General features: G+C 44.0%; 2 long non-coding RNA genes across 2 annotated transcripts; both read right to left on the bottom strand.

The window, feature by feature from the left end:
* Positions 1 to 25,939: 25,939 nt before the first annotated feature.
* On the bottom strand, positions 25,940 to 28,180 carry LOC123410261. Its single transcript, XR_006613013.1, has 3 exons — positions 28,070 to 28,180; positions 27,902 to 27,994; positions 25,940 to 26,717 (listed from the first exon to the last, which is right to left on the bottom strand). It is a non-coding gene; the product is annotated as an uncharacterized LOC123410261 (long non-coding RNA).
* A 24,811-nt stretch (positions 28,181 to 52,991) lies between these two features.
* Positions 52,992 to 58,384, bottom strand: LOC123410255. Its single transcript, XR_006613011.1, has 4 exons — positions 58,292 to 58,384; positions 57,191 to 57,207; positions 54,107 to 54,192; positions 52,992 to 53,022 (listed from the first exon to the last, which is right to left on the bottom strand). It is a non-coding gene; the product is annotated as an uncharacterized LOC123410255 (long non-coding RNA).
* Positions 58,385 to 72,089: the final 13,705 nt, after the last annotated feature.

Below are 72,089 nucleotides of genomic sequence, written 5' to 3'. Positions count from 1 at the left end.
TAACTCCCCTAAATAATTTCATGCTGAAGGTGTTGGAGGAGCACTAGTGTTGTTGTTGGGGTTAGTGGTTGAGGAAGGACCGACAACAGTGTTGTCAAGGTGTTCAACTTCAAAAGTTTGGCTGGATGACAAACATGAGCTTGGGATGAGTCAAGGAACTTGAACTTTCTTCAACTTCTTCTTGGGCGGACAAGGACAATCAAAGTTTTTCTCAAAGTCCATATCAGCAACTTCTTCGTTTGTAACGCCCAAGATGCGACCCTATCCTTATTTTGGTGCGAGGGCATCGACACGGATAGAAGCGCATATCGTCGTTTCACAAGAATGGATATCGTTACAAGTACATGTACTGAAGAGAAGAGTATAGGGAATTGGCTTACACTCGCCACAAGCTACATCAGAGTCACATCAATACAATACATAAATATCACGAAGAAGAGCAGGGTCCGAGTACGAACGAAAACAAACGAGAAAAGAACGAAGTCCATCCTTGCTATCCCAGGGTGCCGGCCTGGAACCCATCCTAGATCGAGATGAAGAAGAAGAAGAAACTCCAAATGAACAATCATCGCGCTCACATCTTAATAACCTTTACATGTACCTGCAACTGGTGTTGTAGTAATCTGTGAGCCACAGGGGACTCAGCAATCTCATTTGCAAAGGTATCTGGACTAGCAAAGTTTAATAGGTGAGGTATGGTTAAGTGGTGAGGCTGCAGCAAGCGACTAAGCATATATTTAGTGGCTAACTTACGAGTACAAGAATAAAGAGGAGGATGATCTACGCATAGTGGACGTGAACTACTGGTGATCAAATGAATGATCCTGAACACCTACTTACGTCAAACATAATCCCACCTTGTCCTCGATCGGAGAAGGAACTCGCGAAAGAGACAGTCACGGTTTCGCACTCAGTTGGCAAGTTTTAATTAAATTCACTTAAAGTTATCTAGAACCAGTGTTAAACAAAGTTTCCACATTGCCACGTAACCGCGGGCACAACTTTCTGAAAGATTTAACCCTGCAGGGGTGCTCCAACTAGTCCATCACAAATTACCACAAGCCGCATAGAAATCCTTGATCACTAAGCATGCGATCTCGTCGGACTGCTTAGTGGAAAACCTCAACTCTGAGATTACCCAAAGCATCACCGGAATCCTGATGCACAAGACATTCGTCCAAGGTAAAACTAATCCACCAAGGCCGCCCGACGTGTCGACAATCCCGATAGGAGCCGCGTATCTCGTTCTCAGGACACGACGGATAAGCTACGCGTACGGTGGCCTGATAGAAATCACCCAAGTTGCCCTCGGTTGGACCCGCACAGTGCTCTGTTTTGGACCAACACCATCAGCACTGGCCCTCCCTGTATTATGTAGAATTACTCCTCGGGTTCATGACGCCCTATGCTTTCAGTACTAACAAAATTATTATGTTGGGCAAATGTAGTAAGAATGTTGGGCCTTGCCAGACCAGCTTTAATCTAAAACAAATTATCAAGGGGGTCCCCATAATAACCCCGATCGTGTTAGGAGCGCTCAAATAAGGAACATAACACCGGTAGCCGAAACTATGGGGGCAAAGGTGGAAAAAAACACCAGGCTAGAAAGGCCGAGCCTTCCACCTTTTACCAAGTATATAGGTGCATTAATTTAAACAACATTTAATATGGTGATATAACAAGGAACCCATGTTATCACATGGAAACAACTGCACCTACAACTAGCAACGCTAACACATGGTTAAGCAAGTGTAACATAGCCAATCAGTGGTTTGCTAGGTGTGAACAGGTTGAAGGTTTTCATGGCAATGTTGGGAGGCAGATATTTAACACGTGGTAGGCAACGAGACATAACGATAGAAACGGTAAAACTAGCATGGCAATGATAGTAATGGTATCTGGGCAAATGCTCATGTTGCCTGAGATCCCGCTTGGAAGAAGAACGACTCCGTGAAGCAGACGAACCGATGTAGTCGAACAGGTCCTCACAATCCGACACGCTTGCGGAACTCTATCGAGACGAAGCAAACCGGAAACAAGAATCAACACACGATATTCACCACGACACAAGCACGACAAGCTGCACTCCACATATGATGCATGATCAGTTGAATATATGCAAGACATGGCATGGCAAATCACAACAACCAAACACTACACATTAAGTGAAGTTCACTAGCAACGAGTTGCATATTGACGAAAATCCACATACGGATTATTTAGTTCTATCCCGATTAGGTACACGACAATATTAAATGTGGTTAAACAAGGCAAGAGGTGAAGCGTAATTAAACTATCTACCTAGGCATCTTAAATAAGGTCGGAAACGTCATATAGCATCTCCGAGATGACCTCATACGTCAATTTATAATTCTGTCCAGATCTAAACTAACACATTTAAATATTTGTTAAAAAGAAAAATAAATAGGTTCACGTGAATCTACATGTCGTTTCAATCAATTTACATGTAGAGAACATCTCCAACGGAGCTACGGTTCAACAACTACGAGCTAAACAAGAAATATACATAATCTGCCAAAATCAGCCACATAGCATTTTCTACACCCTCGAACAACTAGCTACACAAATAAAAAATGCGCAAACAAGGCATGAGGCAATATAGGTCAAGATGCACTACAACATACAACTAATAACACCTAGCATGGAAGCATGAATCGCTAGGAAAAGAAGTCACAAAATGGCATCTCACACACAGTTTCACACTTAGTGAAAATATCAGTTTATGATAGTGCATTTTTCGATCTGAAGGCATATTGACAGTAGAAAAACAATATGCTACAAGTCTCCAAATGGCATGAAAATTGACAGCATGCTAGACAATCTTTAGGTCTACAAATAACTCAATTGCACCAACCTCAAAAGAGTTATAGATCACCAGGTAAACTCATGACAAGACAGCAACAAAATATTTCAGCATCTCCAAATAAGCACTATTTTCTAGCATGTTGAGAACAAGCAAACCACACATAAACATGGATTTCTATTGCAACCAAAATTACGAGGGGTTAGTCTTCACATCCAAGGGCATATCTCTAGTTGACAAATCCTTCATATAATGCACGGATTAAATCACACAAAATAGACAAAAGGGCAACATGGAAAAATATCACACGCACTAACTTGCTCAAAAACTAAAACTAAATGCACAGTTAAATTCTATGGATTTTTCTAACCCGAAAACATGTATAACATGTGGGGTTGCAAAATAATAATTTCGCCACACGAATATGCGAGAATATGTCCTTAACACGGTATGATAAACTAGCGACGGAATCCTACATGCAAAAATAAAAACAACTACTCTAAAATACATGGCAAAACGCCCCTAAAAATATGAGCATTTTAACTACGGAATTTGAGCAATCTGGACACGCACGAAAATAAATACGGAATAAGCAACCTATTAGGACAGCACGAAAAACTAGGCATATGGCAATTCAAAACACTTCAAACATGCATGAAAGTTGCAAATTATGAATCTACGTAGAAAACTACACGATTTACATATTTGAAATGTTCCGATCCGATGCACGGTTAATGAAATATATTAAATCGCACATCTCTAATAAAACCTAAACGGGCCGAAACTGACGGCGCAACTTAGCTATTATACGCCTGGGCAAGGGATAGAGGGGTCTCGAGGCTCACCTTGGGCCTTGGAGAGGACGCGGCCTGTGTTGGGGAACGTTGCTTGGGAAACAAAAAAATTTCCTACGCGCACGAAGATCTATCATGGTGATGTCCTTCTACGAGGGGGATTTCAGATCTACGTACCCTTGTAGATTGCACAGCAGGAAGCGTTAATAAACGTGGTTGATGCAGTGGAACGTCCTCACGTCCCTCGATCCGCCGCGAACCGTCCCACGAACCGTCCCGCGATCCGTCCCACGATCCGCTCCGATCTAGTGCCGAACGGACGGCACCTCCTCGTTCAGCACACGTACAGCTCGACGATGATCTCGGCCTTCTTGATCCAGCAAAAGAGATGGAGAGGTAGATGAGTTCTCCGGCAGCGTGACGGCGCTCCAGAGGTTGGTGGTGATCTTATCTCAGCACGGCTCCGCCCGGGCTCCGCAGAAACGCGATCTAGAGGAAAAACCGTGGAGGTATGTGGTCCGGCTGCCGTGGCAAAGTTGTCTCAAATCAGCACTAATACCTCAGTATATATAGGAGGGAGGGGAGGGATCTTGCCTTGAGGCTCAAGGAGCCCCAAGGGGTCGGCCGATGTGGGGGGAGGAGGATTCCTCCTCCAATCCTAGTCCAACTAGGATTGGAAGGTGGAGTCCTTCCCTATTTTCCCACTTCCCCTTTTTTCTCTTTGATTTTCTTTCTCTCCTGCGCACGGGCCTTCTTGGTCTTGCCCACGAGCCCACTAAGGGCTGGTGCGGAACCCCTAAGGCCAATGGGCTTCCCTGGGGTGGGCTGCCACCCCCCGGTGAACATCTGGAACCCATTCGTCACTTCCTGTACATTCTGAAAGATAAACTTCATACCTCTCGATCCGGGCGTACTTCTGAAAGATAAACTTCAACTCCTGGAACATCTCATATGCTCCATGATGCTCAAAGTGACGTTGAAGTCCCGGCTCTAAGCCATACAAGACTGCACATTGAACTACTAAGTAGTCCTCCTTACGTGTTAACCAAGTGTTCTTAACATCTTGGTCAGCCGTAGCGGGTGGTTCATCTCCTAGCGCAGCATTAAGGACATAATCCTTCTTCCCAGCTTGCAGGAGCAACTTAAGATTACGAGCCCAATCTGCAAAGTTGCTTCCATCATCTTTCAACTTAGCTTTCTCTAGGAACGTATTAAAATTCAGGGTGACTGTCGCGTGAGCCATTGATCTACAACACAAATATATTCAAAGTGGACTTAGACTATGTTCAAGATAATTAGTGTTTAACTAGTCAAATTACTTTCTAAACTCCCACTTAAAAATACATCTCTCTAGTCATTTGAGTGGTTCATGATCCAATTCCACTAGCTCAAGTCCGATCATCACGTGAGTTGAGGATAGTTTCAGTGGTAAGCATCCCTATGCTAATCATATCAACTATATGATTCCTGATCGACCTTTCGGTCTCATGTGTTCCGAGGCCATGTCTGCACATGCTAGGCTCGTCAAGCTTAACCCGAGTGTTCCGCGTGTGCAACTGTTTTGCACCCGTTGTATGTGAACGTTGAGTCTATCACACCCGATCATCATTTGGTGTCTCGAAACGACGAACTGTAGCAACGGTGCGTAGTCGGGGAGAACACAATTTAGTCTTGAAATTTTAGTGAGATATCACCTCATAATGCTACCGTCGTTCTAAGAAAAATAAGGTGCATAAAAGGATTAACATCACATGCAATTCATAAGTGACATGATATGGCCATCATCACGTGCTTCTTGATCTCCATCACCAAAGAACCGGCACGATCTTCTGTCACCGGCTCCACACCATGATCTCCATCAACGTGTCGCCATCGGGGTTGTCGTGCTACTCATGCTATTACTACTAAAGCTACATCCTAGCAACATAGTAAACGCATCTGCAAGCACAAACATTAGTTTAAAGACAACCCTATGGCTCATGCCGGTTGCCGTTCCATCGACGTGCAAGTCGATATTAACTATTACAACATGATCATATCATACATCCAATATATCACATCACATCATCGGCCATATCACATCACAAGCATACCCTGCAAAAACAAGTTAGACGTCCTCTAATTGTTGTTGCATGTTTTACGTGGTGACCATGGGTATCTTGTAGGATCGCATCTTACTTACGCAAACACCACAACGGAGATATATGAATTGTTATTTAACCTCATCCAAGGACCTCCTCGGTCATATCCGATTCAACTAAAGTTGGAGAAACCGACACTCACCAGTCATCTTTGAGCAACGGGGTTACTCGTAGCGATGAAACTAGTCTCTCGTAAGCGTACGAGTAATGTCGGTCCGAGCCGCTTCGATCCAACAATACCACGGAATCAAGAAAAGACTAAGGAGGGCAGCAAATCGCACATCACCGCCCACCAAATTTTGTGTTCTACTCGAGATGACATCTACGCATGAACCTAGCTCACGATGCCACTTTGGGGAACGTTGCATGGGAAACAAAAAAAATTCCTACGCGCACGAAGACCTATCATGGTGATGTCCATCTACGAGGGGAATTTCAGATCTACGTACCCTTGTAGATCGCACAGCAGGAAGTGTTAATAAACGCGGTTGATGTAGTGGAACGTCCTCACGTCCCTCGATCCGACCCGCGAACCGTCCCACGATCCATCCCACGATCCGCTCCGATCTAGTGCCGAACGGACGGCACCTCCGCGTTCAGTACACATACAGCTCGATGATGATCTCAGCCTTCTTGATCCAGCAAGAGAGACGGAGAGGTAGATGAGTTCTCCGGCAGCGTGACGGTGCTCCGAAGGTTGGTGGTGATCTTATCTCAGCAGAGCTCCGCCCGAGCTCCGCAGAAACGCGATGTAGAGGAAAAACCGTGGAGCTATATGGTCGGGCTGCCGTGGCAAAGTTATCTCAAATCAGCCCTAATACCTCAGTATATATAGGAGGGAGGGGAGCGACCTTGCCTTGAGGCTCAAGGAGCCCCAAGGGGTCGGCCGAAGTGGGGGGAGGAGGATTCCTCCTCCAATCCTAGTCCAACTAGGATTGGAAGGTGGAGTCCTTCTCTATTTTCCCACTTCCCCTTTTTTTCTATTTGATTTTCTTTCTCTCCTGCGCAGGGGCCTTCTTGGGCTTTCCCACCAGCCCACTAAGGGCTGGTGCGGCACCCCTAAGGTCTATGGGCTTCCCCGGGGTGGGCTGCCCCCCCTCGGTGAACATCCGGAACCCATTCGTCACTCCCGGTACATTCCCGGTAATGACGAAAACTTTTCGGTAATCAAATGAGATCATCTTATATATCAATCTTCGTATCCGGACCATTCCGGAAACCCTCGTGATGTCCGTGATCTCATTTGGGACTCCGAACAACATTCGGTAACCAACCATATAACTCAAATACGCATAAAACAATGCCGAACCTTAAGTGTGCAGACCCAGCGGGTTCGAGAACTATGTAGACATGACCCGAGGGACTCCTCGGTCAATATCCAATAGCGGGACCTGGATGCCCATATTGGATCCTACATATTCTACAAAGATCTTATGGTTTGAACCTCAGTGCCAATGATTCATATAATCCCGTATGTCATTCCCGTTCAATCTCGGTTACCGGCAAGTCTCTTTACTCGTTCTGTAATACAAGATCCCATGACTTACAATAAGTCACATTGCTTGCAAGGCTTGTGTGTGATGTTGTATTACCGAGTGGGCCCCGAGATACCTCTCCGTCACACGGAGTGACAAATCCTAGTCTTGATCCATACTAACTCAACGGACACCTTCAAAGATACCAGTAGAGTATCTTTATAGTCACCCATTTACGTTGTGACGTTTAATACACACAAAGCATTCCTCCGGCGTCAGTGAGTTATATGATCTCATGGTCATAGGAATAAATACTTGACATGCAGAAAGCAGTAGCAACAAAATGACACGATCAACATGCTACGTCTATTAGTTTGGGTCTAGTCCATCACATGATTCACCCAATGATGTGATCCAGTTATCAACCAACAACACCTTGTACATAGTAAGTAGACCCTGACTATCCTTGATCAACTGGCTAGCCAACTAGAGGCTTGCTAGGGACAGTGTTTTGTCTATGTATCCACACATGTATCTAAGTCTTCATTCAATAGAATTATAGCATGGATAATAAACGATTATCTTCATAGAAAAATTATAATAATAACTTATTTATCATTGCCTCTAGCTACTGGCGGAGCAGAGGGTAGGCGGCTTGGGCTGCCGAGCTGGGCCGGCTCGAGGGAGGCACTGCCATGGCCCATAGCAGTGCGGTTAACGGGGCTCGCGGGATCTGGATCCCCAATCCAGATCGCGGGGAGGACGCAGCGGCGGCACGTGACTTGCGGAGGCTCTCGGCGGCGGCGCACTCCGGTGGCAGGGTTGCGGCCGGTGGAGCTGCACGGTTGTGTGCACCGGCTGTTGGAATTATGCCCTAGAGGCAATAATAAATATAGTTATTATTATAATTCCTGTATCAAGATAATCGTTTATTATCCATGCTATAATTGTATTGAATGAAGACTCATTTACATGTGTGGATACATAGACAAAACACCGTCCCTAGCAAGCCTCTAGTTGAGAAGCCAGTTGATCAAAGATAGTCAGTGTCTTCTGATTATGAACAAGGTGTTGTTGCTTGATAACTGGATCACGTCATTAGGAGAATCACGTGATGGACTAGACCCAAACTAATAGACGTAGCATGTTGATCGTGTCATTTTCTTGCTACTGTTTTCTGCGTGTCAAGTATTTATTCCTATGACCATGAGATCATATAACTCACTGACACCGGAGGAATGCTTTTTGTGTATCAAACATCACAACGTAACTGGGTGACTATAAAGATGCTCTACAGGTATCTCCGAAGGTGTTAGTTGAGTTAGTATGGATCAAGACTGGGATTTGTCACTCCGTGTGACCGAGAGGTATCTCGGGGCCCACTCGGTAATACAACATCACACACAAGCCTTGCAAGAAATGTAACTTAGTGTAAGTTGCGGGATCTTGTATTACGAAACGAGTAAAGAGACTTGCCGGTAAACGAGATTGAAATAGGTATACGGATACTGACGATCGAATCTCGGGCAAGTAACATACCGAAGGACAAAGGGAATGACATACGGGATTATATGAATCCTTGGCACTGAGGTTCAAACGATAAGATCTTCGTAGAATATGTAGGATCCAGTATGGGCATCCAGGTCCCGCTATTGGATATTGACCGAGGAGTCTCTCGGGTCATGTCTACATAGTTCTCGAACCCGCAGGGTCTGCACACTTAAGGTTGGACGTCGTTTTATGCGTATTTGAGTTATATGGTTGGTTACCGAATGTTGTTCGGAGTCCCGGATGAGATCACGGACGTCACGAGGGTTTCCATAATAGTCCGGAAAAGAAGATTGATATATAGGATGACCTCATTTGATTCCCGGAAGGTTTTCGGAGTTACCGGGAATGTACCGGGAATGACGAATGGGTTCCGGGAGTTCACCGGGGGGGGGGGGCAACCCACCCCGGCGAAGCCCATAGGCCATAAGGGTGGCGCACCAGCCCTTAGTGGGCTGGTGGGACAGCCCAAAAGGGCCCTATGCGCCATACAAAGAAAAATCAAAGAGAAAGAAAAAAAAATGGAGGTGGGAAGGAAGGGAAGGACACCCACCCACCAAACCAAGTCCAACTCGGTTTGGGGAGGGGAGCCTTCCCCCCTTGGACTCGGCCGACCCCGTTGGGGGCAAGGTCCCCTCCCTCCCACCTATATATACGGAGGTATTGGGGCTCATTTGAGACGACTTTTCCACGGCAGGCCGACCACATACCTCCACGGTTTTTCCTCTAGATCGCGTTTCTGCGGAGCTCGGGCGGAGCCCTGCTGAGACAAGGTCATCACCAACCTCCGGAGCGCCGTCACGCTGCCGGAGAACTCTTCTACCTCTCCGTCTCTCTTGCTGGATCAAGAAGGCCGAGATCATCATCGAGTTGTACGTGTGCTGAACGCGGAGGTGCCGTCCGTTCGGTACTAGATCATGGGACTGATCGCGGGATTGTTCGCGGGGCCGATCAAGGGACGTGAGGACCTTCCACTACATCAACCGCTTTCACTAACGCTTCTGTTGTATGATCTACAAGGGTACGTAGATCACTCATCCCCTCTCGTAGATGGACATCACCATGATAGGTCTTCGTGCGCGTAGGAAATTTTTTGTTTCCCATGCGACGTTCCCCAACACCGGCGGTGGCGCTTCGGCCAGTGGAAGGCGGCGGCGCGAGGAGCTCGGCAGGAAGGAGCTCGGGGCGAGCTGGCCGAGCGGCGGCTGGGGAGGCGAACCGGCTCGGGCGGTGGCTCGCCAGATGGGCTCGGCGGGCGAGTTGCGGGCTCGACGGGCCCGGCGACGCTTAGGAGGGAGGGAGGGAGGAGAGAGAGAGGTGGCGGCTAGGGTTTGATGGGGGGGCACGGATTTCGAGGGAGAGAGGGGGTGTGCTAAAAATGGCATGGGGTCCTATTTATAACAATGGGGGGCTAGGTATAGCAGAATTTCGGTCTGGTTTCAACCGCACGATCTAAATCAGACGGTTTCGCACGCGGGGACGGGTAAGTCGCTGTGTAAAGTAGGTTAGACGGAGATGAGAGGGAAAACGGGCACCCGACAACTATTTTAAAACATCGATAAAACGTCCGACGATAGACCGAATATGGTGCTGCTACGGTCGACCGTTCGGGTACCAGACGGACTCCGATTGCGACGAAATTTGATAGGCGACCTACCTATGTCTAAATAAGACCGCACGTCAAGTTTCAACCCAATCAGAGGAAGTTTTACACACATTTTCAGAAACAGGATTCAAACGATGCCGCGGCGCATGCGTGTGTGGTCGGGCTCAGAACGGGCAACGACGAACAAAGAGAGAACCGGCAACTAATAACGGATGCAAGTTTTGAAAACTGGCGGCAACGGGATGCCGATGCAATGCTGATGATGCGAATGATACGATGGTGATGCGATAAAAAAATAATACACACGACGAAAACGGAATAAAGGGGGAAGCTTCTAGAACGTAGGTCTCACGCTGTCACATCATTTCTCTACAGGAGTGAAACAATGGCCCAGCTATAATCAAATATTTCATTAGCATAATAGTGCTCTTTCCTCACTGTGTTTTAGGTCACTCTCATGTTTGCAGGAATGGATACAAGTTGACACCTAACCAAGTTGTGATTGTGATCAACCTTCTAATGAAGACTAATGAGAAGCTCACAATCAATTATCACACGAGGAACAGAACATTGAGGAGTTGGAGTTGAAGTCTTGGCAGTTATGTCTTGTGAGGCACATTCATCATTGGTAGACTATTAAGTTGCTTGACGAAAATGACCATCAAGCGGGCGAGTGGCTTCTTTAGTAATAGTATTGCCTTTTCTAGGAACAAAAGAAATAGTACTTTGAAGAATTCCAACTCGAGGCATATAACTGAGATGATTCTGAAAGTCAACCTGGTGGTTGATTGAAGACCCTGTTTTGATGAATCTCATGAGCCATGGGGCGTAAGGTTTAAGTCAAAAGGAAAGTGCAAAATTATGGAAAAAGTCCTCAGTAAGAAATCTTATATGTTGATGGTAATCCCGTGTATGTTATAAAACAATAGATTTTTCATGATTCCAGCAATCTCATCATCATTTGAATTGTGGCCTTTCATAGGACTGTGGGTCTTGGCCATGATGTGATATACTGTCCTTGGCACATACATAATTTCGTTCACCAGAAAGGTGGTTCTAGCAGCTTGACCTTCAACCAACTCCTCCATTAGCACCTGTTTCAAATGATCAAGAAGCATAGGCTCATGATAGACAAATTTAGCTTCATCCTGAGGGGGATCATGTTGCAGAAATTTGCACGGGAAAGAAACAAATTTCCTATGCACACACAAAATCTATCCATGGTGATGAGCATCTACGAGAGGAGAGGTTGGATCCACATACCCTTGTAGATAACTAAGCGGAAGCATATATAAACGTGGTTGATGTAGTCGAACATCTTCATGATCCAAACTGCAGTCTGTCCCGCGATCCCATCACGATCCGTCCCGCGTTCCCATCACGATCCATCCCAATCTAGTGCTGAACGGAAGACACCTCCGTGTTCAGCACACGTACAGCTCGATAAAGATCTCCACCTTCTTGATCCACCAAGAGGGGACATACAGGTAGCTGAGTTCTCCAATAGCACAACAGCGTTGTGGTGGTGGTGGAGCTGATCCGGCAGAGCTACGTTGTGCACTGCCAAACCTATCTAGAGGGGAAATGAACTAAAGGGAGGGACAGGGGGCTTTGCCTTGGATTGAGGTGTTTTTGTCCTCACTCCCCTTTACTATATATAGGAAGGAGGGATTAGGGGTGACGCCCTAGGGTTTTCCCTAGGGTTGGACGGCCAGGCCCAAGAGGAGGAGGAGTCCTCCTCCAAGTGGCACTACTGGAATTCCTATATTTGCCGTCCGCCAAATCTTTGCCGTCAGCCAGCAGACGGCGAAGAACCTCTTTACCGTGTGTTGGCAAAAAATAGACGGTAAAGAGGAGGCTGATGGCAAAATAAATATTTGCCATCAGCCACCTCTTTGCCATCTGTTGACAGACGGAAAAGGTAGGGATGGCCGACGGCAAAGCTGTCCCACCCCACCCCTCCTCTCTCCCCATCCCACCCCGGCCCCACCCACCCCTTTGCCGTCTGCCTGAGTAGCTTTGCCGTCCGTGGAAGACGGCAAAGGGGATCAGTGGCAGACGGCAAAGGAGATGGACCCCCGAAAAGTTAACGGCGTCGCGCGCCTACCTCTCTCCTCTCTCCCACGCACTCTCTCTCTCCCACGCGCTCTCTCTCTCTCCCACGCACGCCCTGCGCCCCCCCTGCGGGCCTCCTCCTCCTCCCTGCGCCCCCAGCGCCGCCGCCGCCCCGCCGCCGCCGCCGCCCCATCGCTGCCGCCGCCCCACCACCGCCGCCTCCCCCGCACCTCCCCACCGCCGCCCTGCAACCCCCCCTGCGGGCCTCCTCCTCCTCCCTGCGCCCCCAGCGCCGCCGCCGCCCCACCGCCGCCGCCGCCCCACCGCCGCCGCCTCCCCCCCCACCTCCCCACCTACACACCCCACCGCCGCCCTGCACCCCCCCCTCCTGCGGCCCTCCTCCTCCTCGGTGAGTCCTTTTTCCTTTTTTCGTTTAATTCATTAATTAGGTTAGTTAGGTTAGTTGTTAATTACCTATTGTTAGTTAGGTTAGTTAGGTTAGTTGTTAGTTGTTATTGGTAATTAGGTTAGTTGTTAGTGGTATTACCCCTCGAGCTCGGTTAGTTGTTAGGTTAGTTGTTAATTACCTACTGTGTGTTAGGTTAGTTGTTAGGTTTGTAGTTGACCGTGTAGAGCCCTCCGGTCGCCGCCTATGCTTGCACTAGCTACAACGTTGAGGATATTACAACAGCTCGCAATAGTAGTTGTCGCATCGACACAACATCTCGACGACACCCCTGACACCCGTCACGATGCCCCGAAACCCCGACACGACGCCCCGACACGACATCTCGACGACACCCCTGACACCCGACACGATGCCCCGAAACCCCGACACGATGCCCCGACATGACATCTCGACGAGACCACGGCATGAAATATTTTTTTATGGAACCTGGAAAGTTTTATAAAGTAGTATAGGTAACCTGGAAAGTTTTATAGGTAACCTAGAAAGTTTTATAGGTAACCTAGAAAGTTTTATAGGTAACCTCGACCCCCGACCCCCGACCCCCGACCCCCGACAACACTCACCCTCGACCCCCGACCCCCTACCCCGACCCCCGACGCCTGCGCCGTGGTGGCCGGTAGCGACTGTTGGGGCAGCCCCCCCAGCGGCGCGGTGGTGGCCGGCCACACCGGCCAGGGAGTGCCCGCGGCGTGGTAGTGCTGCAGCAGCAGCTGCGGCGGCAGTGGCGGCGCCCCTCCGTGGAGTGGCTGGAAGGCCGGGGTGGCCCACGGCAGCGACTGCGGCCCGTAGGTAGTGGGGGCGACGCTCGGCGGCGGGGGTTGGGTCCCAGCGGGGCGGTGGTGGTGGTTTGCGGCAGTGGGGCGGTGGTGGTGTTGAGCGGCGGCGGTGGTGGAGGGAGCGACATGATCAGCCTGGAATCTCTGGATACCAAATTGGTAGGACTAGGGTTCCTACCGGGCCTCCGGCGTAGGTTGTAAGGGCAGGGAGGAGGGGAGCGAGGGCTGGAGCGGACGCGCCGGTGAGATGGCGCCGTCGCGGCTAGGGTTAGGTGCGGCGGAGGCTAGGGTTCCGGCTCCTTGGAGAGCCGGGCAACAGAAGATAATATCTATATATTTTAATATTCATGTACATATTATTATTCATGTCAGTCATTCAATTTTTTTATGTTGTACTAATTTCTTTTAATCTTTATCATGGCAGGTGTTGAAAGATGGTGGGCGCGGGTCCAGAGCGCTCGACGGGTTCTTCCCAGGCGCCCTGCACGAGGGGTCGTACTTCCCTTCCACCCCTATCTCTCCGTAGAGCCTTGGCAGACAGTCTTTCGACACCAGCCGAGGGTTCTTCTTCGTCGGCGGCATTGCCCGCTGGTAGAGGTGCTGGTCGGGTAGGGAAGAAGGGGACAGGTACAGGGAGAGGTGGTGGCCGCGGAAGATCCAGGAGGACTGTTGAGCCGTCCTCGCCACCACCACCAGCTCATTCACCCGAGCATAGGATTAGTATGGTCGACCCGTTTGCGGAGGAGGCTACAGGGACTCCGGTCCAGGAGCCTAGTGTTCACGGGCATTCGTCCCATGAGACTCCGGTCCAGGAGCAGCCTCGGGTCGAGGTGCATTCGGCCCAGGAGCAGCCGGAGGAGACTACGGTTCCGGAGGCTTCACCCGACGTGGAGAGGTCGGGATGGGAGCCTTGGCCGGATCGTACCGAGTTGCCGGATTGGACCGAGGGTCCGGGTGGCTCAGGGTGCGGGGATGGCGGGGATGAGCTTACGGGTAGCGAGGGCGATGTGCAGGTGGACGGGGCCCCGGCTACCGTGTACAAGTGTGGTAGTACACGTCTCCCGGTTGCCCCAGCTACCCGCGAGAAGAGGCCGGTGATAAAACCTGAAGGAGATAGGTAAGTACATTTACCCTTTTTTTAGCTTTTGCCTTCAAGTTTGTTCAAATATCTAATGCGCTGACCTTATCATACTGCAGGGGATGGGTACACCCTCTTGGAGTCCGCAGGCCGAACTCCGTCCTTGGTGTGCTTTACCGGACAAATTTCCCGGGGTTTGTCACGTTGCCTGGTGAGGGTGAGGTTCCTACACTAGGATTTACCTGGGAGCACTACCAGGCTGCGCAGGCCCCGCCGGAGGAGATAATAGATGGTGTCTTGTGCCACATGAGGGCCGAGATGGTGATCAGGAGCTTTTGGGTAAATTATCCTTTTACAGAATCTAAAATTAAACATATACCTCATTATTGTACTAATCGGTGTTTTCACGTTTGATTGCAGACCTTCTATAGGTGTGAGGATGGATATGAGGAGGCGGCGGCCAGGGTTCTCGAGGTCGAGTGTAGGCGGTTACTACAGAACTTGCGCCATGAGGCTTGGCCGCAGGCTCTTCCAGATTACTACGTCACACGTGGTATTAAGAAGGAGAAGAAGGATTGCCGCGGAAAGTTTCTGAAGAAGGAGCAATACATGAAGGTAATTACCTATTCTTAAGTCCTTCTACGTAGTTTTCTTGATTTCATTCATAGGCGTAGCGCTGAAAATTCTTTCTAATAACTTACAGGTGCCCCCGAGATGGTGTGCGGATAAGATGGATTGTTGGGAGGCGTTGGTTGATGAGTGGTGCACAGGCAGCTGGCGAGCCGTCCACGATAATGCGAAGGATCGGCGTAGCCAAATGGTTGGTGTGCCACACCATCAAGGCAGCGCCAACTTACTTCAGTTTGGACGAAACTGGGTATGTGATTTGCTTCATGATTCATGCAATTCATTCTTATGCTAATATTTTGTTCCTCTCTTTTAGGCGCATCACAATAAGACTGAGATGCCACACTTGTACGACGTTTATGGCATGGCCCATACTGCCTCGTACAAGAATGCGAAGGCATTCTCTGAGTCTGACCTGCATGATCCCAGTAACTTCACCAACATATCATCCCACCAGAAGCTCGTGGCATACAGGGATGCGGGGAAGGCTACGAAAGGGGATGACTTTAACCCTAGCCAGGAACCTTTGGATCCAGAGCTGGTGATGATATCTGGTGGCGGGAGGCCCCATGGCTCGATAGCCATTGGAGATGGGATAATACGTTGTCCACTCACTCTTCAGAAGATCAAGGCGCGCCAGTCGAGCAACTGTCCTAAGATAACGCGTCGTCCACGGCTAGTCGAACTTGCCATCGAGGTTAGTTGTACGGACTAAGAACACTTTCATCCATTTCATTATGTGTGTCACCATAGATCATTACTGTGGTAACGAGGAATGGTTTTTCATGCTGCTCTTCAGAAAGAGAGAGCGGCAAACCAGGCTGCTCTTGAGAAAGAGAGATTGGCAAGCCAGGCTGCTCTTCAGGCTGCTCTTGATGAGAGGGACCAGAGCACGGCACGATTGCTTGAGGAGGAGAGGGCCCGGAATGAGGCGGGTCAACGGGCCCTGTACGAGCTTTTTGTGGTATGTTTTTTCACATTAGCCAAATCATGTGTGTAATGTCTGTTTCAATACTAACTAATACGACCCATTCTTCAGGGTCTGTGCGAGAAGAGCGGTCAAGTCCCTCCGCCGATGCCCGTCTTCTCTTCGATTGGCACGGTGAGTTTCATTATAAACTAGTATTAATAATTGAGTGTCATCATGCTAACTGAGACACTGCAAAATATCTTTTCTGCAGAATAACTCCCGAGCGGCATCGCACGACCCTTCTCCAGGGCAACCGTCTCCAAACGAAGCCGGCGCGAGCAACCGTGGTGTTTCTCCTCCTTGATGACCACTACGGTAAGTTTCTCCTCCAAACTTAGCTTGTTTTCCTCTAAAATGAGATAATTAGCCAATTTAGCTCCAAGAAGACATAATTAGGTAATTTAGCTGAAAAAAGACATAATTAGGTAATTTAGCTCAAAAAAAGACATAAAGAGGAGGAGGAGGAGGAGGAGGCCAAGGCCAATTTGGCGTCCCAGCCGCTAGAATGTCATCGTGAGGGCGTCGAAGTCCCGGATATGCCTGGCGCGTGGCATGCCAGGGTTTGGAATCGGTCGGCGTAGTCCTGGACCGTTGAGGTAAACGATAAGCGGCCGAGGGCTGCCAGTCGGCTGCCACGGATGGGGGGGCCAAACCGGAGAAGGCAGAGCTCGCGAAAGCGGTCCCACGGTGTCATGGTGAAAAATTGGAAGCGGGTAATATGGTGAAAAATTGCGGTTGCTCCAAACCTTCTAAAAGCGGCTTCTTGCGACCTGCCCAGAATGTTCAGACATACCTTCGGTTCCAAGAGCTTGTTTATCTTTCGGCTTTTTAAATAAGATAGACCATTACAAAAACAAGGTATAACAATCGACGTTCCTATGAGGATTTTACAACCTGAATACCAAGGGACCACTATTAGAAGAGACCATAATAAGTAAATGCCGGCGCCATCTTTGACTTTTTGGATGGTCGGCGGCGCCATAAACTCGATAACCAGCACCGCGGAGTCAAGAAATTCAACTAAATCAAATCCTAAAATAATATTATTCGAGCACACACGGGACCCACAACAATAAAATTCACACAAGCGGCAATCATCCCATCAGAGACTGGAAAAAGGGAAATATATTGATTGGACTACCTATATTGATGCTTTAAATCTGTATTTAGAGCTTTTTTCCAACTACCAGGACTAGTAATTTCAAGTAAAAAATCTCTCCTACGAATATGCTACTGCTCTTACTTTCTACCTGAATCCGAGAATTGGAGCAAGATCTTTACCACACCATAACCGAGTCTCTCCTTGCATCTCTAACCAATACACCAGTCACTACAAATAACTGCTCTCTATCCAAGCTCGGTTTTGTCTGAATCTTTGTGGAAGAAGACGCGGTTCACCAGCCGTACATCCTGGGTCCACAAAATCATTAAACCTGGCGGCTGCTTGCTCTTTGATAAGTGATTCATTGGCCACTAGATCGATAAAGAACCTCTCAGAAATCCGCTTTTTGATGAGTCATTCACCAGCCACTAATTCTTTGATACCACCTTATTCTCAAGCCTGGTGGCTCCCTTGATTGGCACTCATGTAAGCTCATCTTGCATGCAAATTTTTGTAGTACTAGGTCCTGCATCCACCAAGAACATTTCATCCCTTAAGCGTAAGCGTAGAACTGAAGATTGTGAGGTGTTTCAACTACATAATAAGAAACTAGAATTAGATCTTGGAAATGATCGACTCCAATAGATGCTCATCAATAGCTTTTTTTCCTCCTATTCCTATTGAACAGAAGTATCCAGCAGCGCCACGCCAAAGTGACTTCTGAAGTGCTATGGACGGGACGAAATCAGGCCTTACTCACCAAGTGGTGGTATAAGCTTCATTGTGGATGAAAAGAAGTCCTTTTGTGCGGAGCTACAAAAGGAAGTTCAAGCTCAAGAAATCCTCTCAATAGGGATTGGGCAAGCAAGTTGTTTGTTTATTAGATCTTACACGGTTGTGAGACGGGACGTCAAGTCAACCAAGTACGTGTGTGTTCATACTGTCCCCGGTACCTTCCTCATAGCTGAGTATGGATGCTGAAGTTAGCTGGAGTGTGGGTCGAGTGCGTGGTAGATGGAACTCCTATTTACCGCATTTCTTCTTACACTTCCAACTTGAAGAGGAAGAAGCATCTCTCTATGCATTTTCAATAGATAGGAAAAAGGATCTTGACCTGAGGCCTTCGACCAAAGAAAGGGAGACTTGGCGAAGTCACAGGTGGTTTTCCGTCCCTAGATTCATGGAAGGAATTTTTGAAGTTTGAGTGAACAAGGAAAGTAAGGAAATCGGGAAAGGTCTGATACAAAAGAAAGGGTTGCAAGGCTTAACGATTTAGAATATAACTGTTCAGGTGGCACTTGTTCCCCCAGGGCAGGGGTATATGCATGTAGCTTTCTTCTGTCACTTCTTTCAGATCAATGAAGTGTAAAAGTAATAAAGTAAGGGACCCTTGTGTACAAAGAAAGTTGTCACTCCAAGAACTCGAAGTCAAGCATGTTAGGAAATATCCAGATTAGACTTCAACTAGAGAAAGGATAGGAATATCCTTTGCCGAGTTTTCTTCTCCAGGGGATGTAGCGGTAAAAGATTATATTATTTTCACGGTCTAGTTACGTATTTCCTCTCCCTATCTAAAGAGCACTATTAACATAGACCCTCTCCTGACTCTCTATCATTTTCAGAAAGTAGAAGATCCTTCTCTCTATTCTACTATCCGATCTCGTCTGTTGAATTGATCAGAAATATGGTCATATCTTCGTTATCCCAATAGTAAACCTTCTTACTTCTCTTCGCATATCGAAAGACGCAAAAGATCTATTATTAGCTTATATATAAGTTGTCGAAGGTCCGTAAAAGCCTTGATGAGGAGAAGATGATATTGGAGTTGGATGTTGCCGAGGTGCGTGACGATCACCTGATCAAGATGAATGCGATGCACTTGAAGATTAGAAACATTAGAAAATATGCCATAATAAAACATTAGAAACATTAGAAAATATGCCATGAGCTAACCAAGATTAGAAACATTAGAAAAGATTAGAAAGAAGAAGAAGAGATGAAGAAGAAGAGGAGAAGGAGAAGGAGGAGGAGGAGGAGGAGGAGGAGGAGGAGAAGGCCAAGGACCTTCTATCCTTCTCCTCCTCCTCCTTCTCCTCCTCCTCCTCCTTCTTCTTGATTTATTCTTCTTCTCCTCATCCTCCTCCTCTTTCTTCTCCTCTTTCATATTATCCTTGCTTTAATTAACCCAACAATGACATAGTTAGCCCATTTAGCTCCAAAATACCATAATAAGCTCAAAATGGCATAAGAACCTTGGTTAGCTCATGAATATTATATACTTAGCTTCTTTTCCTCTAAAAGGACATAATTGGAATATTTAGCTCAAAAAAGACATAATTAGGTAATTTAGCTCCAACAAGAGGAGAAGAGGAGAAGAAATAGGCAAAATGAAAAGAAAGAAGAAGAAGAGATGAAGAAGAAGAGAAGAAGGAGGAGGAGGAGGAGGAGGAGGAGGAGGAGGAGGAGGAGAAGGGAGGAGGAGGAGGAGAAGGAGGAGGAGGAGAAGGCCTATCCTTCTCCTCCTCCTCCTCCTCCTCCTCCTTCTTCTTCTTCATATCTTCTTCTTCTCCTCTTCCTCCTCTTTCTTCTTCTTCTCCTCCTCCTCTTTCTCCTCTTCCTCCTCTTTCTTCTTCTTCTCTTCCTCCTCTTTCTTCTCCTCCTCTTTCTTCTTCTTCTCTTCCTCCTCTTTCTCCTCCTCCTACTCTTTCTTCTTCTTCTCCTCCTCCTCTTTCTTCTTCTTCTTCTCCTCCTCTTTCTCCTCCTCCTCTTTCTTCTTCTCCTCTTCCTCCTCTTTCTTCTTCTTCTCCTCTTCCTCCTCTTTCTTCTTCTTCTTGATTTCTTCTTCTTCTTCTGCTACCATAATAAGCTCAAAATGAAAAGAAAGAAGAAGAAGAGATGAAGAAGAAGAGAAGAAGAAGGAGGAGGAGGAGGAGGAGGAGGAGGAGGAGGAGCAGGCCCCTGGCCTCCTCCTCCTCCTCCTCCCCCTCCTCCTCCTCCTTCTTCTTGATTTCTTCTTCTTCTCCTCTTCCTCCTCTTTCTTCTTCTTCTCCTCCTCTTTCTTCTTCTTCTTCTACCATAATAAGCTCAAAATGAAAAGAAAGAAGAAGAAGAGATGAAGAAGAAGAGAATAAGGAGAAGGAGGAGGAGGAGGAGGAGGAGGAGGAGGAGGAGAAGGCCAAGGACCTTCTATCCTTCTCCTCCTCCTTCTCCTCCTCCTCCTCCTTCTTCTTGATTTCTTCTTCTTCTCCTCCTCCTCCTCTTTCTTCTCCTCTTTCATATTATCCTTGCTTTAATTAACCCAACAATGACATAGTTAGCCCATTTAGCTCCAAAATACCGTAATAATCTCAGAATGGCATAAGAAACTTGGTTAGCTCATGAATATTATATACTTAGCTTCTTTTCCTCTAAAATGACATAATTGGAATATTTAGCTCACAAAGAAGGAGAAGGAAGAAGAAGAGGAAGAAGAAAAGAAGAATAGAAGGAGAAGGAGAAGAAGAAGGAGGAGGAGGAGAAGAAGAAGAAGGAGGGGGAGAAGAAGAGAAGAAGGAGAAGGAAGGAGGAGAAGAAGAAGGAGAAGGAGAAGGAGCCCTACTTCTTCTCCTTCTTCTTCTCTCCTTCTTCTCCTCCTTCTTCTCCTTCTTCTTCTCTTCTTTTTTCTTCTTCTCCTCCTCCTTCTCCTTCTCCTTCCCCTTCCCCTCCTCCTCCTCCTTCTTGTTTTTCTTCTCCTTGTTCTCTTATTGCTTCTTCTCTTTCTTCTTCAATTTAGCTTATTTGTCATATATGTTGTTGTTCTTCTTGTACTTACTTTCTTATTCCCATTTTGCAGATTGGATGTACTACATGCATGGAAGCTGGCGTTGGAGTGCTTTAGTTTCCTTTTTTATTTGAGTTGATGAACAATGTGTTGGTTCTTTGTATGTGTTGATGAACAATGTGTTGATGAACAATATATGTGGAACTATATGTATATATATATGGATGAAACTTTGTATATGTTGGTTTCTTTCGACATATGGATGTCCATTGATGAACAAATGACATTGGTGAACTTTATATGTATATCATATATGTGTTGTCAACTATATATCATATATGTGCTATGAATTATATATATTATTGCTGTGAAATAACATAAAATAAACAAAACAGTGACAATATGGGCTCTTTGCCGTCTGCTGGCTGATGGCAAAGGCCTTTGCCAGCAGCCAGCAGACGGCAAAGGTGCCACATGGCACCCAGCTGTGCTTCCTGGGCAGTAGCAGCTGGCCATATAGGCTCTTTGCCGTCTGCCTGCTGGGGGGCAGACGGCAAAGAAGAGGGCACAGAGGAGGGGTAGGAGTGGAGAGAGGGGGAGGGGAGGACACGGCAGACGGCACAGATATGCAATAGGGCAGACGGCAAAGATTGACCAGCAGGCAGACGGCAAAGAGCCTCCGTTAACCCCTAACGGAGGCAACGCCTCTCGGCTGCCGTCTCAAGCTCTTTGCCGACTGCTCCTCAGGGAAGCGGACGGCAAAGTTCTTTGCCGTCCGCTTCGGGGGTGGGGGGCAGACGGCAAAGAATGTCCTATGCCGTCGTAGGCTGACGCAGAAAATTTTCCGGCTGTGACAATCTTTGCCGTCTGTGGTACGGTCTTTGCCGTCCGGGTATTTGTCTTTGCCGTCTGTGATGGCAGACGGCAAAGAAGGTGATTCCTGTAGTGTGGGTTTGGTGGACGTGCTTGCAGGACTCCTCCTCCTAATCAAACTCCTCCCCTTTACCACTATTAAGGCGCATATGCCCATGAGGTTGGCTGCCTAGCCCACCAGAGGCTGGTGCATCACCTCTTATGCCTACGTACCCCCCGGGGTCGGTGGCCCCTCCCGGTGCGACCCCGAAACCCATTCGTCACTCCTGCTACATTACATATAATTAGAGAAATCTTTACGGAACCCGAATACCTCTTTCCTATATATCAATCTTCGTCTATAGACCATTCGGGAATTCATCGTGATGGCCGGGATCTTATCCGGGACTCCGAACAACTTTCACGAACTGATGTCAGCTGTGCTTCACTTGCAATGGCGCCAGAAATTGTCGTGTCGACGGCACCAGGAATCATTCAGCTACGGCTACGCCTTAAGGGACTTCCTAGGCAAGTATGCAAAGGATTTCCCCCGTGGCCTTGGAGCCTTGCATTGGTGTTCCCTCAAAGCGGAAAGGGTGATGTAGCACAGCGGTGGTAAGTATTTCCCTCAGTTTGAGAACCAAGGTATCCCTCCAGTGGAGGAGTATCTCAAGATCCTGCACAAACACAAAAGCTTGCTCCCAACGCTATGAAGGGGTTGTCAGTCCCTTATAGATTGTTTGCCAAGTGAGAGCTGAAAGCAACAAAGTAACAAAGCAAAGTAAAAGCGGAGGTGTAAACGATGGATGTGAATAGACCCGGGGGCCGTAGTGTTTACTAGTGGCTTCTCTCATGAAAGCAAGTAGACGGTGGGTGAAAAAATTACTGCCGAGCAATTGATATAACCGCGCAAAGTCGTGACGATATCTATGCAATGATTATATCTATAGGCATCACGTCCAAAACGAGTAGACCGATACTGTCTGCATCTACTACTGTTACTCCAAACGTCGACCACTATCGAGCATGCATCTAGTGTATTAAGTCCATAAGAACCGAGTAACACCTTAAGCAAGATGACATGATGTAGAGGGATATTCTCAAACCAATGATAAAAACCCCATCTTTTTACCCTTGATGGAAACTACTTGATGTGTGCCTTGCTGCCCCTACAGTCACTGGAAAGGTCACCACATGGTAGAACCCAAAACCAAGCACTTCTCCCATTGCAAGAATCATAGATCTAGTCGGCCAAACAAGACCCAGGACTTGGCGAGACTTACAAGGATATCAAATCATGCATATAAGAAATCAGCAAAGACTCAAATATATATCATAGATAATCTGATCACAAATCCACAATTCATCGGATCTCGACAAACACACCGCCAAAGAAGATTACATCGGATAGATCTCCATGAAGATCATGGAGAACTTTGTATTGAATATCCAAGAGAGAGAAGAACCCATCTAGCTACTAACTACGGACCCGTAGGTCTGAAGTGAACTACTCACGAGTCATTGGAGGGCGATGATGATGATGAAGAAGCCCTCCAACTCCAAAGTCCCCTCCGACAGGGTGCCGGGAAGGGTCTCCAAATGAGATCTCGCGGAAACGGAAGTTTGCGGCGGCGGAAAAGTATTTTCGAGGCTTCCCTGATTTTTTGCTGAATATTTGGGAATATATATGCCAAATATTTAGGTCTGGGGGCGGCCAGGGAGGCCACAAGCCCTGCCACCGCCGCCTCCCCCCTGGTGGCGGAGTGGGGGCTTGTGGGATCCCTGGAGCCCACCTAGCTTGGCCCAAAGACCCCTTGATCTTCTTCCGTTCGGAAAAAAATCATTTCGAGGTTTTTCTTCCGTTTGGATTCCATTCCAAAATCAGATCTGAAAAGAGACAAAAACATAGAAAAAACAGGAACTGGCACATGGCACCGAATTAATAAGTTAGTCCCAAAAAAGATATAAAAGGTACATAAAACATCCAAAGAATACAAGATAACAGCGTGAAACCATAAAAAATTATAGATACGTTTGAGACGTATCACTCACCAACATACATAACTCAACTATACCTAAACGTCACCGTACCTTAAGTGTGTAGACCTTGCGGGTTTGAGAACTATGTAGGCATGACAGAGACACGCTCCGGTCAATAACCAATAGCGGGACCTAGATTCCCATATTGGCTCCTACATATTCTACGAAGACCTTTATCGGTCGAACCTCTGTGTCAAGGATTCAGTCAATCCCGTATGTTGTTCCCTTTGTCCATTGGTTTGTTACTTGCCCGAGATTCGATTGTCAATATATCTATACATAGTTCAATCTCGTTACCGACAAGTCTCTTTACTTGTTCGGTAATACAAGATCCCGTAACTAACTCCTTAGTCACATTGCTTGGAAGCTTGTTGTGATGTTGTATTACCGACTGGGCCCTAGGATACCTCTTCGTCACATGGAGTGACAAATCCCAGTCTTGATTCACACTAACCCAACACACACCCTCGGAGAAACCTGTAGAGCACCTTTATAGTCACCCAATTACGTTGTGACGTTCGATACACACAATGCATTCCTCCGGTATCCAGGAGTTGCATGATCTCATGGTCAATGGAACAAATACTTGACATGCAGAAAACACTGACAATAAACTGACACGATCATACGCTACGTTCATAGGTTGGGTCTTGTCCATCACATCGTTCTCCTAATGATGTGATCCTATTATCAAACGATGTCTCCTGTCTATGACCAGTAAACCCTGACCATCTTTGATCACCGAGCTAGTCAATTAGAGGCTCACTAGGGATAGTGTGTTGTCTATGGATCCACACATGTATTTGAGTTTCCGTTCAATACAATTCTAGCAGGCATAATAAATGATTATCATGAACAAGGAAATATAATAATAACCAATTTATTATTACCTCTAGGGCATATTTCCAATAGTCTCCTACTTGCACTACAGTTAATAATCTACCTCACGTAACTATGTAATTTTAATGAATCAAACACACATACATTTATGGGGTTTGATCATGTATTGCTTGTGAGAGAGGTTTTTAGTCAACGGGTCCAAAACATTTAGATCCGTGTGTACTTTACAAATCTCTATGTCATACTTTAGATGGTTCTACCATGCTCGACTTGAAACAATTCCAAAAGGACTGCTCCACTATACGAATCCAGTTTACTACTAAGAGTCATCCGGATTAGTGTCAAAGCTTGCATCAACGTAACCCTTTACGATGAACTCTTTTATCACCTCCATAATCGATAAAAAATTCTTAGTTCACTAGTTACTAAGGATAACTTTGACCCGTTCTCAGTGATTCATTCCTGGATCACTCTTTGTACCCCTTGACAGACTCATGGAAAAGCACACATTAGGTGTGGTACAAAGCGTGGCATAATAAAGAGCCTACGACTAAGGCATAGGGTACGACCTTCGTCCTTTCTCTTTATTTTGACATGATCAGGCTTTGAGTCTTACTCAAATTTACAACTTACAATACAGCCAAGAACTCCTTCTTTGACAGATCCATTTTGAACTCCTTCAAAAAAATGTCAAGGCATGTCTTTGTTGAAAGTTTTATAAGCGTCTTGATCTATCTTTATAGATCTTGATGCCCAATGTTTAAGAAGCTTAATTTAGGTTTCCTTTACAAAAACTCTTTTCATTCAGCCCTTTATGCTTTCCACAAATACTACATCATTTCCGATCAACAATATGTCAACCACATATTCTTATCACAAATTCTATAGTGCTCCTACTCACTCTCTTGTAAAGACAAGTTTCTCATAAACTTTGTATAAATCCAAAAGGTTTTATAATCTCATGAAAGTGCATACACTACAAGAAATATGCCAACATACGACCTTCAATATTTGTCACGGAATGGTCGTTGGTTTCCATTTGCGACCTTTTTATGACCAAAAAGAGAAGGTCAAAAGTGAGGGTCTCTAATGAACTATAACGACCTTTCTATTAAAATCGTCATAGGATTTTATGACGAAACAAAAGCATTGAAATTATTTTGGTCGTTCGTTGTCTGCCCAAGCCACATCGGATCCAACGTGGCAAGCTGATGTGGCAAAATTTTGACCAAATGAATTGGTCATAGATTAGAATCAGCCCGGTCCAGTTCGAGGTTTTAGATGGGCCGAGCCCATTAATTCAACCTTTTTAATATATATTTCTTCTATTGATTTTGGTTAGCTACATGGGCCTGGCCCAACTTTTCAGGCTTTTTTTTGGGGTTGTGGGCTTTTAACATTGTTTGGGCCATTATATCTGGTCCCACCAATAAGATAGGTCCCACTTGTCATAGTCTCACATATTGGGCCCACATGATAGAAATTTCAAAACTGCTCAAACTAGTGTCATAACTGGGTCCCATAAACTAGATTCCAATTCACACGTTTCCAAATCACATAATCAATATTTCAAACAGAACAAGAATGGTAAATAAGCCTACTACAATTTGTACATGTCTAATCCAACCCAGATATGCCTACCATTACAATATTACAATATTTACATTCTATTTAGTACGCCTCGAGCTAGTGTAAAGAAGTGAACACAATGTATATTCTCGGAGTGACAAAGGGCTGGTGACGTTGTTGCCCGGATGATTCTGGATGTTGGTGTCAAGATTGATCAAGTTGACATGTAGGTGATTAAAATATTAGATTGGCAAGAATGTCTAAAAGTTCAAACACACGCATGAAGACATTTCTATAGGAAATGAAACGTTAGTCTTATTTCTAAGAGTTTGATTTGATATTAGTGGCACATCGGTCTACAAGGGAAAATAATGGACTTGTGTTTTGAAGAACATGAATTGAAATAATTATGAATTTGGCAAAAAATATGTTTCTTGTATAATAATTTTCACTCATGTTAGGACAATGAAACAAATATGCTTCTATAGTAATTCATATCAATTACTTGTTGGACAATGAAACAAATCCATTTCTTAATGTAAGTTGAAGCAAATTATATATCACTGCCTCTGAAACCTACAAAGGTACTATCATCTAACTACATAGACACAACTGTAAATCTATATAAGCCTGAGTGTAAATTTATAGAAAAAATAAAGTTGTAAATCTATAGAAGCATGGATGTAAATCAAAAATCACTTAATATATATTTAATCTTGATTCCAGAACAATTGGATTAAAGCATGCTAAAAAACTGAAGCAAACATCAATAAGGACACATAAGAATGTGCTACAAAGAAACAACTTAGAACCAAGACAACTTGTTCAGCTATAAAGAGGACACCTTGATCTAAAATTCCTCTCATTTTGGAAAAAATCACCTAACCAAGTGCTGAAACGATCTAAAATTCCTAGCAAAAGGAAGTGATTCTCCTCTCATTTTGGAAAGGAAGCACATCGAGTCCACAACCATGAATGGAGCAAATAGACAATTGTTCTATATTGAACGGTTTCTTCACTTGAGTATTTACAAGTCAAGGTAATACGTTTTGTCATATAATAAGCATTAAAAAGTACCTCTGTCTATGCACATTATGTGAAAAGAGCTCTATTGTCCCTGCTACATCTAAATCGGATTTCATCCGAACAATAAGTGGCATCACTAAACTACAAATCTAGCAACCAATAGAAGTGGGCTCTGATCCTACATGGAGGGGCTCAACATAAATGGCACCACAGACCATCCATCCATCATGAACACTAGAAATCAACAAGTAGGGCAAGCACATGGTTTAGCAGCCATGCCAGCAAACTGTATCAGACATGCTCAACAAGTATGGCAGAACATAGGCGAGAGAGATCAGCGGTCGCTTACCAGCCATGCCCGAGCAGAAGAAGGCCAGAACGGAGGCATCGGAGTGGAAGAAGAAGACCAAATGGTGGCTCTGTCCAAAATCTGCAGCTGCACCTGCACCTGTGCGAGTTAGGGTGTGCATCTCCATATATCCATAATTTACACTTGAGACAAAGAAAAATAACTTACAAAATACATTTTTCGGTAACAATTTTGTGCTAGAAACATAGTGAACAAGAGATGCAACGCATCAGTTAAAATTTCATGGTCTTACAGGAAATCTATTGGGCATGGAATAGTACACCTAATTTGGTAGCGTCTAATAAAGAACAAAAGTACAAAATTAAACTAAATGAATACAACTAGGCAGGTAGGTTAGGTGTACCAACAACAACCACTAACACGTAGGCCTCAGGGTTGGTACATAAATCCTAACAACAATTCGCGGGAGGAAGCAGCAGTGGTGGTATCCCTTTCACACCAGCAAAGGGTGAGACGGGTGGATCTCGGACAAATACACGAGTAACGATCAACAAAATCTAGCATAGAGTGCACTCCAAGTTTATAACACACACGACATGCATGGACACCAATAGCAGAATTTTTCCAGATCTTTTGAGCTACATGCCACTACCAATGCACTAACAACACACAACTAAATAAATCTCCGGCGAGCTTCATAATAAAGCTTCCGAGGAGATAAACCTCGATGCCAAGGGTCAGATCGAGAACCCCTGTGCAACTAAAAAACAAAGAAGACAACTATGTATATATATGCTATAGTAACATAGACGATACCAAATCAAAATTTAACGACGAGAAGCACCAGATCCCCCGAACCCGAAGCCACCAGAACGGTTAGAGATCGGATCTGAGCACTCGATCGGCTGAGATCAGACCTCCAAAACAAACGACGGCAGGGGAAGAAAATCCGTTTGCGAAAACAGAGCAGCCCATTCCCGCCCCGGCTGTTCCTGCGGCCACAGCGGTTGGAAATTATTCACTAGGAAATTATTCAGTAAAACACTGATACTGTATATATCCATGGATCTGTTATCTATGCATCTTAGTAAATGATTCATGCAGATATCTATGAATCCATTCCCAACTACTGATTTAATGGGAAATTATCACTTGTTTCAGTAAATCCCTGTTCCATCACCATCAATCCACCATGCCACAACCTCGTAGGAAGCTGTCCGACTTATCCAAGTGCCTGAGCCACATCTCCCGCAGCTCCGGGAATGCCACCTCCAGCCACGGCTTCGGTGGCCCGCTGAAATGCAGGACGGCGGAGAGCTGCAGCAGGTCGGCGTCGGGCATGGGCCGACCGAGGTCCGGTAGGTGCCATAGCGGCTCGATTGCCTGCACCTGGCCGTGGAACGCTATCAGTGCCGGCGGTAGCGATCCTACCTTCCATAGTCTGAACCCGACTCGCGGTTCTGCACATGAGAAATCAATGGATGGATCTTTTTCACTTGTCATTTGTCGGTACCACTAAGAGTTGCCCGATCATGGTATGAAAATGTTGAGGGTTCAGGGAAAGAAGTGATTGCCTTTTGCAGCGATGACTGATACGTCTCGGTGACGTTTTCTCCTTGCCAAGCATCGAGGTCGATGATGGTGGCGCCCCAGGACCAGGTGCAATGCGAACCGTCGAGGCCTAGCGCGAACACTTCAGGGTCAGAGAAGTTCAAGTGCTTGCTGAGAGTCCACTCGATGAAGATGCCACCGTCGGCCCGCACCAACCCGTTGTCGACTAGGGAAGAGCATCGAGCGGGAGGCGGCCGTCCTACTGTGTGTCGCCTCACGGCTAGTGTGGGAAGGGGATCTAGGGGAGTTGCGCCATCTGGTCAAAGTCGACCTTGCTTTGTGCGAAATCCCACGCCGCGTAGCCCTGCGCCGAAAAAAAGCCATGATGTGAGATCAGGAGAGACGGTGGATCGAACCCCCAAAAAGGAGTAGCGTCGCAGGTTCTTACCCCTGAGATGCCGCCGCCGAGGACGATGTACTTGGAGTGCTTCCCAGACGCCATGGCTGGCCGGTGGTGAGTGGTGACGACGGCGAACCCTAGCGAGCGTGTGGCGGTAGGATGTGGCGAACAAACTAGTTGAAGACGGAGAGGATGGATGAGGTGGGATTGGGAGCGGAGCGAGATGTGTTTCCCTAGGTCACACACTGTCGGACCTGCCGGCGAGCTGAGAGAGCCGGCATCGCCGATCTGGATTGGGGAGCAGGAGGCGGCGGCACGCGTGTTCTCGAGAGGGAAGGGGATCGAGGGAGGAGAGTGGGTCGCATGCTGGTAGGGTTTGGGTTGGGCTGGTGAGAGGTGAGTGATAAACGTTGGATCTATCGTGTGTGGACGGATGGGTATAGAGAGATGGATGGATGGACGGGGATAGAGAGATGGATGGATGGATGGACGCCATGTCATCGATTCATGTCACAACCAATTCCACCAATCAGAATAAAGCATATGCAATTGTATTTTTCCTATTGTTTTGCTTCTACTTTTTCACATGATAAAATCCAAATATGATCTGTTAGAGTAGACAAGCTTGCATCTGGGAATTCCAAACAATGTTGTCAAAGGGACTTTTATTTTCTTTGCACGAAAAATCCATTTTCCATTTTTCGAGTGCCCAAAGTGAATTTTTTTGTGAACGACCTACCAAATATTTGTTGCAAAATTGGACCAAATCATTTTTCTAAAATTTGAAGTCTTATTAAATGTAAAGTTGACCAAATGGTTTGGTGTTGAAAGCTTTTGATCCACCTCTCATGAAAAAGACAAATTTCCTTTGATTCAGGTGGAAGCAGGTCAAATTTAAACTACAACTGCTTGATAGATTGCTCTTTAATTTTACCAAAAATATTTTTAGGTACACAAGTATCTATTTAATCACAGAAACACGAAAAGTTTTCCAAGATTCAACCACTAGCTAGGAACGGTCATACCCTCCGTTTTGATCGCATTTTGAAATGGCCATGACAAATTCAACTACGGAAAATCTTCGCATTGTGTCATTATATGTGACAAAGTTACCAGGTAAAATAATAAGCTTGTAATATGGCGATTATTTTAAAAAAGTGTTCATAGAAATGACCTATCATGTGTGAAGATTCATGTCTTTCAAGCCATATGATCAATCTTCTAGCCACATTCATGGCATAGTTTGTTCAAATGATCTCATATTATGCACAAAGGTGCGTATTGGAATGGCAAAAAATGTTGCCGAAGGAAGTTTTCATTTTCTTTCGACTGAAAATTCATTTTTTATTTTCTGAGTGCCCAAAATGAGTTTTTTTGTGAAGGACCTACCATATATTTGTTGCAAAACTGGACCAATTCATTTTTCTAACATGCTAGGCCACATTTAATGTACAATTCACCAAATGGTTGGGTGTCAAAAGCTTTTATCCACCTCTCGTGAAATAGACAAATTTTCGTCGAATTAGGTGGAAATGGGTCAAATTTGAACTGTAGCTGCAGTATAGTTTGCTATTTATTTTTCCCAAAAATCATTTATAGGTAAACAAGAATATATTTCATCATAGAAAAAACAAAAAAAAATCCAAGATTCAACCACTAGCTAGGAACGGTCATACCTCTCGTTTTGACCGCATTTTGAAATGGCCATGAAAAATTCAAAACAAATCAAAAAAAATGGAAAACATTTACATTGTGTTATTATATGTGACAAATTTAGCAGCAAAAATGATAACCTTGTAAATATGGAAATTATTTTTAAAAAGTGTTCTCAGAAATGCGCTATCATGTGTGAAGATTCATGGTTTTCAAGCCAAATGATCAATCTTATGGCCACATCCATGGCATAGTTTTTTCAAATGTTCCCATATTGTGCACAAGGGTGAGTATTGTAATGGTAAACAATGTTGCCTAAGGAAGTTTTGATTTTCTTTGGACGGATAAATCATTTTCCATTTGTCAATTGTCCAAAATGAGTTTTTTTGTGAAGGACCTACCATATATTTGTTGCCAAATTGAGCCATATCATTTTTCTAAAATACTATGCCATATTCAATGTACACTTGACGAAATAGTTGGGTATTAAAAGCCTTTATACGCTTCTCGTGAAAAAGACAAATTTCTGCCGATTCGGGTGGAAGCGGGTGAAATTTGAACTACAGCTCCCTCATAGTTTGCTCATGATTTTTTCAAAAATAATTTCTAGGTATATAGGTATCTATTTAATCACAGAAACACCAAAAGTTTTCCATGATTCAAGCACTAGCTAGGAACGGTCATACCCGCCGTTTTGATCGCATTTTGAAATGGCCATGAAAAATTCAAAAGATATCAAAAAATTGAAAACCTTTGCATTGTGTCAATATATGTGACAAAGTTACCAGGAAAAATAATAAACTTGTAATATGACAATTATTTTTAAAAAGTGTTATTAGAAATGGGCTATCATGTGTGAAGATTCATGGCTTTCAAGCCAAATGAACAATCTTATGGCCATATTCATGACATGGTTTGTTGAAATGATATAATATTATGCACAAGGGTGCATATTGGAATGGCAAACAATGTTTATTAAGGAAGTTTTCATTTTCCTCGTATGTAAAAATAATTTTCCATTTTCAAGTGCCCAAAATGAATTTTTTTGTGAAGGACCTACCATATATTTGTTTCAAAATTGGACCAAATCATTTTTCTAAAATACTAGGCCATATTTAATGTAAAATGGACAAAATGGTTGGGTGTTAAAAGCTTTTATGCACTTCTCGTGAAAAAGATAAATTCATGTCGATTCAGGTGGAAGAGGTTTAAATTTGAACTGGAGCTGCATTATAGTTTGCTCTTTATTTTTCACAAAAATTATTGATAGGTACATAAATACCTATTTAATTAGAAATACATGGTGCGGTGGCTTGACATTGAGGTTAGGATGGTGGTCGAGGGCACCAACTCCAGAGCGCGTGAACTTTCATGCGAGCTGCATTGTCACCGCCTAACCGTTGTGTTGCCACGTGTTCTGGGTGGAATAGGCATGTCTGGTGGATTGGACAATCCCTCGGTTGGTGTTAGGAAGAAGAATCCAATAGAATAATCTCACGAGGAGACTGAACTAAGCTCAAACATGAATTAGCAGCCAAGTGTTTGATTAGCGGTGCGGATAATGCACATAGACAATGGGCCTAAATTTTGGCTAAGGATGATCATCTACTAAGGAGACTCTCTTGGCAAATTTTTAGCTCAAATAGATGAACCTAGGTGACACTTGCTTTGCAAAGTAACATAGTGTGCAGAAATATGAATGTTGAAGCTGGGATCAAATGATTGAATGGATTGAGCTGAAATTTGGTGTATGATGTTAATTTGGGCATATGAAGGCACTTCCTTCACAATGTGTCAATCTGGACAGAAAATGGTAATTGAAACTAGGCCCATATAGATGATTGGATTGAGCTGAAATTTGGAGGAGGATGATAATTTGGGCACATTAAGGCACTGTAAAAGTTTCATAAAGTTTGGATAAACAAAAATTGTACTTCCTTCACAATGCTCTCTACTGAACAGAATATTGGGAAAAATATTAAGGGAAATAGGCTGAATTAAATGAGCTAAAATTTGGTGGAGTGAGGTTATATGGTTAGTTTCATTCGATGGTAAATTTTCATCAACTATAAAGCAATATAAAATGTAGTTTCTTCACAAACTGAAAATATTACCAGAATCAAAGATTGGATGATGAGCTCACATGGATTGTTAGATTGGGCTAAAATTTTGTTTAGAGCTATGTTTTTGGCACATAGAAGATGCGGAAAAATTCAACTCATCAGGATATTCCTATCTAGTACTTCCTTCACAAAGCTGTTAGCTGAACACAAACTTTGGAAATTTGCTGAGAAAGATTTACTAGGCAAATGGTTACGAAATTTTTCTTGAGGCAATGATTTGGATAGGAAAGAGTGCCCGAAACAGTTGAGGGTAATCAAAGAAATAGAAATAGCACTTCCTTCACAAAGTTCTATTGTGAACAGAATAGGAAAATGAATATTGCTAAATTATTTTCAAACTATGGAAGGAAGGGTTTTCACATATTTGACGAATATATGATCCAAAGTATTTATGAGAATTGTTCGAGAATTTTTGGAATGACAGAATAGTAGGTTGCTTCACAAACTAGGCAAAAAATAACACATGGACATGACCCGTAGGCAAAACTGATGATGTGGCACCTAGTCATAGCTATGACCATCTATATTGGTCGTAATTAGCTACGAATTAGGCAGCAAACCAGGGCTATCATGTTTACGACCATTTCCAATAAGGAAGTTATGACCTTTCTTATGAAAAAGGTCGTTAGTTTTTGGGGTTAGGACCCCTCCGGACAGCTTACGACGAACTGATCTCAAATGGTCGTAGATTTACGACCAATTCTGCGAGTGTCACTGACAGAATGTCGTTAGTTGATATGTTTCTTGTAGTGATATTCCAACTCCGAGATGCTTGCTCCAGTCCTTAGAAGGATCGCTGGAGCTTGCATACTTGTTAGCATCTTTAGGATCGACAAAAACTTCTAGTTGTATCACATACAACCTTTTCTCATGGGAACCGTTAAGGAAACAATGTTTTGACATCCATATGCGAAATTTCATAATTTTAAAATAAAACAACTGCTAACATATTCTCAACACACTTATAACATCGCTATGAGTGAGTAAGTATCATCATAGTCAACTCCTTGAACTTGTCGGAAACATCTTTGCGACAAGTCGAGATTTGTCAATGGTGACATTTACCATCATCGTATGTATTCCTTTTAAAGATCCATTTGTACCTAGCTGCCTTACGACTATCAAGTCGTTTCTTCCAAGGTCCACACTTTGTTTTCATACATTGATCCTATCTCAGATTTCATGGCCTCCAGCCATTTGTCTAAATCCGGGCTCACCATCGCTTCTCCATAGCTCGTAGGTTCATTCTTGTCAAATTGGAGGACCTCCAAGACAGGATTACCATACCAGTCTGGAGCAGCATGAGTCCTTGTCGACCTACGAGGTTTGTAGTACACTACAGGAATCACCTTCTTTGCCGTCTTCCATCACAGACGGCAAAGACAAATACCCGGACGGCAAAGACAGTACCATAGACGGCAAAGATTGTCACGGCCGGCAAATTTGCTGCGTCAGCCTACGACGGCATAGGACATTCTTTGCCGTCAGCTTCCCTGAGGAGAAGTCGGCAAAGAGCTTGAGACGGCAGCCGAGAGGCGTTGCCTCCGTTAGGGGTTAACGGAGGCTCTTTGCCGTCTGCGTGTTGGTCAATCTTTGCCGTCTGCCCTATTGAATATCTTTGCCGTCTGCCGTGTCCTCCCCTCCCCCTCTCTCCACTCCTGGCCCTCCTCTGTGCCCTCTTCTTTGCCGTCTGCCCCCCCAGCAGGCAGACGGCAAAGATCCTATATGGCCAGCTGCTACTGCCCAGGAAGCACAGCTGGGTACCATGTGGCACCTTTGCCGTCTGCTGGCTGATGGCAAAGGCCTTTGCCATCAGCCAGCAGACGGCAAAGAGCCCATATTGTCACTGTTTTGTTTATTTTATGTTATTTCACAGCAATAATATATATAATTCATAGCACATATATGATATATAGTTCACAACACATATATGATATACATATAAAGTTCACCAATATCATTTGTTCATCAATGGACATCCATATATCGAAAGAAACCAACATATACAAAGTTTCATCCATATATATATACATATAGTTCCACATATATTGTTCATCAACACATTGTTCATCAACACATACAAAGAACCAACACATTGTTCATCAACTCAAATAAAAAAGGAAACTAAAGCACTCCAATGCCAGCTTCCATGCATGTAGTACATCCAATCTGCAAAATGGGAATAAGAAAGTAAGTAGAAGAAGAACAACAACATATATGACAAATAAGCTAAATTGAAGAAGAAAGAGAAGAAGCAATAAGAGAACAAGGAGAAGAAAAACAAGAAGGAGGAGGAGGAGGAGGAGGAGGGGAAGGGGAAGGAGAAGGAGAAGGAGGAGGAGAAGAAGAAAAAAGAAGAGAAGAAGAAGGAGGAGAAGGAGGAGAAGAAAGAGGAGAAGAAACAGGAGGAGGAGGAGGAGAAGAAGAAGAAATCAAGAAGAAGGAGGAGGAGGAGAAGGATAGAAGGTCCTTGGCCTTCTCCTCATCCTCCTCCTCCTCCTCCTCCTCCCTTCTCCTCCTCCTCCTCCTCCTCCTCCTCCTCCTTCTCCTTCTTCTCTTCTTCTTCATCTCTTCTTCTTATTTCTTTTCATTTTGAGCTTATTATGGTAGAAGAAGAAGAAGAAAGAGGAGGAGAAGAAGAAGAACGAGGAGGAAGAGGAGAAGAAGAAGAAATCAAGAAGAAGGAGGAGGAGGAGGAGGAGGAGGAGGAGGAGGAGAAGGCCAGGGGCCTTCTCCTCCTCCTCATCCTCCTCCTCCTCCTCCTCCTCCTCCTCCTTCTTCTCTTCTTCTTCATCTCTTCTTCTTCTTTCTTTTCATTTTGCCTATTTCTTCTCCTCTTCTCCTCTTGTTGGAGCTAAATTACCTAATTATGTCTTTTTTGAGCTAAATATTCCAATTATGTCCTTTTAGAGGAAAAGAAGCTAAGTATATAATATTCATGAGCTAACCAAGGTTCTTATGCCATTTTGGGCTTATTACGGTATTTTGGAGCTAAATAGGCTAACTATGTCATTGTTGGGTTAATTAAATCAAGGATAATATGAAAGAGGAGAAGAAAGAGGAGGAGGAGGAGGAGAATAAGAAGAAATCAAGAAGAAGGAGGAGGAGGAGGAGAAGGAGGAGGAGGAGAAGGATAGAAGGTCCTTGGCCTTCTCCTCCTCCTCCTCCTCCTCCTCCTCCTCCTTCTCCTTCTTCTCTTCTTCTTCATCTCTTCTTCTTCTTTCTTTTCATTTTGAGCTTATTATGGTAGAAGAAGAAGAAGAAAAAGGAGGAGAAGAAGAAGAAAGAGGAGGAAGAGCATAAGAAGAAGAAATCTAGAAGAAGGAGGAGGAGGAGGAGGAGGAGGAGAAGAAGAAGAAAGAGGAGGAGCTTATTATGGCATATTTTCTAATGTTTCTAATCTTCAAGTGCATTGCATTCATCTTGATCTTGTGATCGTCACGCACCTCGGCAACATCCAACTCCAATATCATCTTCTCCTCATCAAGGCTTTTACGGACCTTCGACAACTTATATATAAGCTAATAATAGATCTTTTGCGTCTTTCGATATGCGAAGAGAAGTAAGAAGGTTTACTATTGGGATAACGAAGATATGACCATATTTCTGATCAATTCAACAGACGAGATCGGGTAGTAGAATAGAGAGAAGGATCTTCTACTTTCTGAAAATGATAGAGAGTCACGAGAGGGTCTATGTTAATAGTGCTCTTTAGATAGGGAGAGGAAAGACGTAACTAGACCGTGAAAATAATATAATCTTTTACCGCTACATCCGCTGGAGAAGAAAACTCAGCAAAGGATATTCCTATCCTTTCTCTAGTTGAAGACTAATCTGGATATTCCCTAACATGCTTGACTTCGAGTTCTTGGAGTGACAACTTTCTTTGTACACAAGGGTCCCTTACTTTATTACTTTTCCACTTCATTGATCTGAAAGAAGTGACAGAAGAAAGCTACATGCATATACCCCTGCCCTGGGGGAACAAGTGCCACCTCAACAGTTATATTCTAAATCGTTAAGCCTTGCAACCCTTTCTTTTGTATCAGACCTTTCCCGATTTCCTTACTTTCCTTGTTCACTCAAACTTCAAAATTCCTTCCATGAATCTAGGTACGGAAAACCACCAGTGACTTCGCCAAGTATCCCTTTCTTTGGTCGAAGGCCTCAGGTCAAGATCCTTTTTCCTATCTATTGAAAATGCATAGAGAGATGCTTCTTCCTCTTCAAGTTGGAAGTTTAAGAAGAAATGCGGTAAATAGGAGTTCCATCTACCACGCACTCGACCCACACTCCAGCTAACTTCAGCATCCATACTCAACTATGAGGAAGCTGTCGGGGACACTATGAACACACACGTACTTGGTTGACTTGACGTCCCGTCTCACAACCGTGTAAGATCTAATAAACAAACAACTTGCTTGCCCAATCCCTATTGAGAGGATTTCTTGAGCTTGAACTTCCTTTTGTAGCTCCGCACAAAAGGACTTCTTTTCATCCGCAATGAAGCTTATACCACCACTTGGTGAGTAAGGACTGATTTCGTCCCGTCCATAGCACTTCAGAAGTCACTTTGGCGTGGCGCTGCTGGATACTTCTGTTCAATAGGAATAGGAGGAAAAAAAGCTATTGACGAGCATCTATTGGAGTCGATCATTTCCAAGATCGAATTCTAGTTTCTTATTATGTAGTTGAAACACCTCACAATCTTCAGTTTTACGCTTACGCTTAAGGGTTGAAATGTTCTTGGTGGATGCAGGACCTAGTACTACCACGCCGCGGGCACTCCCTGGCCGGTGTGGCCGGCCACCACCGCGCCGCTGGGGGGGCTGCCCCAACAGTCGCTACCGGCCACCACGACGAAGGCGTCGGGGGTCGGGGTAGGGGGTCGGGGGTCGAGGGTGAGTGTTGTCGGGGGTCGGGGGTCGGGGGTCGAGGTTACCTATAAAACTTTCTAGGTTACCTATAAAACTTTCTAGGTTACCTATAAAACTTTCTAGGTTACCTATAAAACTTTCTAGGTTACCTATAAAACTTTCCAGGTTACCTATACTACTTTATAAAACTTTCCAGGTTCCATAAAAAAATATTTCATGCCGGGGTGTCGTCGAGATGTCGTGTCGGGGCGTCGTGTCGGGGTTTCGGGGCATCGTGTCGGGTGTTAGGGGTGTCGTCGAGATGTCGTGTCAGGGCGTCGTGTGGGGGTTTCGGGGCATCGTGACGGGTGTCAGGGGTGTCGTCGAGATGTCGTGTCGGTGCGACAACTACTATTGCGAGCTGTTGTAATATCCTCGGTGTTGAAGTCGAATATCACCGGTGCCTGAAGGGGGTGGTCCCAACAGTAATGTTTCTGCACCGACCTCCATGGGGGTGGTTGCAGCAGCATCGTTGTTGCAGCACGTGAGCTCGATGGCATAGTAGCCATGGCAGGTGCGTGACAAGCTCACCGACGTTCCCCAACGTTGTGGCTAGTGTAAGCATAGGCGGCGACCGGAGGGCTCTACACGGTCAACTACAAACCTAACAACTAACCTAACACACAGTAGGTAATTAACAACTAACCTAACAACTAACCTAGCTCGAGGGGTAATACCACTAACAACTAACCTAATTACCACTAACAACTAACAAGTAACCTAACTAACCTAATTATCAGTACGTAACCACTAACAACTAACCTAACTAGCCTAACTAACAATAGGTAATTAACAACTAACCTAACTAACCTAATTAATGAATTAAACGAAAAAAGGAAAAAAGGACTCACCGAGCTCCGGCGGTGGAGGAGAGGGCGGTGGAGGGGGGGCGCAGGGCGGCGGTGGGGTGTGTAGGTGGGGAGGTGGGGGGGAGGCGGCGGCGGTGGCGGCGGTGGGGCGGCGGCGGCGCTGGGGGCGCAGGGAGGAGGAGGAGGCCCGCGGGGGGGTCGCAGGGCGGTGGTGGGGAGGTGGGGGGGGGAGGCGGCGGCGGCGGCGCTGGGGGCGCAGGGAGGAGGAGGAGGCCCGCAGGGGGGGGGCACAGGGCGTGCGTGGGAGAGAGAGCGCGTGGGAGAGAGAGAGAGTGCGTGGGAGAGAGGAGAGAGGTAGGCGCGCGGCGACTGTTAACTTTTCGGGGGTCCATCTCCTTTGCCGTCTGCCACTGATCCCCTTTGCCGTCAGCCACGGACGGCAAAGCTACTCAGGCAGACGGCAAAGGGGTGGGTGGGGCCGGGGTGGGATGGGGAGAGAGGAGGGGTGGGGTGGGATAGCTTTGCCGTCGGCCATCCCTACCTTTGCCGTCTGTCAGCAGACGGCAAAGAGGTGGCTGATGGCAAATATTTATTTTGCCATCAGCCTCCTCTTTACCGTCAGTTTTTTGCCAACACACGGTAAAGAGGTTCTTCGCCGTCCGCTGGCTGACGGCAAAGATTTGGCGGACGGCAAATATAGGAATTCCAGTAGTGGTAACTTGATGCGAAGCTTCATGATCACTATCATCAGCTTCCATTTCAACTAGTGTAGGCGCCACATGAACATCTTCTTGTCCCCAGCTACTCACTAATTGAAGTGATGGTTCAATAACCTCATCAAGTTTCACCATCCTCCCACTCAATTATTTCGAGAGAAACTCTTTCTCGAGAAATGACCCGTTCTTAGAAACAAACACTTTGCCTTCAAATCTGAGATAGGAGGAACACCCAACTTTTTCCTTTGCTTATCCTATGAAGAGGCATTTATCCGATTTTGGTTCGAGCTTATCAGGTTGAAACTTTTTCACATAAGCGTCGCTACCCCAAACTTTAAGAAACAATATATTAGGTTTCTTGCGAAACCATAGTTCAAACGGTGTCATCTCAACGGAAATTGATGGTGCCCTATTTAAAGTGAATGTGGTTGTCTCTAATGCATAACCCCAAAATGATAGTGGAAAATCGGTTAGAGACATCATAGTACGCACCATATCCAATAGGGCACGACTACGACATACAGACACACCACCAGACTATGGTGTTGTGGGTAGGATGAGTTGTGAACCAACTTCCACACTGTCTTAAATGTATACCAAACTCATAACTCTGATATTCACCTGTACGACCACATCGTAGAAACTTGATCTTCTTGTTACGATGACAATCAACTTTTCTCTAGAATTTCTTGAACTTTTCAAATGTTCTTAGACTTGTAATTCATTAAGTAAATATCCTCATATCTAGTCAAATCATTTGTGAAAATTAGAAAACCATGATATCCACTGTGTGCTACAACACTTATTGGACTGCATCCATCAAAATGTATTACTTCCAATAAGTCTCTTGCTCATTCCATTTTACTGAAAAAACGAGGCTTTCAGTCATCTTGCCCGTGAGGCATGGTTTGCATGTCTCAAGCGATTCAGAATCGAGTGAGTCCAAAGATCCAGTCGTATGAAATTTTATCATGCATTTTACACCAATAGGCATGGTCCGCTTGTCTCAAGTGATTCATAAGCAAATGAGTCAAAAGATCCATTAGGATGGAACTTCTTCATGCGTTTTACACCAATATGACTTTAGTGGCAGTGCCACAAGTATGTGGTACTTATCATTATTAACTTTACATCTTTTGGCAAAAATATTATGAACATGTGTATCACTACGACCGAGATTCAATAAACCATTCATATTGGGTGCATGACCATTGAAGGTATTATTCATGTAAACAAAATAGCCTTTATCCTCCTACTTAAATGAATAACCATATTGCAATAAACACCAAATAACACTTATTTAGGTTCAACACTAATCCCGATGGTAGAGGGAGCGCGCGGTTGATCCCATCAACGTTCGAATCACTTCCAACACACACCGTCACCTTGCCCTTAGCTAGTATTCGTTTATTTCGAGTTACTAACATTTTGCAACATAACCGATATGTAATACCCAGGTGCTACATGGAGTGCTAGTAAGGTACACATAGATAACACGTATATCCAATATACTCTTGTCGACGCTACCAACCTTCTTATCTACGAAGTATCTAGGGTAGTTCGGCTTCAGTGACCGTTCCCCCCATATTAGAAGCACTTAGTCTCGGGTTTGGGTTCAACCTTGGGTTTCTTCACTAGAGCGGCAACTGGTTTGCCATTCATGAAACTAGTGGCTTTACTAACCATCAACACTTGATGCTCCTACTTGATTTCCACCTTCGCGGTGTCAAACATCGCGAATAGCTCAGGGATCATCTTGTTCATCCTTGATGTGCTATAGTTCATCACGAAGCTCCAGTAGCTTGGCGGCAGTGACTTTGGAGAACTATCACTATCTCATCTGGAAGGTTAACTCCCACTTGATTCATGTGATTGTAGTACCAGACAATCTTAGCACATGCTCACCAATTGAGCCATTGTCGTTCATCTTGTAGGAAAAAAACTTGTCGGAGGTCTCATACCTCTCAATGTAGGCATGATCCTGAAATCCTAATTTCAGCTCTTGGAACATCTCATATTTTCCGTCATGCTCAAAATGTTTTGGAGCCTCAATTCTAAGCCTTAATGACGCACTAAACTATCATGTAGTCATCAAAAACATGTATGTCAGATGTTCGCAACATCCAAAGTCGACGCTTGGGGGTAGCATAGTGAGCGGTGCATTAAGGACATAAGCCTTTAGTGAAGCAATGAGGACAATCCTCAGTTTACTTACCCGATCCGTAAAATCACTAGCTCGCGCATGTTTGAACTTTTTTTGTGTTGTTTGCTCACTAATAGAATCTAACATTCATCCAACGCATTAATCAAGAATATTGCGTCTCTCATAAAAAATGTTAAAACATGACTATCGCAAGTGATGGTTGTGAGAGGTTGTGGATAACCTAGTCACGCGGAACGTGATAGGTTATGGACTGGTCATGACAAGTGTAGGATAGTGATGGAAAGGAAGTAATAACTCTAGTATCGACCTTGATATAACCTTGTCAGTGTCTTACTCTCATTATCGTGCTGCCACAATATCCTGAATGAGGATTCGGTATAGTCGGTCGTAGGCCTATTATCAGTTACACACCAAGTAGACGATCCGGGATGAAGGTATCCATGGCCTTGGACAAAATCCAGTCATCCCGTTAGGGGGCATGGGTGTTTCCGGTCTGGGACCGAGAGGGAGGTCACTCCCTCATAGCGCCCGGTATAAATTTGATCCCATTCAAATCGAGGTTGGAGCCTCCTGATACGTCTCCAACGTATCTATAATTTTTGTTGGTTCCATGCTGTTATCTTGTCAAACTTTGGATGTTTTGTATGCCTTTTATATCTTTTTTGGGACTAACTTATTAACTCAGTGCCAAGTGCGAGTTCCTGCTTTTTCCGTGTTTTTGACCCTTTTTAGAGGATAATATTAAACGGCGTCCAAATGGAATAAAACTTCCAAAAAGATTATTTTCCGGAAGAGAAGATATGCACGGGGCGTCAGAACCAAGGCAAAGGCCACCAGAGGAGGCCACAAGCCCCCTAGGCGCGACCAGGGGGGCCGCGCCTAGCAGGCTTGTGGCCCCCCTGTGGCTTGTCTGCCCTACTTCTTCCGCCTACAAATCCCCGAAAAATCAAAAACCACGAGAGAGATCCACAAAAATACTTTTCCGCCGCCGCAAGCTTCTGTCTCCGCAAGATCCCATCTGGGGCACGTTCTGGTGCCCTGCCGGAGGGGGTATTCGGATACGGAGGGCTTCTTCATCAACACCATTGGCTCTCCGATGATGCATGAGTAGTTTACCATAGACCTTCAGGTCCATAGCTAGTAGCTAGATGGCTTCTTCTCTCTCTTGGATCTTCAATACAAAGTTCTCCGAGATCTTCATGCAGATCTATCCGATGTCATCTTCTTTTGCGGTGTGTTTGTCGAGATCCGATAAATTGTGGATTTATGATCAGATTATCTATGAATCTTATTTGAGTTTCCTATGGTCCCTTATATGCATAATTTCATATCCTTGTAATTCTCTTCGAGTTGTGGGTTTTGTTTGGCCAACTTGTTCTATGATTCTTGCCATAGGAGAAGTGCTTGGTTTTGGGTTCATACTGTGCGGTGACCTCTCCCAGTGACAGAAGGGGCAGCGAGGCACGCATCGTGTTGTTGCCATCAAGGGTAAAAAAATGGGATTTATATTTATTGCATGAATTTATCCCTCTACATCATGTCATCTTGCTTAAGGAGTTACTCTGTTCGTCATGAACTCAATACACTAGATGCATTCTGGATAGCGGTCGATGTGTGGAGTAATAGTAGTAGATGCAGACAGTATCAGTCTACTTGTCTTGGACGTGATGCCTATATGTATGATCATTGCCTTAGATATCGTCATGACTTTGCGTGGGTCTATCAATTGCTCGACAGTAATTTGTTCACCCACCATAATATTTGCTATTTTGAGAGAAGCCTCTAGTGAACACTATGTCCCCCGGGTCTACTTCACATCATATTTTCAGGCTTACACGTTTACTTCGTTGAACTTTCCACTTTTCGATCTCACTTTGCAATCAATCTTGAAGGGATAACCCCTTTATAGCGTTGGGTGCAAGCTCATTTGTGTTTGCGCAGTTACTCTGGACACTTGGCTTCATTCTCCTACTAGATTGATACCTTGGTTCTCAAAACTGAGGGAAATACTTACCGCTACTGTGCTGCATCACCCTATCCTCTTCAAGGGAAAAACCAACGCAAGCTCAAGAGGTAGCAAGAAGAATTTATGGCACCATATACGGGGAGGAGGATCAAGCCAAGAATAGTCTCCCGTCAACGTGCCAATTTCTGGTGCTGTTGCCGGGGAGGATCAAGTCAAGAATAGTCTCCCGTCAACGTGTCAATTTCTGGCACCGGGGATTATTCTAAGTGAAACTTATCCAAGTAAGTGTCGCAAACTCATCTCTTGCATTTACTTTTTTGCCTCTCGTTTTCCTCTCCCCCACTTTTGAAAAACAAAAAATTACGAAAGTATTTGCCTTTTTCGTTTGCCCCTTTCTCTCGCTTGCTTTGTGTTCGCTTGTGTGCTTGTCTACTTGCTGAAGTCACCATGACTGAAAACACCATACTTTGTGACTTCTCGAATACTAACAATAATGATTTTATTAGTACTCCGATTGCTCCCGCCACTAGTGCGGAATCATATGAAATCAATGCTGCTTTGCTGAATCTTGTTATGAAAGAGCAATTCTCCGGCCTTCCTACTGAAGATGTCGCATCCCATCTTAATACCTTCATTGACCTTGCAATATGCAAAAGAAGAAAGATGTGGATAATGATGTGATTAAATTGAAGCTATTTCCGTTCTCGTTGCGAGATCGAGAAAAAACTTGGTTTTCATCTTTGCCCAAAAATAGTATTGATTCTTGGAATAAGTGAAAAGATGCTTATATATCCAAGTATTTTCCGCCAGCTAAGATTATCTCTCTCCATAATGATGTCGTGAATTTTAAGCAACTTGATCATGAACATGTTGCACAATCTTGGGAGAGAATGAAATTAATGATTAGAAATTGTCCCGCTCATGGCTTGAGTCTTTGGATAATTATACAAATCTTCTACGCTAGTTTGAATTTTGCTTCTAGAAATATCTTGGACTCTGCCTCCGGTGGAACATTCATGGAAATCACATTAGGATAAGCCACAATACTCCTAGACAATATCATGACAAACTACTCTCAGTGGCACACTGAAAGGTCACCTACTAGTAAAAAGGTACACGATATAGAAGAAATTAACTCGTTGAGTGCTAAAATGGATGAGTTAATGAAATTGTTTGCTAGTAAAGGTGCTCCTTTAGATCCTAATGATATGCCCTTGACTTCCTTGATTGAGAGTAGCAATGATAGCTTGGACGTTAATTTTGTTGGTAGGAATAATTTTGGCCACAACAATGCTTTTAGAGGAAACTATGTTCCTAGGACTTTTCCTAGTAACCCCTCTAATAACTTTGGCAACTCCTACAACAATACTCATGGAAATTACAATAAATTACCCTCTAATCTAGCGAGTAATATCAAATAGTTTATCAACTCGCAAAAGATTTTCAATGCGTCCATAGAAGAAAAACTACTCAAAATTGATGATTTGGCTAGGAGCGTTGATAGAATGTCCATTCATATTGATGCTTTGAGTTTTAGATGTTCTCCTCGCAATATAAATATGGATGAAACTTTGAAAGCTATGCGTGTTTCCATGAATGAGAGTAAAGAAAGAACCGCCCAAATTCGTGATATACATGAATGGCTTAAAAAGGTGTGTTCTCGTGATGAGAATCACGAAGATCTTAAAGTGCTTGATGTGACTCCCATTGAATCCTTGTTTTCTAGTGTCAAACCTAATGATGATAGGGCTAGATATGAATCCACCTTGGTTGAAAAAGACCCCAATGATTCGGAGTCTATCTATCTTGATGCTAAAAGCACTGAAAGTGGAGTAGAGGATATCAAAACTTTGAGTAGTAATGAAACTACTACTTTGGATTTCAAGGAATTCAATTATGATATTTCCTCTTTGATTGAATGTATTTCCTTGATGCAATCCATGCTAAACTCTCCACACGCTTATAGCCAAAACAAGGCCCTTACCGATCAGATCGTCGATGCTATGATAAAATCTATTGAAGAGAAACTTGAGTTGGAAGTTTCTATTCCTATAAAGCTTCATGATGAGTGGGAACCTACTATAAAAATCAAGATAAAAAACTATGAATGCAATGCTTTGCGTGATTTGGGTGCTAGTTTTTCCGTGATTCCAAAGTCTTTATGTGATATTCTAGGCTTTAATGAGATTGAGGAGTCCTCTCTTAATTTGCATCTTGCGGATTCTACTGTTAGGAAACTCATGGGAAGGATCAATGATGTTCTTATTATTGCAAATAGGAACTATGTACCCGTGGATTTCATTGTGCTTGATATTGATTGCAATCCTACATCTCCTATCATTCTTGGTAGACCTTTCCTAAGGACTATTGGTTCTATCATCGATATGAAGGAAGGGAATATTAGATTTCAATTTCCTTTAAAGAAGGGCATGGAGCATTTTCATAGAAAGAAAATAAGATTGCCTTATGAATCCATGATGAGGGCTACTTATGGTTTGAGCACCAAAGACGACGATACGTGATTCTATCACCTTATGCCTAGCTAAGGGCGTTAAACAATAGCGCTTGTTACCAGGCAACCCAATGAATTTATCTTCGATTTTTTCTTTCTATTTTGTTGCATCCACACCATCATAATTCTGTTATGATTGTGTCTTTTGTGTTTCTTTTTGTGTTTGAGCCAAGTAAAACCTTCATGACTTGTTTGGTGATGGTTGTTTGATCCTGCGGGAAAAAGACAAAAACTTTTCGCTCACGAAATTATTTTTCATTTTTATCTAGAAAGATCTTTTGAGTTGATTCGTTTTGCTTCTGGTTTATATGCCAATTTCCCAAACTTTCGTAAGTTTTCAGAATTTTTGAGATTCCAGAAGTATACAAAGTATACAGATTGCTACAGACTGGTCTGTTTTTGACACATTCTGTTTTTGTTGTGTTGGTTGTTTGTTTTGATAAAACTATGGATAGTATCGGGGGGTACTAGTCATGGAAAAGTGATAATACAGTAATCTAACACCAATCTAAATAGAATTCAAGTTTCCTAGAGTACCTAAAGAGGTGGTAGTTTGTTTTCTTGTGCTAATGATATCACGAGTTTCTGTTTAAGTTTTGTGTTGTGAAGTTTTCAAGTTTTATGTGATGTTCTCATGGACAAATGGATAAAGAGTGGAAAGATCTCAAGCTTGGGGATACCCAAGGCATCCCAAGCCAAATTCAATGACACCAAAAAGCCTAAGCTTGGGGATGCCCCGGGAAGGCATCCCCTCTTGCGTCTTCAATCCATCTGTAACATTACTTGGAGCTATATTTTTATTCACCACATGATATGTGTTTTGCTTGGAGCATCTTGTATCGTAGGAGTCTTTTATTTTTGTTGTGTCACAATCATCCTTTCTGCACACCTTTTGAGAGAGACATGCACTCATCGTGAATTTACTAGAATACTCTTTGAGCTTCTCTTATATCTTTTTGAGAGTGATCTCTCTGAGTAACTTGGTAGTTGGCTTGTGCTATGAAAGTAGTCCCAAAGGTGATAGGAATCCAAAGAGGATACAATGAAACTTCCATATTCTTGTGCATTGATTAGAAAGAGAAGTTTGATTCCTCTCAAATAGTTTTGAGACATGGATTTGGTAATATTAAGAGTTATGTTAGTAGGGTGTTGTGAATCTAGAAATACTTGTGTTGAAGTTAGTGATTCCTGTAACATGCACGTCTGGTGAACCGCTATGTTAGGAATTCAGAGCATAATTGATCTATTGATTTTCATCCTTTGTGTTTCGATCGGGATCGCGCGATGGTTAACACCTACCAACCCTTCCCCTAGGAGTATGCGTTTAGCACTTTGTTTCGATTACTAATAAAAACTTTCGCAATAAGTATGTGAGTTCTTCATGACTAATGTGAGTACATGGTATAGATGCACTTTCACCTTTCACCATTGCTAGCCTCTATAGTGCCGCGCAACTTTCACCGGTGCACAAACCCACCATATGCCTTCCTCAAAACAGCCACCATACCTACCTATTATGGCATTTTCATAGCTATTCCGAGATATATTGCCATGCAACTCCCACCGTTCCGTCTCATGACTGGTGTCGTCACTTACATATTGCCATTGCATGATCGTAAGATAGCTAGCGAGATGTTTCCAACGTCATACGCCAAGCTAGATCGTTGCACATCCCGGTACACTACCGGAGGCATTTCCTATAGAGTCTCCATTCCTCTAAGTATTGAGTTGTGAGTAAATAAAAGTGTGATGATCATCATTATTAGAGCATTGTCCCATGTGAGGAAATAAAAAAAAAAGAGGCCAAAGTTGCCCATAGAAAAAAGGGAGATATGAAAAGAGGCCAAAGAGCCCAAAAAAAGAGAGAAAAAGAGAGAAGGGACAATGCTACTATCTTTTTCCACACTTGTACTTCATAATAGCACCATGTTCTTCATGATTGAGAGTCTCTCGTTTTGTCACCACCATATGCTAGTGGGAATCTTCATTTTATAACTTGGCTTGTATATTCCAATTATGGGCTTCCTCAAAATTGTCCTAGGTCTTCGTGAGCAAGCAAGTTGGATGCACACCCACTAGTTATCCTTTTGAGCTTTCACATACTTATAGCTCTAAGTGCATCCATTGCATGGTAATCCTTACTCTTTGACATTGATATCTATTGATGGCCATATCCATAGCCCTTTGATATGCCGAGTCGATGTGACCATCTCCTCCTTTTTGTCTCACAACCTCCACCACACTCTATTCCACCTCTAGTGTTATATCCATGTCTCACGCTCATGTATTGCGTGAGAGTTGAAAAAGGTTTGAGAAAGTAAGAGTGCAAAAACAATTACTTGGCCAATACCGGGGTTGTGCATGATTTAAATTAGTTGTGTGGGGATGATGGAGCATAGCCAGACTATATGATTTTGTAGGGATAACTTTCTTTGGCCTTGTTATTTCGAAAGTTCATGATTACCTTGCTAGTTTGCTTGAAGTATTATTGTTTCCACGTCAATAGCAAACTATTGTTTTGAATCTTACGGATCTGAATATTCATGTCACATGAAAGAAGTTACAAAGGACAAATTTTCTAGGTAGCATTTCACATCAAAAATTATGTCTTTATCACTTCCCTACTCGAGGACGAGCAGGAGTTAAGCTTGGGGATGCTTGATACGTCTCCAACGTATCTATAATTTTTGATGGTTCCATGCTATTATCTTGTCAAACTTTGGATGGTTTGTCTGCCTTTTATATCTTTTTTGGGACTAACTTATTAACTCGGTGCCAAGTGCCAGTTCCTGTTTTTTCCGTGTTTTTGACCCTTTTCAGAGGAGAATATTAAACAGAGTCCAAACGGAATAAAACTTCCGAAAAGATTTTTTCCGGAACAGAAGATACTCAGGGGGCGTGAGAACCAAGGCAGTGGCCACCAGGGGAGGCCACAAGCCCCCTAGGTGCGGCCAGGGGGCCCGCTCCTAGCAGGCTTGTGGGCCCCCTGTGGCCCGTCAAACCTACTTCTTCCGCCCATAAATCCCCGAAATATCCAAAACCACGAGAGAGATCCACGAAAACACTTTTCCGCCGCCGCAAGCTTCTATCTCCACAAGATCCCATCTGGGGCACGTTCTGGTGCCTTGCCGGAGGTGGGATTCGGATACACAGGGCTTCTTCATCAACACCATTGCCTCTCCGATGATGCGTGAGTAGTTCACCATAGACGTTCGGGTCCATAGCTAGTAGCTAGATGCCTTCTTATCACTCTTGCATCTTCAATTCAAAGTTCTCCATGATCTTCATGGAGATCTATCTGATGTAATCTTCTTTTGTGGTGTGTTTGTCGAGATCCAATGAATTGGGGATTTATGATCAGATTATCTTTGAATCTTATTTGAGTTTATTCTAATCTCTTATATGCATGATTTCATAGCCTTGTAATTCTCTTCGAGTTGTTGGTTTTGTTTGGCCAACTTGATCTATGATTCTTGCAATGGGAGAAGTGCTTGGTTTTGGGTTCATACCGTGCGGTGACCTCTCCAACTGACAAAAGGGGCAGCGAGGCACGCATCGTGTTGTTTCCATCAAGGGTAAAAAGATGGGTTTTATATCTGTTGCATGAATTTATCCCTCTACATCATGTCATCTTTGTTAAGGCGTTACTCTGTTCGTCATGAACTCAATACACTAGATGCATGCTAGATAACGGTCGATGTGTGGAGTAATGGTAGTAGATGCTGACCGTATCGGTCTACTTGTCTCGGACGTGATGCCTATATGTATGATCATTTCCTTATATATCATCATGACTTTGCGCGATTCTATCAATTGCTCGATAGTAATGCATTCACCCACCGTAATATTTGCTATTTTGAGAGAAGCCTCTAGTGAACACTATGGCCCCCGAGTCTACTTCACATCATATTTTCAGCCTTACACTATAGGAATTAGCTTCTTTGCTGTCTTCCATCACAGACGACAAAGAGTAAATCCCGGACGGCAAAAAGAATATCACAGACGGCAAAGAATCTCACGGCCGGCAAAATTTCTGTGTCGGCCTACGACGGCATCATAGCTTCTTTGTCGTCTCTCTCCCCAAAGCGGACGGCAAAGAGCTTTGCCGTCAGCTTTTCATAGGAGCTGTCGACAAAGTGATCAAGACGGCAGCCGATAGGCGTTGCCTCCGTAAGGGGCTAACGGAGACTTTGTCGTCTGCCTCCCCCTCTTCTTTGTCGTCTGCCTCCCCCCTCTTCTTTGCCGTCTGCCTCCCCCCTCTTCTTTGTCGTCTACCTCCTCCTCCTCCCCCCCTCCACTCTTTGTCATCTGCCTACCCCTCCCCCCTCCTTTGTGCCCTCTTCTTTGTCGCCTGCCCCCCGTGGAAGCAGACGACAAAGGTACTATATGGCCAGCTGTTACTGCCGAGGTTGCACAGTTGGGCGCCACGTGGCACCTTTGCCGTCGGCCAGCTGACGGCAAAGCTCTTTGCCATCAGCTGGCAGACGGTAAAGAGCCTCTGTTGTCACATTTTTGCTTATTTTTTCTATTTCACAGCACATATACATATAATTCATAGCACATATATGATAAATAGGTCACAACACAAATATGATATACATGTAAAGCTCATCAATGCCATTTGTTCATCAACGTACATCCCATATATCAAAAGAACCAACACATATATTGTTGCACATATATACATACATATAGTTGCACATATATTGTTCATCCATATATACATATACATATAGTTCCACATTGTTCATCAACTCAAACAAAAATGGAAACTAAAGCACTCCAATGCCAGCTTCCATGCATGTAGTACATCCAATCTGCAAAATGGGAATAAGAAAGTCAGAAGAAGAACAAGAACATATATATGACAAATAAGCTAAATTGAAGAAGAAAGAGAAGAAGGAAGAAGAGAACAAGGAGAAGAAAAACAAGAAGGAGGAGGAGGAGGAGGGGAAGGGGAAGGAGAAGGAGAAGGAGGAGGAGAATAAGAAAAAACAAGAGAAGGAGAAGGAGAAGAAGGAGGAGAAGAAGGAGGAGAGAAGAAGAAGGAGAAGAAGGAGGGCTCCTTCTCCTTCTTCTCCTCCTTCTCCTTCTTCTTCTCTTCTTCTCCTCCTCCTTCTTCTTCTTCTCCTTCTCCTTCTCCTTCTCTTCTTCTCTTCTTCTTTTTCTTCTTCCTTATTTTCATTTCTCCTCTTCTCCTCTTCTTGGAGCTAAATTAGATAACTATGTCTTTTTGGAGCTAAATGGGCTAATTATGTCATTATAGAGGAAAACAAGCTAAGTATATAATATTAATGAGCTAACGAAGGTTCTTCTGCCATTTTGAGCTTATAATGTCTTTTAGGAGCTAAATTGGCTTATTATATCATTGTTGGGGAAATTAAGGCAAGGAGAATATGAAAGAGGAGAAGAAAGAGGAGGAGGAGGAGAAGAAGAATAAATAAAGAAGAAGGAGGAGAAGGAGGAGGAGGAGGAGAAGGACTAGAATGTCCTTGGCCTTCTCCTACTCACTACAAGGAATATGCTAATACACGATGCTATATTTTCGTCGCTACATCGTCACTGTTTTTAGTTTACGACGATCTCACGACGAAAAACCAAGCGTCGAAAACGGAGCGTCACAAATGAACAGCAACGATGTTTTGGTCAAAATCGTCGTAACCTTTACGACGATTCCTGGATTGTTGTAACATTTACGATGATCCTAAATCATTGTTGGCAATCTAACCCAGTCCTACGTGGCAAAATTACGACGAAATCAAAATGTCATGGTTGAAATCAGCCCAACCCATTTCAATTGATCACATGGGTTGGTTTTATTTTCTTGGGCTTTTTCTTATTGGCCTCTTTTTGGGCATTAGCCCATTTATAGCCAATTTCAATTTTTCTTCTTAGAATTTTTTTTGGGCCCTGGCCTTTTAGTGCCCAAATACATTTGGTCCAGTTTCAGTTTTGGCCTTTTTTCATTTTTGAATTCAGCAACTTTTTTTTTGAGAACTTGGTTTCATTTCTCTTTATTGGGCCTTTTCAACCAATTATTTGTTCAATATTAAATGCAGCACTATTTCATATTCAAATCAAGAAAACTCCAAGTCGAATTAAAATCATCCATCATATAACATCACATAATACATCTCCGAGGTTTACATAACACAATAACTCATCTGATGGATACATTTCCTTACACAAGAATATAGCAAAAACGAACAGAATTGCACAATAGAACAATGACACATCTACTAACAATGGAGTTCATTCCACTCTCCTATGAGACATAGGTTCAGAAATTTTTATGTTGTATTGATTTGAATGTCCCAAGTAGGCATCATCAACATCTTCTCACCACTTTCCTAGCAACAGAAAAAGAGACAAAACAAAAAATATTAGACCATAGTATTACACCAGAGCACAGATCAATAACTCAAATCACAAAATATATCCATTATACTAGATATCAGGGTTGTATAAAAGCTGCTAGTTATAAAAAACATGGAGGTACCAAATTAGCAGAAAATTAGATGCTAGTTATAACGTCAAAACTGGGGGACCCGCTGAATATTATGGATTGGAGGGAGTGTTTACAAGATGTAGTGTATATTTCACATTACAACATCCATATTGTTGAGTATAGAATGCATTCCGCATACACGATTTCTAGTGAAATCATAGTACGTTTGTTAATAATGGTAAAGATATATGGGAACTTTATGATTTTATTTTCACTACAAGATCATTCATCATATTTCTATAACTTGTTGTCTTGCTGATGTATCTGTCGAAACTAATTTCTTGGGTAGAAACGAATCTGGACAACCTAATTACTACTAATCTGGATACTATATCACATGTTATTATCTCTAATATTAACTTTGTTATCATACATAAGTAGAACACATAATTTGACAAGTACAAATTGTTGACTAGAGAACAACTCGGAGAAAAAATTGAACCTACTCATAGATATATAAACATCATAGTTCCAGCGAGATAAAAGTATGTGTGGACGGCAACATCCCACATCGGACATGATAATATCAACATCACAACGCTAGAGCAATACACAGATCGCCCCATGTAAATAACACTAGCACAGATCTTCATGCTTGTAAGGATTCTTCTACTACTAAAATGACCAGGGTCTATACACTATGAAACAGCCTCACATCCAGGATGCAGATATGAAATCAATTGTTTTCCTAGAAGATATGTAGGAGGCAATACAAAAGAATGACAATATAATGAGGAATGGCAATCTGATCTCTACGAGTAATGCAAGAAATAACAACGAGGCTAGAAGTAATGATGAACAAAAGAGTTGTACAGCCAAGGATGGTTCACACAACATTTCAGAGAAGTAAATCTAAACTTTTATATTGTTATTGACTGAATACATATTGTAGTGTTGTTGATGAAGGCCCTAAAGAATTGACATACCAAGTTCTTCTGTCTCCAGCATGGTTCTTCAACCATCTTTAATTGTGTAAGTGGACTGATTCAGTCATTCAGTTGTAATCATCAACCTTCATCACTGATCAGTGGACACCCTGGGCCAGGAACAGTGCTTAAGAAATCATAAAAAACATAATAATACTGCATTAATATATACACTTTACATCAGTAGAGAAATGTCAGACAAGGAACACTAATTCCACAATACAAAAAGACAAAAATGCTATTGTAGGACGTAAAGCGACATCCAATAATACATGAAGTGGGTAACCACCTTTTCCTGATATATAAAGAAGCCTTGTGGAAGTGAATGAACCGGCACTAAAATCCCTTTTATTAGTCGATAAGAAGAGGTTCAATTATCCATCTCTTTTCATTCTCGAAAGATACAAAAATGCACAGAAGATATGATTTTGCACTCTCGAGTTTACTTTCACACAAAACAGATAACAAAGTACAATCAACTAAAACTATAGCTACCTGATTACAATTGTCATTTTAATCAACTAGGAAAGCATGAACCAGTTTATGGACTATGAGGTTAATTTGCTACTACCTATAAATTCTATACCACAAGGATTAATCTCAACTTAGCCTTGATCACACTTTCTCGATGATTTCTCCATGAATTGCTTAATCATTTGCTCGAGCGCACTCATCCTGGACGAGCATGGGGTTCTGTCCGGTGAGGCGCTACAAAGCCTCAGGCTGCATACAACTCAGTTTAAAAAAAGTTCAGTAACATTCAGTTGTTACAGAGATTTCAGCGTCTATTTTACATTTTCTGCAGATATATATGTACCTTGGTTGAAACGATGTAGCTAATGAGAGGAGGACGATGGATGAGTGCATTATTTGGGTATTTAGTGGCAACCTGTCTCATTCACAAACAAGTGCACGCTCATAAGTCACACACGGCATAAGAATTCTCAAGTTTAGCAGGGGAAATTGGCAGAGGCGCTTACTGCATACAGAAGATTCCCGACGGACTTGTCGCATCCAGTTATCCCAGCATGTTCATATGCAGATCTATAGTTAGAAGGCCCAAAACAAATATGGTAGGGCATCCCAAAGATTATAAGTGGCACCGATTTGGTCAGGGTAGTAAGCTGACGCAACTCGCAGCATGGCCGAGCAGAAATCAAACCCTTGCGGCAGGTGCAGGGCAGAGTAGCGCTCGCCGAAATCAAGAGAGTGCTGCACGGGTGACAATAGGAGGCCGCTTCGTACCTCGGCTACAACGGCGAGAAGGTTGGCGCTGACCTTGTTGTTGACCAGCGTGTTCTCCGTCGTGCGCTGGTCGTGGCCGAGCGCCACAACACAAATATGATATGCATGTAAAGCTCATCAATGCCATTTGTTCATCAATGTACATCCCATATATCAAAAGAACCAACACATATATTGTTGCACATATATACATACATATAGTTGCACATATATTGTTCATCCATATATACATATACATATAGTACCACATTGTTCATCAACTCAAACAAAAACGGAAACTAAAGCACTCCAATGCCAGCATCCATGCATGTAGTACATCCAATCTGCAAAATGGGAATAAGAAAGTCAGAAGAAGAACAAGAACATATATATGACAAATAAGCTAAATTGAAGAAGAAAGAGAAGAAGGAAGAAGAGAACAAGGAGAAGAAAAACAAGAAGGAGGAGGAGGAGGAGGGGAAGGGGAAGGAGAAGGAGAAGGAGGAGGAGAATAAGAAAAAAGAAGAGAAGGAGAAGGAGAAGAAGGAGGAGAAGAAGGAGGAGAGAAGAAGAAGGAGAAGAAGGAGGGCTCCTTCTCCTTCTTCTCCTCCTTCTCCTTCTTCTTCTCTTCTTCTCCTCCTCCTCCTTCTTCTTCTCCTTCTCCTTCTCCTTCTCTTCTTCTCTTCTTCTTTTTCTTCTTCCTTCTTTTCATTTCTCCTCTTCTCCTCTTCTTGGAGCTAAATTAGATAACTATGTCTTTTTGGAGCTAAATGGGCTAATTGTGTCATTATAGAGGAAAACAAGCTAAGTATATAATATTAATGAGCTAACCAAGGTTCTTCTGCCATTTTGATCTTATAATGTCTTTTAGGAGCTAAATTGGCTTATTATATCATTGTTGGGGAAATTAAGGCAAGGAGAATATGAAAGAGGAGAAGAAAGAGGAGGAGGAGGAGAAGAAGAATAAATAAAGAAGAAGGAGGAGAAGGAGGAGGAGGAGGAGAAGGACTAGAAGGTCCTTGGCCTTCTCCTACTCACTACAAGGAATATGCTAATACACGACGCTATATTTTCGTCGCTACATCGTCACTGTTTTTAGTTTACGACGATCTCACGACGAAAAACCAAGCGTCGAAAACGGAGCGTCACAAATGAACAGCAACGATGTTTTGGTCAAAATCGTCGTAACCTTTACGACGATTCCTGGATTGTTGTAACCTTTACGATGATCCTAAATCGTTGTTGGCAATCTATCCCAGTCCTACGTGGCACAATTACGACGAAATCAAAATGTCATGGTTGAAATCAGCCCATCCCATTTCAATTGATCACATGGGTTGGTTTTATTTTTTTGGGCTTTTTCTTATTGGCCTCTTTTTGGGCATTAGCCCATTTATAGCCACTTTCAATTTTTCTTTTTAGAATTTTTTTTGGGCCCTGGCCTTTTAGTGCCCAAATACATTTGGTCCAGTTTCAGTTTTGGCCTTTTTTCATTTTTGAATTCAGCAACTTTTTTTTTGAGAACTTGGTTTCATTTCTCTTTATTGGGCCTTTTCAACCAATTATTTGTTCAATATTAAATGCAGCACTATTTCATATTCAAATCAAGAAAACTCCAAGTCGAATTAAAATCATCCATCATATAACATCACATAATACATCTCTGAGGTTTACATAACACAATAACTCATCTGATGGATACATTTCCTTACACAAGAATATAGCAAAAACGAACAGAATTGCACAATAGAACAATGACACATCTACTAACAATGGAGTTCATTCCACTCTCCTATGAGACATAGGTTCAGAAATTTTTATGTTGTATTGATTTGAATGTTCCAAGTAGGCATCATCAACATCTTCTCACCACTTTCCTAGCAACAGAAAAAGACACAAAACAAAAAATATTAGACCATAGTATTACACCAGAGCACAGATCAATAACTCAAATCACAAAATATATCCATTATACTAGATATCAGGGTTGTATAAAAGCTGCTAGTTATAAAAAACATGGAGGTACCAAATTAGCAGAAAATTAGATGCTAGTTATAAAGTCAAAACTGGGGGACCCGCTGAATATTATGGATTGGAGGGAGTGTTTACAAGATGTAGTGTATATTTCACATTACAACATCCATATTGTTGAGTATAGAATGCATTCCGCATACACGATTTCTAGTGAAATCATAGTACGTTTGTTAATAATGGTAAAGATATATGGGAACTTTATGATTTTATTTTCACTACAAGATCATTCATCATGTTTCTATAACTTGTTGTCTTGCTGATGTATCTGTCGAAACTAATTTCTTGGGTAGAAACGAATCTGGACAACCTAATTACTACTAATCTGGATACTATATCACATGTTATTATCTCTAATATTAACTTTGTTATCATACATAAGTAGAACACATAATTTGACAAGTACAAATTGTTGACTAGAGAACAACTCGGAGAAAAAACTGAACCTACTCATAGATATATAAACATCATAGTTCCAGCGAGATAAAAGTATGTGTGGACGGCAACATCCCACATCGGACATGATAATATCAACATCACAACGCTAGAGCAATACACAGATCGCCCCATGTAAATAACACTAGCACAGATCTTCATGCTTGTAAGGATTCTTCTACTACTAAAATCACCAGGATCTAAACACTATGAAACAGCCTCACATCCAGGATGCAGATATGAAATCAATTGTTTTCCTAGAAGATATGTAGGAGGCAATACAAAAGAATGACAATATAATGAGGAATGGCAATCTGATCTCTACGAGTAATGCAAGAAATAACAACGAGGCTAGAAGTAATGATGAACAAAAGAGTTGTACAGCCAAGGATGGTTCACACAACATTTCAGAGAAGTAAATCTAAACTTTTATATTGTTATTGACTGAATACATATTGTAGTGTTGTTGATGAAGGCCCTAAAGAATTGACATACCAAGTTCTTCTGTCTCCAGCATGGTTCTTCAACCATCTTTAATTGTGTAAGTGGACTGATTCAGTCATTCAGTTGTAATCATCAACCTTCATCACTCATCAGTGGACACCCTGGGCCAGGAACAGTGCTTAAGAAATCATAAAAACATAATAATACTGCATTAATATATACACTTTACATCAGTAGAGAAATGTCAGACAAGGAACACTAATTCCACAATACAAAAAGACAAAAATGCTATTGTAGGACGTAAAGCGACATCCAATAATACATGAAGTGGGTAACCACCTTTTCCTGATATATAAAGAAGCCTTGTGGAAGTGAATGAACCGGCACTAAAATCCCTTTTATTAGTCGATAAGAAGAGGTTCAATTATCCATCTCTTTTCATTCTCGAAAGATACAAAAATGCACAGAAGATATGATTTTGCACTCTCGAGTTTACTTTCACACAAAACAGATAACAAAGTACAATCAACTAAAACTATAGCTACCTGATTACAATTGTCATTTTAATCAACTAGGAAAGCATGAACCAGTTTATGGACTATGAGGTTAATTTGCTACTACCTATAAATTCTATACCACAAGGATTAATCTCAACTTAGCCTTGATCACACTTTCTCGATGATTTCTCCATGAATTGCTTAATCATTTGCTCGAGCGCACTCATCCTGGACGAGCATGGGGTTCTGTCCGGTGAGGCGCTACAAAGCCTCAGGCTGCATACAACTCAGTTTAAAAAAAGTTCAGTAACATTCAGTTGTTACAGAGATTTCAGCGTCTATTTTACATTTTCTGCAGATATATATGTACCTTGGTTGAAACGATGTAGCTAATGAGAGGAGGACGATGGATGAGTGCATTATTTGGGTATTTAGTGGCAACCTGTCTCATTCACAAACAAGTGCACGCTCATAAGTCACACACGGCATAAGAATTCTCAAGTTTAGTAGGGGAAATTGGCAGAGGCGCTTACTGCATACAGAAGATTCCCGACGGACTTGTCGCATCTAGTTATCCCAGCATGTTCATATGCAGATCTATAGTTAGATGGCCCAAAACAAATATGGTAGGGCATCCCAAAGATTATAAGTGGCACCGATTTGGTCAGGGTAGTAAGCTGACGCAACTCGCAGCGTGGCCGAGCAGAAACCAAACCCTTGCGGCAGGTGCAGGGCAGAGTAGCGCTCCCCGAAATCAAGAGAGTGCTGCACGGGTGACAATAGGAGGCCGCTTCGTACCTCGGCTACAACGGCGAGAAGGTTGGCGCTGACCTTGTTGTTGACCAGCGTGTTCTCCGTCGTGCGCTGGTCGAGGCCGAGCGCCAACGGTGTCTCCAGGCGCAGCAGGGGTGGGGCCGGGGCCTTCTCCCTGTTGACCATCTCCGTCGCCGCTCCGGCTTCGTGGTCGAGTGTGCTTCCGCGCGCGCCGCACCTGGAGTTCAGGGGGGCGTCTCCGGACCGGGAAGGGATCCTGTGAGCGAGCGAGCGAGCTACCAGTGTGATTCCAATATGGCAGCGTCCAGTTGGGGAAGGCCCGGAGGAGGCCCTCGTAGAGGAGCAGGCCCTTGGATGCGGCCATGAGGAAGAGCATGGAGGCGCGGTGGTGGGGGGTCATGCTGGCCAGCAGCAGCGCCCACTGGATCACGGCGTAGTGGAAGCGGAACGTGCAGAGGTTGCGCACGGTGCAGACCGCCGCCACCTCGGCGTCGAGCGCCGGGGAGAAGTCCTCGTCGGCGAGCGCGGGCAGCTTGGAGAGGCTCGGCTGCTCCGGATCTGGGAGGCGGGGGAGAGGAGAGCGTGGGGCGGTGCCAGATCTAGGAGAAGATTGGGCTGGCAGCACCAGATCGGAAGTGGGGGGAGGGGAGAGGACTAGATCGGAAGGAATGGTGTGATTTGGGGGGAGCTAGGGTTTGGGCTGTGGGTGGGGTATCTCTTTCTTAAAAAAATCTGTAGATAGATGCATGGATGGATGTGGGTTGGAGATATGGATGGATGGATGGATGGACGTCATGTCATCGATCCGTGGGAAGATTTCTCATTGGTTCGGAAAATCAAATACTAAAAATAGAGAAATTTTGTGAACCATCTATCAATTTTTTTTGCAAAAGGGCATCACACAAATTTTTACAAGAGTTAGACCACATTTTATGGATGAAGACCAATTTGTATGCATTTCCGATCTTTCTAGCTTTTTTAATCATTTTCCGAGTGGGGAAAATGGGTTTTTGTGAAGAAACTACCAAATATTTGTTGCAATGAGTTGGATAGGAAAGAGAGCCCAAAAAATATGAGGGTAATCTAAGAAATAGAAATAGCACTTCCTTCACAAATTGCTATTATGAACAGAATAGGAAAACGAATATTCCTGAATGATTTTTAAACTATGGAAGGAAGAGTTTTCACATATTTGAGAAATATATGATCCAAAGTATTTATGAGAATTTTTCGAGATTTTTTAGAATGATAGAATAATAGGTTGCTTCACAAACTAGGATGAGGTGGGATAGAATCGACCCACGAATGACATGTCAACATAGCTAGAACATGTTACAAAATTTTTATAATCGTCGTAAAAGTAATGACGATCTCATTTTATGTGGTTACGATGTTTTTGACTCACATTGTCGTAGTTTATATGTAGATTTGATCCTCTTAAACGGTTTACGACAATCTCGGATGAAATCATCATAGATTGATGATGAATTCATCAACGACATCTTAAAAAACGTCATGTATGAGCATATTTCTTGTAGTGACTTCTCCTCCTCCTCCTCCTCCTCCTTCTTCTCTTCTTCTTCTTCTTCTTTCTTTTCATTTTTCCTATTTCTTCTCCTCTTCTCCTCTTATTGGAGCTAAATTAGCTAACTATGTCTTTTTGGAGCTAAATTAATGAGCTAACCAAGGTTCTTATGCCATTTTGAGCTTATTATGGCATTTTGGAGCTAAATGGGCTAATTATGTCATTGTTGGGGAAATTAAGGCAAGGAGAATATCAAAGAGGAGAAGAAAGAGGAGGAGGAGGAGAAGAAGAAGAAATAAAGAAGAAGGAGGAGAAGGAGGAGGAGGAGGATAAGGTCTAGAAGCTCCTTGGCCTTCTCCTCCTTCTCCTCCTCCTCCTCCTCCTCCTCCTCCTTCTCCTTCTTCTCCTCCTCCTTATTCTCCTTCCCCTTCTCTTCTCTTTCTCTTCTTCTTTTTGTTCTTCCTGTTCATTTCTCCTCTTCTCCTCTTCTTGGAGCTATATTAGCTAACTATGTCTTTTTGGAGCTAAATGGGCTAATTATCCCATTTTATAGGAAAACAAGCTAAGTATATAATATTAATGAGCTAACCAAGGTTCTTATGCCATTTTGAGGTTATTATGGCATTTTGGAGCTAAATGGGCTAATTATGTCATTGTTGGGGAAATTCAGGCAAGGAGAATATGAAATAGGAGCAGAAAGAGGAGGAGGAGGAGAAGAAGAAGAAATAAAGAAGAATGAGGAGAAGTAGGAGGAGGAGGACAAGGACTAGAAGGTCCTTGGCCTTCTCCTCCTCCTTCTCCTCCTCCTCCTCCTCCTCCTCCTCCTCCTTCTCCTTCTTCTCTTCTTCTTCTTCTTCTTTCTTTTCATTTTTCCTATTTCTTCTCCTCTTCTCCTCTTCTTGGAGCTAAATTAGCTAACTATGTCTTTTTGGAGCTAAATGGGCTAATTATCTCATTTTAGAGCAAAACAAGCTAAGTATATAATGTTAATGAGCTAACCAAGGTTCTTATGCCATTTTGAGCTTATTATGACATTTTGGAGCTAAATGGGCTAATTATGTCATTGTTCGGTAAATTAAGGCAAGGAGAATATGAAAGAGGAGAACAAAGAGGAGGAGGAGGAGAAGAAGAAGAAATAAATAAGAAGGAGGAGGAGGAGAAGGACTAGAAGGTCCTTGGCCTTCTCCTGCTTCTCCTCCTCCTCGTCCTCGTCCTCCTCCTCCTACTTCTTCTCTTCTTTTCTTCTTCTTTCTTTTCATTTTTCCTATTTCATCTCCACTTCTTGGAGCTAAGTTAGCTAACTATGTATTTTTGGAGCTAACTGGGCTAATTATGTCATTGTTGGGGAAATTAAGGCAAGGAGAATATGAAATAGGAGAAGAGAAACTTACCGTAGTGGTCATCAAGGAGGAGAAACACCTGGAGAAGGGCCGTGCGATGTCGCTCGGGAGTTATTCTGCAGAATAGATATTTTGCAATGTCTCAGTTAGCATGATGACACTCAACTATTAATACTAGTTAGTAATGAAACTCACCGTGCCAATCAAAGAGAAGACGGGCATCGGCGGAGGGACTTGACCGCTCTTCTCGCACAGACCCTGAAGAGTGGGTCGTATTAGTTAGTAATGAAACAGACATTACACACATGATTTGGCTAATGTGAAAAAAAAACTTACCACAAAAAGCTTGTACAGGGCCCGTTGACCCTCCTCATTCCGAGACCTCTCCTCCTCAATCAATCGTGTTGTGGTCTGGTCCTTCTCATCAAGAGCAGCCAGACTTGCCAATCTCTCTTTCTCAAGAGCAGCCTGGCTTGCCAATCTCTCTTTCTCAAGAGCAGCCTGGTTTTCCAATCTCTCTTTCAGCTGAGCAGCCTGAAACACCATTCCTCGTTACCACAGTAATGATCTATGGTGACACACATAACGAAATGGACAAAAGTGTTCTTAGTCCGTAGAACTAACCTCGATGGCAAGATCGACTAGTCGTGGACGATACATTATCTCAGCACAGCTGCTCGACTAGCGCGCCTTGATCTCCGTTAGAGTGAGTGGACAACGTATTATCCCATCTCCAATGGCTATCGAGTCATGGGGCCTCCCACCACCAGATATCATCACCAGCTCTGGATCCAAAGGTTCCTGGCAAGGGTTAAAGTCATCCCCTTCCGTAGCCTTCCCCGCGTCCCTGTATGCCACGAGCTTCTGGTGGGATGATATGTTGGTGAAGTTATTGGGATCATCTAGGTCAGACTGCGAGAATGCCTTCGCCTTCTTGTACGAGCCAGTATGGGCCATGCCATAAAGGTCGTACACGTGTGGCATCTCCGTCTTATTGTGATGCGCCTAAAAGAGAGGAACAAAATATTAGCATGAAGAATGAACTGCATGAATCATGAAGCAAATCACATACCCAGTTTCGTCCGAACTGAAGTAAGTTGGCGCTGCCTTGATGGTGTGGCACACCACCCATTTGTCTACGCCGATCCTTCGCATTCTCGTGGATGGCTCACCAGCTGCCTGTGCACCACTCATCAACCAACGCCTCCCAACAATCCATCTTATCCGCACACCATCTCGGGGGCACCTATAAGTTATTAGAAATAATTTTGAGCGCTACGCCTATGAATTAAATCAAGAAAACTACGTAGAAGGACTTAAGACTAGGTAATTACCTTCATGTATTGCTCCTTCTTCAGAAACTTTCCGCGACAATCCTTCTTCTGCTTCATAATACCACGCATGGCGTAGTAATCTCGAATAGCCTACGGCCGAGCCTCGTGGCGTATGTTCTGTAGTAACCACCTACACTCGGACTGGAGAACCCTGGCCTCCTCCTCCTCATATCCATCCTCACACCTATAGAAGGTCTACAATGAAACGTGAAAACACCGATTAGTACAATAATTAGCTATATTGTTAATTCTAGATTCTGTAAAAGGATAATTTACCCAAAAGCTCTTGATCACCATCTCGGCCCTCGTGTGGCACAAGACACCATCTATAATCTCCTCCAGTGGGCCCTGCACAGCCTGGTAGTGCTCCCTGGAAAATCCTAGTGTAGGAACCTCACCCTCACCAGGCAACATGACAAACCCCAGGAAATTTGTCTGGCAAAGCACACCAAGGACGGAGTTCGGCCTGCGGACTCCAAGAGGGTGTACCCATCCCCTGCAGTATGATACGGTCAACGCATTAGATATTTGAACAAACTTGAAGGAAAACGCTAAAAAAAGAGTAAATGTAATTACCTATCTCCTTCAGGTTTAATCACCGGCCTCTGCTCGCGGGTAGCAGGCACGACCGGGAGACGTGTACTACCATGCTTGGACACGGTGGCCCCGTCCACCTGCACATCGCCCTCACTATCCGTAAGCTCATCTCCGCCATCCCCACCCCCTGAGCCTCCCAGACCCTCGGTCCAATCCGGCAACTCGGTCCGATCCGGCCAGGTCTCCCATCCGGGCCTCTCCACGTCGGGTGAAGCCTCCGGAACCGTATTCTCGTGGGCCGAATGCACCTCGACCCGAGGCTGCTCCTGGACCGGAGTCTCATGGGACGAATGCCCGTCAACACTAGGCTCCTGGAACGGAGTCCCCGTAGCCTCCTCCGCAAACGGTTCGACCATAGTACTCCTATGCTTGGGTGAATGAGATGGTGGTGGTGGCGAGGACGGCTCAACAGTCTTCATGGATCTTTCGCGGCAACCACCTCTCCCTGTACCCTTCCTCTTCTTCCCTACCCGACCAGCACCTCTCCGAGTGGGCAATGCTGCCGACAAAGAGGAACCCACGGGTGGTGTCAACAGACTGTTTGCCAAGGCTCTACGGAGAGATAGGGGTGGAAGGGAAGTACCAGCCCTCGTGCGGGGCGCCTGGGAAGAACCCGTCGAGCAATCTGGACCAGCGCCCACCATCTTTCCACACCTGGTGACCTGCCATGATAAAGATTAAAAGAAATTAGTACAACATTAAAAAAATTGAATAACTGACATGAATAATAATATGTACATGAATAATAAAGATTAATATATATATAATTTAAGTTGTGAATCTTACAAATTAATAATCATCATCAATAAATGCATCATCATCATCACTATCACGCATGTCTTCATAAATGACGTGCTCGACGGGTTCAACGGCGTGAAGTTGTGAAAGACCTTCCTTTAATCGTTGAAGCATTGACAGGTCATCTGCATCAGTAACCTCTATGAGTTCCAGGTCTTCTGGTTGTGGCTCAGGGCTAGAGTCGGATTCATTGTCGCTGTCTACTTCCATGTTCTTGGGTGAAGCACGGCGGTTCTTGAAATGTTTCTTGGAAAGACGTGTTTCTTGGAAGAATTCTCCATCATATGTGTCTGGTTAATGTGAGGTTCATAATCCTGTTCATTTGGGAGAGGTGGTCTGACATGTGGCGGCACTTCACAAACAACATACCAACCTTCCAGATTCTTATCCGTTTGGCACGCCGACGGTAGATAGAAAACATGGGTCGCCTGTTGATCCGTAATATAGACATCGGGAACATCTAAATGGGTGTTTGGATTGATTTCGACTAGTCCTACATGTTCATGAGTCCTTCTAGTCTTCTTCGGCTGGAACCAATAACATTTGAAGACTACGACGTTCGGTGGGTTTTCACCCTACAATTGAAGTTCATAAATTCCTTCACCCCTTCCATAATACTCGATAACACCTTCGCCGATAGCAGAGACACCACAATTTGTAGATTTCCGGTCGGGCATAGATAGCTCTTTGCCAAAGGTACGAAAGAGATACCCGTTGATGTTGTATTTCTCAAATGAACGGACCTTATAGTCAAAACCATTAGAGACTTGTCTCAATTTGGCGTCCATAGACTCTGAATTAGCCTACAAGTTTAATACGAAACGATTGTTGCATTAGCCGCAAGTTAGGCCAAGAAATGAAATGGTCCATTATTGATAATTACAGTTTGTTTGAACCAAGAGATGAAACCGGGATAGCCGCCTCCTGTCTTTGGCAGAAGCTCATACTCTTCGACGGAATTATTTTTGATCACCGCTCCATCCGAGAATTGGGGATGTAACGGCTGTTTGAAATATCCGGGAAGAACAGCAGTTCAAATGAATTAGAAGTTACGCGAAAATGTGCCGAGAACTCACTCGATGTACGGCTGCACTTCTGTTAGGTTGTTGAAGTTATACAACGGAATGTTCTACCATTCTTCGACATCCAACGTTATTGGTTTCGATGCACCGGCTAGTGCGAGCTTCCCTTTGAATAGGCTGAGGTTGGACCCACCTTTTTTAGGGTCTGCATCATTGTGCCAAGGCTTCGGATTATGCAAATGATGATTTTTGGCTTCGTAGTGTGCTGTCACAAAGTTTGCCACCTCCTCAGTAATGAATGCCTCAGCCATCGATGCTTCAATTCTACGCTTATTTTTACATTTAGCTCGAAGGGTCTTCTGCATCCCGTCAGTTGCATAGCACCAACGATCTTGCACGGGCCCACCGAATCTTGCCTCGGTCGGTAGATGTAAAATCAAATGCTGCATTGGATTAAAGAAGCCCGGTGGAAAGATCTTCTCTAACTTGCACAACAACTCCGGTGCAAACTCCTCCATGTCTTCTACCACGCCAGGCGACAATTCTTTCGCACAAAGAACATGGAAGAAATAGCTCAGCTCCGCCAGTACTAGCCATTCATCCTCAGGAATAAAGCCACGTAACATCACCGGCATTACCCGCTCTAGCCATATGTGCCAATCATGACTCTTGACACCAAAGATTTTTAATTTTTCAAGACTCGGTCCCCTCTTTAGATTCGCTGCATACCCATCAGGGAACATCAAGTGCCTTTTGACCCACAAGATAATTTCCCTCATAGCTGGCCTTCCAAGATTGAACCAGGCCTTTGGCTTTGACCACTTCTGCTTTCCTTTGCCTTCTCGCATGTTTTGTAAAGATCTATGACATAGTGTCTCTTGATCGACTCTAGCCTTAGTATTATCCTTTGTCTTCCCATCTATGTCAAACAATGTACCAAAAATAGCCTCTCCGATATTCTTTTCAGTGTGCATCATGTCGATATTGTGTGGAAGAAGGAGGTCTTTGAAGTAAGGCAGATCCCAGAAGCATGGCTTGTGAGTCCAGGCGTGTTTTGAATTATGCCCCTTGAAATACCCTGGACGCTCTGGACCAGGCTAGAGGGCATTTAACTGATCCAGGATCTGTTGGCCTGTGAACGCAGGTGGTGCCAAGTTTTTTCCAACTTTAGCTTTGGTAAAGTTCTTCTTGTCTTTTCTGAACTGATGGTCAGGATCCAGGAACTGTCTATGCAAGTCAAAGCAAGAATACTTCCGACCCTCCCGCAACCAATGAAACTGAAGAGCTGCCTTGCATTGGGGGCATGGGAACCTTCCATGCACACACCATCCAGAGAATAGCACATACGCTGGCAAGTCATGCATAGAGTACATGTACCACACATGCATTTTTAAGTTTTCTTTTCTAGCGGCATCGTATGTCTTGACCCCATTATCCCAAGCTTCTTCCAATTTATCCTTAAGCTGTTGCAGGTACACATTCATATTCTTCCCTGGATAATTGGGCCCTGGAATTATCAATGTCAGAAATATGTTCTTTTGCATAATCTGCCCGGGGGGGGGGGAGATTGAGTGGAATGACAAATACAGGCCAACAACTCTATTGGGTTGCCGTCATGCCGAAGGGATTAAAACCATCTGTGGCAGCGCAGACCCGAGGATTCCTAGGATTGCCGCTTTATCCTGATGCAATCCATCGAAATGTTTCCACGCTTCCCCATCCGATGTGTGTACCATCATCTTATTCCCATCCGCGTCTAATTCGGTTCTTTTGGCCAATTTGTGCCATGTCATCTGTCTGGCTGTCTCTTCGACCATGAAAAGACGTTGAAGTCTTGGTACGATTGGCGTGTACCTAAGAACACTAACTGCGATTTTGGTCTGCCTCTTCTCACCCATACCGTTGTCTACCACAAGATACCTGCAAGACTCGCAATTGGGACAATAGTCCAAGTGTGCATACTCCTTCCTAAATAAGACACATCCTTTCTCACATGCATCTATCTTCTCATAGGGCATCTTAAGTACATGAAGTATTTTGTCCGACTGGTATAGGTTTGCAGGCATGACATGGCCTTTGGGTAGGAAGCGTCCAAATAGTGTCATCATCGCGTCGTAGCATTCTCTTCCCAAGTTGAACTGAGCCTTCAGAGCCATTACTTGTGCAATTGCATCCAGCTGACAGAGCTTAGTGTGCTCATGGAGAGGACGTTTTGAAGACTCCAACATTTCGTAAAAGGCCTTTGCAGATTCCTCCATCTCATCTTCCGAATCCCGATCATCATCAAATCCTTGCACCATGTCTTCGATCCCCGTACCATGCTCGTCCGTGCGATGATGGACCACCTCAACTCTTATGCGTTGTATAGACTCACCATGAAATGTCCACACCGTATAATTAGGCTTAAAACCCCTCCTCTGCAGGTGTTTAATCATTACACCCTCTGTCGTCTTTTTATAGTTTGCGCATCCAAGACAGGGGCAATAGTTTCTTTCCTGGCCATTTGCGAATGCGGCTTTTACAAATTCCGTTGTTTTTACAAACCATTCTTTCGTCATCTCTTTCTGACTAGGGTGACCGGTATACATCCACGCACGATCACTCATCTTGCGTAGCTACTAAAGACAGAAGAAATATATTTATATATAATTTAGCATTTATATCCATCGGTTAATCAGGTTTGCCATTTTTATTACGTCTAGGCAACCTACACGCTAAATAGGTAAAGATAGGTCCTAATCCCACCCGAGTATGTGTAGATTGGGTTCGTTTTCCCATGCTCTGCTCCGGATACAACGCAAAATGTTGGCAGTACCTCCCCGCTGTTATCCTGATACACGTCTCCGCAATAAACAGAGAGGATGTGCATCCGGAGAAGAACAGGGAGGCACTGACGAAATTCCGCATCGGATCCAGAGCACAGCATATGGGAAAACGAACCCAATCTACACATACTCGGGTTGTCCATGGATAATGTTGGACAATTCGAAAGGATGGCAGTTATAAATATTCAAAGACATGCATATTTATAGATGTCGCCCTTTTGTCGGGAGATGCATACTGGTCACACATACTGATAAATTAATTTAATTACCTAAATCTAGAAAGTTTCATCCGGAAACCAAGCCACAGTAAATGAAGGGGCGGGGAGGAGATGAAATTTGTACTGACCCATGAATGCAGGGGCGGAGCTCGTACAACGCACGGGCAGGTCTTCGCACAGGAGACCTCATAGCAATGAGACAACTATCACATGTAAATCCACCCGATCAACACAAATATTCTAATTATGTCATTTTAGAGGAAAACAAGTTAAGAATATAACATTCATGAGCTAACCAAGGTTTTTATGCCATTTTGTAGCTAAATGGGCTAATTATCTCATTGTTGGGGAAAATAAGGTCAGGAGAATAAGATAGAGGAGAAGAAAGAGGAGGAGGAGAAGAAGAATAAGAAATCAAGAAGAAGGAGAAGGAGGAGGAGGATCAGAAGGAGGAGGAGCAGGAGGAGGAGAAGGTATTTTTCTTCTGTTCTTCTTCTCTTTTTTTCTTCTTCTTTTCTTCTTCTCCTTCTTATTTTTGTCTTCTCCTCCTCCTCTTCTTCTTCTTCTGCTGCTTCTTCTCCTCTTCTCCTCTTCTCCTCCTCCTCTTCTTCTTCTTCCTATTCTTTCCATTAAGCTAACTAACTAACTAACCTAACTAACTAACCTAACTAACTAACCTAACTAACCAAGCTAACTAAACCTATCATTGAACCTAGATATCACTAAACAACAACAAAAAGAATCTAGCTACCACTAATTAACAAAACAAAATCTACCACTAAACTACCTACTAAATCTACTAATTAACTAACTAAATCTACTAACTAACTAAACTACCACTAAAAGTACTAATTAACTAACCTTCCAACTAAACTATATATGCCACTAAATCTGTTAATTAGCAAAAAAATAAAAAAAAGGACTCACTGGAGGGGGGTGGGGAGGAGGAGGGTGCGGCGGTGGAGGAGAGGGCGGTGGTGGTGGTGGTGGAGAAAGGGCGAGCTCCGACGGCGGTGGTGGAGGAGGATGTCCCGGGGAGGAGGAGGGGGCGTGGAGGAGGAGGGGCGCGGGGAGGAGGGGGCGCGGGGAGGCCGGAAGAGGAGGGGGCGGCGGCGGAGGGAGGCCGGAGGCCGGAGGAGGGAGGAGGAGCGGGCGCAGGGAGGCCAGAGGAGGAGGGGCGGCGGCGTAGGGACGCCGGATGCCGGAGGAGGAGGGGGCGCAGGGAGGCCGGAAGAGGAGGGGCGCAGGGAGGCCGGAGGAGGAGGGGCGGCAGCGCAGGGAGGTCGGAGGAGGAGGGGGTGCAGGGAGGCCGGAGGAGGAGGGGCGGTAGCGCAGGGAGGCCGAAGGAGGGCGCGGCGGCGGTGGTGGTATCGGGGGTGAGAGAGAGGGGTGTGGGGTGGCCGTTAGGGGTGAGAGAGAGGCGCGTGGGGGTGGGGCTAACAGCCATTAGGGCGCACCTTCTTTGCCGTCCGCCTCCCGACGACACAGAGGAGAAAAGCATACGGCAAAGAGAGAGGTCGTTAGGGGGGAGAGAGGGGGTGCGGGGTGGGCCAGCCGAGCGTTTTGTCGTCTGCCTAAATGATATTTGCCGTGAGCCCAGAGCTTTGCCGTCAGCCTGAGTGTTGTTTGTCGTGAGCCAGCAGACGACAAAGAAGCAGAAGATGGCAAAGACCCTCTCTGCCATCAGCCTCCTCTTTGCCGTCTGGTTTCTGGTAGCTGATGGCAAAGAGGGTGTTTGCCATCAGCCACCAGACGGCAAAGAAGCAGCAGATGGCAAAAAACTATTTTCCAGTAGTGTTACACTTTTACTTTGTTGCACTTTCCACCTTCAGATCTCACTTTGCAATCAATCTTGAAGGGATTGACAACCCCTTTATAGCGTTGGGTGCAAGATCGTTTGTGTTTGCGCAGGTACTCTAGACACTTTGCTTGATTCTCCTACTGGATTGATACCTTGGTTCTCAAAACTGAGGAAATACTTACTGCTACTGTGTTGCATCACCCTTTCGTCTTCAAGGGAAAAACCAACGCAAGCTCAAGAGGTAGCACCTCCCCGTCTTATGGTTTTTCCCCTCGCGGTGTAGTCGAGGAGAAGCCGGGCTTCGCGGAGGTAAAAATAGGTGTGTGCTGATTTTGAGTCTCCGCTTATAAAATACCGTCCACGGGATTAGTGAAATGGACTATCGGAACCCGTGAGCTATGGGTAAAGAGTACATCCTTTGCAGAGTCAAAACTATTCGAGTAGCCATGTCCATGGTTAAGGACGGTCGTTTGACAGGTCAAGTGTCAGTCTTAGAGTCGGTCCTTGGAGCACAAGTTGGTTGAATGATAATGGTTTTGGTTATCTAACGGTGTTGTGGAAAAACTTATTATTATCATTTTGGTTCTAAAATTATCCTGAAAGTTGGTTGTACCACCCGGATAGTTGTTAGTTATTTAATGCCCTTTCTATGGTGTCGCTAAGACGCCCGACTATGGCTTTTTATTTATTTTTATGCCCTTTCTGTGGTGTCGCTAATACACCCGACTACGGCTTGCTAAGACGCCTGACTACGGCTTGTTATTTATTTTTTATGCCCTTTCTGTGGTGTCGCTAAGACGCTCGACTGTTGCTTGTTATTTATTCTTATGCCCTCTATGAGATGTCGCTTAGACGCCTGATAGTGGTAATTTAATTACCTCATAGAATTTCAAGGTGTCGCTCCAAACACCCGACTGGCACACTTTATTTTTCTGTTTGGATATCTCGAGAGGATTACGGTCCGATTTATCCACTAACTTAAATTGTTTCTAACATATCTATTACAATAAGTTATGATCTGAACCATGCATATTAACATTTAGCTGCATGCATCTCATCTATTGTGCAAACTGTTTGCGAGTACTTTTCAAAGTACTCATCTAACATGTAGTTGAGTT

The sequence above is a fragment of the Hordeum vulgare genome, chromosome 1H (assembly GCF_904849725.1).
Source record: "Hordeum vulgare subsp. vulgare chromosome 1H, MorexV3_pseudomolecules_assembly, whole genome shotgun sequence".
NCBI classification, from domain to species: domain Eukaryota; kingdom Viridiplantae; phylum Streptophyta; class Magnoliopsida; order Poales; family Poaceae; genus Hordeum; species Hordeum vulgare.
Note: the sequence above shows the minus strand (reverse complement) of the source record. Positions and strands in the feature narration are given on the sequence as shown.